General features: G+C 39.0%; 9 protein-coding genes across 23 annotated transcripts; 6 read left to right on the top strand and 3 right to left on the bottom strand.

Annotated features, from left to right (window-relative positions):
* Window positions 1-2867: 2867 nt before the first annotated feature.
* LOC116212843 (probable beta-1,3-galactosyltransferase 14) lies at window positions 2868-5870 on the bottom strand. 8 transcript variants are annotated; one of them, XR_004157944.1, is made up of 5 exons: window positions 4902-5849; window positions 4477-4593; window positions 4229-4371; window positions 3646-3906; window positions 2868-3574 (listed from the first exon to the last, which is right to left on the bottom strand). XR_004157944.1 is itself a non-coding variant. In XM_031547559.1 (4 exons), exons 1-4 carry the CDS (start codon window positions 5009-5011, stop codon window positions 3821-3823), a joined length of 456 nt encoding a protein of 151 aa, XP_031403419.1. In that variant the 5' UTR covers window positions 5012-5849; the 3' UTR covers window positions 2868-3820. The 8 variants fall into 8 exon arrangements, 2 of the variants coding, with proteins under 2 accessions (XP_031403419.1, XP_031403421.1); XR_004157945.1 differs by having other exon boundaries at window positions 2868-3471; XR_004157946.1 differs by having other exon boundaries at window positions 2868-3354.
* Window positions 5871-11737: 5867 nt separating this feature from the next.
* Window positions 11738-15873, top strand: LOC116215536 (cold-responsive protein kinase 1-like). The gene is made up of 7 exons (XM_031551279.1): window positions 11738-11974; window positions 13002-13124; window positions 13223-13338; window positions 13426-13636; window positions 14206-14443; window positions 14646-14796; window positions 15294-15873. Exons 2-7 carry the CDS (start codon window positions 13055-13057, stop codon window positions 15669-15671), a joined length of 1164 nt encoding a protein of 387 aa, XP_031407139.1. The 5' UTR covers window positions 11738-11974; window positions 13002-13054; the 3' UTR covers window positions 15672-15873.
* Window positions 15874-17158: 1285 nt separating this feature from the next.
* LOC116214154 (multiple organellar RNA editing factor 8, chloroplastic/mitochondrial) lies at window positions 17159-19805 on the top strand. Its single transcript, XM_031549476.1, has 4 exons — window positions 17159-17636; window positions 18152-18249; window positions 18336-18401; window positions 18587-19805. Exons 1-4 carry the CDS (start codon window positions 17254-17256, stop codon window positions 19363-19365), a joined length of 1326 nt encoding a protein of 441 aa, XP_031405336.1. The 5' UTR covers window positions 17159-17253; the 3' UTR covers window positions 19366-19805.
* An 812-nt stretch (window positions 19806-20617) lies between these two features.
* On the top strand, window positions 20618-24550 carry LOC116213491 (UBP1-associated protein 2C). The gene is made up of 2 exons (XM_031548459.1): window positions 20618-21983; window positions 22791-24550. The coding sequence occupies exon 1, from the start codon at window positions 20747-20749 to the stop codon at window positions 21980-21982; it is 1236 nt and encodes a 411-aa protein (XP_031404319.1). The 5' UTR covers window positions 20618-20746; the 3' UTR covers window position 21983; window positions 22791-24550.
* Window positions 24551-25460: 910 nt separating this feature from the next.
* Window positions 25461-28787, top strand: LOC116215488 (serine-rich adhesin for platelets-like). 2 transcript variants are annotated; one of them, XM_031551214.1, is made up of 5 exons: window positions 25461-25703; window positions 26473-26638; window positions 26745-27786; window positions 28039-28178; window positions 28273-28787. In XM_031551214.1, the coding sequence occupies exons 2-5, from the start codon at window positions 26549-26551 to the stop codon at window positions 28471-28473; spliced, it is 1473 nt and encodes a 490-aa protein (XP_031407074.1). In that variant the 5' UTR covers window positions 25461-25703; window positions 26473-26548; the 3' UTR covers window positions 28474-28787. The 2 variants fall into 2 exon arrangements, with proteins under 2 accessions (XP_031407074.1, XP_031407073.1); XM_031551213.1 differs by having other exon boundaries at window positions 25462-25703; window positions 28030-28178.
* A 26-nt stretch (window positions 28788-28813) lies between these two features.
* LOC116215490 (protein trichome birefringence-like 31) lies at window positions 28814-30817 on the bottom strand. The gene is made up of 5 exons (XM_031551217.1): window positions 30385-30817; window positions 29951-30122; window positions 29637-29836; window positions 29373-29519; window positions 28814-29223 (listed from the first exon to the last, which is right to left on the bottom strand). Exons 1-5 carry the CDS (start codon window positions 30744-30746, stop codon window positions 28872-28874), a joined length of 1233 nt encoding a protein of 410 aa, XP_031407077.1. The 5' UTR covers window positions 30747-30817; the 3' UTR covers window positions 28814-28871.
* A 668-nt stretch (window positions 30818-31485) lies between these two features.
* On the top strand, window positions 31486-35901 carry LOC116215489 (tRNA dimethylallyltransferase 9). 5 transcript variants are annotated; one of them, XR_004158472.1, is made up of 12 exons: window positions 31486-31856; window positions 32156-32209; window positions 32497-32539; window positions 32662-32770; window positions 33224-33422; window positions 33558-33780; window positions 34048-34142; window positions 34320-34414; window positions 34741-34816; window positions 34913-35052; window positions 35138-35271; window positions 35400-35901. XR_004158472.1 is itself a non-coding variant. In XM_031551216.1 (11 exons), exons 1-11 carry the CDS (start codon window positions 31581-31583, stop codon window positions 35196-35198), a joined length of 1371 nt encoding a protein of 456 aa, XP_031407076.1. In that variant the 5' UTR covers window positions 31486-31580; the 3' UTR covers window positions 35199-35901. The 5 variants fall into 5 exon arrangements, 1 of the variants encoding a protein (XP_031407076.1); XR_004158473.1 differs by having other exon boundaries at window positions 35383-35901; XR_004158471.1 differs by having other exon boundaries at window positions 35138-35306; window positions 35383-35901.
* Window positions 35902-36666: 765 nt separating this feature from the next.
* Window positions 36667-39887, top strand: LOC116215492 (malate dehydrogenase, mitochondrial-like). Its single transcript, XM_031551218.1, has 7 exons — window positions 36667-37128; window positions 37637-37810; window positions 37921-38089; window positions 38386-38447; window positions 38541-38662; window positions 38820-38937; window positions 39414-39887. The coding sequence occupies exons 1-7, from the start codon at window positions 36865-36867 to the stop codon at window positions 39552-39554; spliced, it is 1050 nt and encodes a 349-aa protein (XP_031407078.1). The 5' UTR covers window positions 36667-36864; the 3' UTR covers window positions 39555-39887.
* A 1805-nt stretch (window positions 39888-41692) lies between these two features.
* Window positions 41693-44892, bottom strand: LOC116214804 (transcription factor GTE4-like). 3 transcript variants are annotated; one of them, XM_031550272.1, is made up of 7 exons: window positions 44754-44892; window positions 44516-44670; window positions 42776-44366; window positions 42617-42662; window positions 42411-42536; window positions 42247-42309; window positions 41693-42044 (listed from the first exon to the last, which is right to left on the bottom strand). In XM_031550272.1, the coding sequence occupies exons 3-6, from the start codon at window positions 44237-44239 to the stop codon at window positions 42293-42295; spliced, it is 1653 nt and encodes a 550-aa protein (XP_031406132.1). In that variant the 5' UTR covers window positions 44240-44366; window positions 44516-44670; window positions 44754-44892; the 3' UTR covers window positions 41693-42044; window positions 42247-42292. The 3 variants fall into 3 exon arrangements, with proteins under 3 accessions (XP_031406132.1, XP_031406131.1, XP_031406134.1); XM_031550271.1 differs by having other exon boundaries at window positions 44516-44871; XM_031550274.1 differs by having other exon boundaries at window positions 41693-41987; window positions 44516-44871.
* Window positions 44893-68054: the final 23162 nt, after the last annotated feature.

Raw genomic sequence — 68054 nt, 5'->3', positions numbered from 1 at the left:
AGTGGGTAACCTCGCTCTGAATGCATAAAAGGAGCAAAACCGGCTTCTGAGCCTCATACAGACATTTGACAATTTCTCACAGAAAATGCCAATCTCGGACTCATTAAATCTGTTTCCTCGCGTATATCGACAATTCGACGTTCAATCCAAACCACGAACTTCGAATACGCGACCAATCGAGACCCGAGCTTTTTCCCTATTTCTCCTCTTCAGTCGTGGAACCCATGGGCTACCCAAGATGAGTCACCCCTTGCCCTAGAAGTTTCGGCTTCTTCTTCTTCAATGCAAGAAGCCAACTTGCACTCTTGCATGAAAATATCCAAGGAGCTTGAAGACAACACTCCAACTTCTCATCAATGCTCATCAATGTCTTATCTCTTCTTCATTAATGCAATGGAAGAAGATGAGACTTGATATTTTCTTAATCAAACCGAAATTTGCTAAGCATGGGGGTTAAGAGCACTTGCTTTTGCTAATTGTGTCATTAGCTTTGCCTATAAATTGCCCAAAAGTGATTAAGTTAATCACTTCTCCTCTTGCACACTATCTCCAAGCATTCTCCCTCTTGAAAACCTCTCAAACTCCATAGCCAAGAACACCCAAGAACCAGCAAGCTTCATCTTTGAAAAACCGAAAAGAAAATATCGAACAAAACCCGAAGTTCTTAAGTCGGAAGCCGGTGTTCATCATCCCGACTTAACTTCAAAAATTCTCAAACTCCATATCCCACTCATTCTGGATCCATGGAGTTCATTGGTGAAGTTGGTTTTTCCATTTGAAGTTTTTAAATTATTATTTCAAGTCAATTAGTGCATTTCGGGCGAAATCGTCACTCTCGGGTGAATAGTGCCAGTCGAGTGCCAGCCGCGCGCCTACCGCGTGCCTCTCGCGCGTCTGCCGCGCGCCTCCCGCGCGCCCGCTGCTTGTTTCCGCACTCCCGTGTGTCCGTGTGCCCACCAACCGTGCTCTAACGTCCTTTTGGCTTGCATGCATGCATGCCCATGCACGTCCACACTTCCTCGACGTCCATACGTTCATGCTAACGTCCCTGACTTGTTGAGTTCTCTTCCGTGCATGTTCGTGCCTTTGCATGTCCATCCGTGCGTTGTAGCTTCCCCGAACGTGCACTTCGTGCATCCCGAACGTTCATCCAAGTGTTCAACTGAGTCACCCGACTCTCAAACACTTCCCCAACTCTTTCCTCGTATCCCGAGGCAAGGTATAATATTCTCGACTTAGAGAAGTTAGAACCTTTTACGTTATTTGCATGGCTATGGAGTATTATGGCATTTTATACATGTTTAACTCGCAAAACTTAATTTTTATACACTTTCATGTTATGTCATGCATGTTTATTACCTTATAACTTGCTAGCATGTCAGAAAATGATTTGGATCGTCGTCCGGAAGACCATCCCGACCCAGAAAGGGCAAGCAAGCTCTCGGCCAAGTCTCTAAATGGGATGGCCGAGACTTAACTTGCTCTTTTCGGGTTAAGATTGGACTCCTTAGCCCGATCCAAGTTAGTTTCCGAGTTTATTTTGTTGTTCTTGCATGCATGAAGCCGGTATTATTTTATCAATTCCTCAAATAACACGTTTGTGTATGTTTACATGTTTTAATGTGTCATTCAAATCATGATAATACTGGCTTTTGTCAAAAGCGTGTCATTCATCGTGTTTGATGCTTGAGCATGCGAAAAACAATTAAAACTGAGGTAAGGAAACCACTTGTGACTCGAATCAAGCCATAAGAGTTTTTGGCCATCCTTGAGAGATGAGGCCGAGAGCCTCTTAGCTTTTCTCGGATCAAGAATGATTTCCTTATCTCGATTTTAGTTTGTTTTCTCGGATTGTGTGAAGTTGTAAATTCGATATCTTCACGATTCCCATGTTAAAACATCGTTTAAAACCATTTTTAAAACAAATATGCATGGGTTTGTGTATCGAGGACTCAATCGGATCCATTCGGTTATAAGTGGATTGTCGGTTATTTGACCGAATTATCCTTGATCATTATGGAATCGTTTTGGTCGTCGAATCACGAATTGTTTTCATAATTAATGCATTCGGCAATAACCTTAAGCATTAATTCAACGAACGGGTTAATCGGGACGTTCACACGGTTAATTCATTCAATTTAAACAACTTTGCACGAATTGGACATTAATTTGTAACTCGTGTCGACGAATTACAAAACGGTGTTAATGCCCTTTTTAAAACCCTCATACTTTAAAATCCGTATTGTGTTGTTCTCCTTTTCTGAAAAAAAAAAAATTTCAAATCAAGGGCAAGAACATCATTTTGTGATTTGCCGTCATCTTAGCATCGTTTAAGATGTCAGTTGGGTATTCTGTATCAAAATTACAATTACCTGACTAATCATTTCATTCGACTTAACCAAATGCTAGAGAATTGTTTTATTTTTCTCGCTCTTTTTAATGAGATCGAGGTATTGACTCTCTAAAAAAACTGTTCCTATACCTCTACCTCGACATCATCATTATTATTATTATTATTATTAGTATTGACTCCTTTTGTTTATATTATTATTATTATGCATATGAATAGATTGATGATTATAGAGAGAAAAATGAAATAATAAATAAAAGGGAAAAAGAAAAGGGACATCATATCAAATTCAATACAGTACAATAATGATGTGGGTGGAGGTGTCTGACCGATTTCTTTCTGGTCTAAAGACCCAGGCAGTGCCTTGCCTTTCGGGTTAATTAATTTTTGTTTTATTTTATTTATTTATATTATATTTATTATACAATAATAAAAATTAAGAAATGTGCAGCGCAGTAATACACGTCCTCGCATGGCAATCAAGAAATTTCAGAATTGATATTCAGGATTACTCATGTTTCTTTAATAATTACTGTGAATTCTATTTTATTAAATTAAGTCTACATGCCTTTCATGCAATAAAAAAGAGGAGAGAATAAAAAGATAAGGGCTGAGCTTAGAGAATGGACAGAGAAGGGTTGAACTTGAGCCCCTTTCGGCCTTCGTGGGTGTATTTGGGCTTTTCTTTGCTTTTTGTTCAAAATGTCCATTTTGTAAAGTCTACTCGCTCCAGTCAGAGATTGCAGCAGGGATCACCAAACTCAAACCCCCCCGATGTGCCAGATGAGATCCCATTCGTTGACATCGATCGACATCCCAGGAGATTAACTGGCCAAAGCTCAGTACGTGGTTCTAACTAACTAATTAAGTATGGTGGCGGCGGCATGCTTCATCGTCAAAGTGATGAGAAATGACATATTATATGCGACAGGGACAAATGCTCCATACCTTCCGTCCGCTTTCTTCTTCCTCTCCATCATCCCTGCATTTGCACTTGCAGATATCTAAAAACTTGTCATTTTTGCAAATTTATATCAACACTTTAGCTAGCGTACGTGTTAGTTTAAAATATACGAGAAACCGTACGAGTTGCTGCATTCAAAAGCTAAACTCTTGACAGCCTGCAGGATGTTAGCGGAAGAAAGAGTTAAAACTTTGTATTCTGACTGATTCTTTCCGAATCTTTAAAGTACAAATCACCCTTTAGGTGCTCAAGAGTCATTCCTGAAAAAAGAATGAATGAAGAGTTTGTTTCAGTGATTGCATTAAAAAAAAAGAAGAAGAAAGAATAATACCTCTGGTTTATCTATACGGTCCCGTCGAGAGAGCCAAAAAGAATTAACTGCAAAAACTTTTTGTTCGTGTTGAGTCTGTGTACTATGTCGTGTATCCCGCTGACTGCGCATAAATCAGCTGTACTGTCAATGACCCGAGATGACGTTTGGATGGATGAGAAGGAGCAGAAGAGAACTAGTCTTCCAAAGGCACAGTGGGGCTCTTCGAGCAGCTCTCCATTCGATGGAGCTCCAGTAACTGCTTCTCGGGATGACATAGCCCTGTACAAGGCCAACTTCTAAGTACCACATTATTCAAGAAGTCCTTCTTAAGATCCCAATTGATGCATAAAGCACAGAGAAAAATACGAATACATTTTTTCTTCTAGTACATGATTACAAGTCTTCTTTTTATGGCGTCGCTTGTTATTATCATCATCATGATTATTAAAGCAGAGAAAAATTCCCATCCCTCCAAGATCTAGGCACACTTTAAATGATTTCCAATCAAAATCCTCCCAGCAATACCCCTCGTATGGACTTTAAACACACGAGGATGGAGAAAGAAGCAGTTAAGCTTGGTTTCCTTCTCAAAAACACGAACCTGAGCACTTGGGAATATCCCACACGGCAATGGCTTGCGGTTCACAGCTTGGTACATGCAGTAATCTGTGGTTCTCATGGTTGACATTCATTGCTAGCATCCATGCACCTATTGTGACGTCCTCATTACTGGACATCCTGAAGCTGCCATTTAGAATAATATAATTTCAGATGCTAAGAATAATTCCCGGGGGAGGGGGGAAGAATGAGAAGAGTGATACCACATTCTTGTTCACTCAGATAGCTTGCCTATTATTTCTGAGATTAGTGATGGCTTGCGACGAAACATCAGCAGAAAGGGCATAGATTGGACCATAAGCCTGGAGAAAGTAATCTTTCCCAAGCAGCTCGTGGAGCGGCTCATACCTGCAAGAATATGAAGCCCAATTACTAAATTAGAAGGAAAGAGAAAAGGGGAACAACTCGAGTCCCAACCTTACCTTCTCAATACAAAGTTCTTTACGTCTCTTTGATATGTTTTTTCAACCACAACTAGAAGAAACATTTGACAGGACGATATTAGAAATATATACTTGGCAGCACAATGCAAAATAATTACCTCAAATTCCAAGTCCAAATCCAGTATGTATTGAAAAGCCTACAGTTAACTATAGTAACTTCAAAAGCATTCAGTAAGGGTGAGGAAAAGCAGAAGGAAAGAAAATAGAACTGACCACTTAAGTTTGGGATCCCTGAAAATCGGGCCCTTTTTCAGGCATCCAAGATAAGTTTGAGGATTAGTCCACTTTTGGGCCAAGAGTAATGAAAGGTGATCTGTCCGCATCAATGCGGAGGCAATATCTCTGAGTTTCCACCTCTTTGATTCAGTATGACTCACAACAACAGTTTTAACAAGATAGCATGTAAAAAATAACTTTATAAATAGAAATATTTAGGCAAAGGTCAAATTTGGTCATCAACATTTAACTATTTTTCTATTTTAGTCCTGAACCTTTGCTTTGGTTGGATTTCGTCATCAATCTTTTCCGCACGGTATGAGTTCAATCATTCCGTCCAAAATTACGTCAATTTTCCCTAACATGTATATTCGTCAAATGAGAGTGCGCCATGTGCGCGACCGATCACTGCTACTCTAAACTGGTTATTGTAGAGAAAATTCGATTCTTTTTTTAATCATACCCGTTATAGAGCAACTTCGATTCAGGCCCAGTTTAAACTACTGACATCGAAATGCCAGGTTTGCCCTCAATTATCAGTTAAATTTTCTTTCAGCCTACCACTCCCTCCTCCGCACCGCCCCCTTTTTCCTTCCCTGCCGGCGCGGCCCTTACTCTTTTACCTCTTACGACCTGGGACCCCTCAGCTGACCGGTTTGACGCTGGAGAAGCCTAATCGGTTCTGTTATTATCCTAATTTGGTTTCACTAATCAGTTATGGAAAACCCGATAACATGAGCTTCCGGGAAAAGCAAGAGAGCTCGAGATCCTTTGACAGCGCTCCTCGTGAAGCCCCGACTCCGATCCATGAGGAGTTTTGACCAACTCCGAGCCACCGAATTCCTCTAAGGTTAGTGGTTGGAGGAGAAGAATAGGACGGACGAGGCCGAGGACAAACGGAGTGGAAATCCTACCTTTCCCTTTCAATTTTTTAAAAATAATTTTATCATATAAATCTATTTGACAGCAGGAATTCCTGCCATTTGCTACATCTTAATACAAAAAATTAATATAAATATATATAATTTATCAAATATGATATATATATATATATATATATATATACGGAAATAAACAAAATAATGTATATTGATTGATGGCATTTTGGTCTTTCCAATCTTTAGTAGGTTTGATTCCTCATTTATTTCAAACGCCTATTCTGCACTGCCAAAATAAGGAAGCCTCTGAATTCCCTGATGGATCTTTTCTTTATCAATTCATTTCCCTATAGATTCTATTTCCCATCTATTCTTTTCCTTTCTACCAAACATTCCAGTATTTATAATGATTTGGGCCTCACTCGAATGATACATGGAGCCCAATTGAGCCTACCCAGAGCCTAAATCTATATCAAGTCCTGTGTCTATATAACAAATATAATAATTTTTGAAAAGAAAAAAATAAATTATTTAGTATAGAGGGAGAGGAATATGAGAGTGGGAGAGAGTTTGTGGAGTAGTTAGTGGGAAGATTTGAGAGAAAGCGTGGAGATGGTGGGCAGGGAACATGTAACTGATATTATTCTTTGTGGGTAATAATAATAATAAGTTTAATTTATAAATTGCTTGCCTAAAAAGCATAAATTTGCATCAGATTTTCCTCCGTTTCATGGCCTAGGAAACGAAAGTTGCATCTTTTAATCGTGAAAAGCAATAATGAGCCTGCCATTAATGCAAATACACCGACAGACAGAGTCCCATGCTCATCCGAGGATCTATAAATAAAATAAAAATAAATAAATAGATAGGGAAATATATACATATATAGAAAGGATTTCCGGACGGGAAAAGAGAGGGTGAGGTGATGTTGTAGGTTGTGCACTGGGGAAAGCTGAAGTTGCCGGAATGGATGAATTAAGGGAGGAAGAGGGAGACGATGATTCCATGGACGGTTAAAGAGAGAGACCGCCCGCCCTCCTCCTCTTTGATGCCCAAAATTAAAAAGACTGATTACTGCAGCATCAGACGCTATTTCTATTTTCTATTTCCTCTCCTCTTTGCATTATTAGCTCTCTTCCTCCCTCCACCTTTGAACCCTCTCTCTCTCTCTCTCTCTCTCTCTCTCTGTCCGTGGCCTGTACAATTAGCCAAATTGTTCACAGCCCAGGAAAAGCAAACGCAAAGCATGAGAGGTTTCTGATCTGACCTTCTCCGGCTGTGTGTTGGCGGTGTTGTTGTTGTTGTTGTTTCATCGTTGGAATTGATTGTTCAGTTGGCTTGAAGATCAACTACTTTGTGGGATTGAGCTCCCCCTGAAGAAGAAGCTCCTCCTCCTTGCTTCGATTGTCCCGCAGATGTTTAAACTCGATGCTCATTGAGGCTCTGGTTGTAGTCAAATGGTATAGTTTGACTGGATGCATTTGTTTCATTGGTTATATTTCTACCAAAGTTTCATACTTCAGATGGATTTGCATGCGCGGGAAGATCGGAAAATGGTTTTGCTGTTGATTGTGTAACTGCATTTGCTATTTGCTCTTCCTTTTTCCTCTTTTTTTTTTGGCTTTCCTTCTTTACTCGAGCGAAGTCTTCTCCTCTTGATTTTTGAAGGTTCTGATGTGCTCATGAGTCATGACCTTGGTGAAGGAATTCTCTTTGCAAAACTGCGTTCTTATGCTTTTTGCTTCAGTATCTTGCTTAAAGGATATTGTTTGTTCAGTTCAGATGATGAATTAACTTATAGAGGAGTTGCTCATATAATACGCATAATAATACCTAACAATGTTGTACTTGAATGCGATTCTGTCATGTGATGTCCGCACCAACAATAGTATATATTTGAATAAAGAGAGGGGTGTTAAATTAATAGACTTGTTGCTGGGTAGCATCATGATGTGATCGATGTTAATAATAGAGCACGAACATGAAAGCAGCCTAACGTCCGTCGGTTTCATGGCAGAGAAGACCTACTGATATCCCTTTCGTGAGCACAAGGTTAGCAAGTGCCATCATATACTGCGAGGAGTCAGAGAAGTTGATCGATAGTTGTTTTCAAACTAGACTAGATGAGGATATAATGCCATAGATGAAAGGCCATTTTGTACGGGCGAAAAAGACAAGAAAAGTTATCCTTCGATTTCGTCAAATGATAAGAAAGTCAAGAAACCGAGGAAGCCGTAGGGAAAGGGTGGAAGTCTTGATTCTAAGCTACGCGCGAGGCCACAGCTCGATCGTTAATGTTATTGGGGAAATCACTCGTTGAAGAATTCATATTGGAGGAGGTCAGTTTGGGATGCTAATATATGGATGCTTGAACCGTTCCTCAAACTCAAATATGCAATGCAACGGACAAGTTTGTCCTTACGTGGGTTGAAGAGAAACGTGTGGGGAGCATACCTCCTTTAAAATAAAAATAAATAAATAAATAAATGTTTCTTGATTTGTTGAGCTAAAAGATCAAATGTTCGGTATCCCTCATGTCATTTTATTAAATTTTAGAATTTCTCTTTTATTAATCTGTTTCTCACACAAAAAAAAAATTGATCTGTTTCTAATTCTGACCTTGTGATATATTAATCACGGCTACTTGTCTAACTCGCAACGGCAAAGGCTAAGCTTTTAACGGCTAAACTCGAGCAGAATATTTGGAAGACCGTCTAAAACCTAAATAAGAATAAATAAGCTTTCAAGGCTCGCGGCGCATTTTATTGACCTTTGAATGTGTATAATAAAATTGGAAATTAGCATGGGGAAAGAAAGCTCAGCTGTTATGCTTATAAATTTTCATAATCTTCTTTCACTATGACGTCACTCAAACCCACGTTTTCATCTTCCTCTGTCACTGTCGTTCACTACGCTGGAGAACTCAAAGAGCAATTGCGGTGAAATTCGTGGTTTCGAAGCTTTGGTTGAAGCTTGAAGTCGAATCACTCGGTGATTTCGAAGCTTCAGGTTCCTCCTGAAGCTCTTCTGGTTGGTCTCGGCCCCGGCTAAGGATCTGATCAGGAAAATGGTCTGCCAGGGTACGCCTTGAGGCGGATATCAGCAAAAAAGTCATTAAGTGAGTAGCTCATTCCCATTCTCGATTCTCTTTAATTTCTGAATCAAATTGAGATCCCGATGGAAGCAAATCGAAATCGAACTTTATTCTCGTCAAAATCGAAGTTTAATTTGTTAGATTCTGATAGGATATATTGTTCTAATCTCAATGTACCAGAGATTTTATATATCTCTAACAATGGGATTTGTATGCAGTGGGTTTCCTAACTTGCCTATAATCTCTAATATATTTGCGCCAAAATGTAACGAGACTGAAATGCTGCATGGGGACAATTAGAGATTCTTTTTTTTTTTTTGCATTTAAGAAATAAATATAAATATATGGCTGATTTTAGAGAATATATTTTATTTTATATAACAAAACAGGTAGTTGTGATTTAGAGTATTATCTTTGATTTAGGAGATCATTTATTGAAACGTACCAGAGATTTTATCCATCTCTTATATTATATTTCAGCAAGCACTCGATCCTTCTTCTCTCCGAAACATCTTCAAGCCATGGGAGCAACGCATCCTCATATTACTAGAGACAATTCAAGTACGATACAAAATATTACTAGAGATTTATAAATCGATATACTAATTCCTCATCCTCAAATCTATCCTTTCCGGGATTAGTGTCTCGACAAATAGGTAATTGTAGGACTGAAATATTATTTATAGAATTCGAGAAAGCAAGTCTCCCGAAAAAAAAAAATGTTCCTTTTTTATATTTAATATTTATAGAATTACACAAAAAGATTCACAAATAAAAGTGTTAAGGCTACAACCAATTTATAAATTATCCATAATGCTCCCTTAAAAGCTAGACTAAGCAATAAAGTACTATATTCTACTTTAATGTGGAAGCATGATAATGTCTTTATCATCTTAATAGTATTGTCTTTGATCATGTTTTATTTATAAGACTCGGAAAATATTCTTACGAATAGGCGTTTTGAATGATTAACAAATGTGTGTGAACAGATTTATACCCTCTTCATAGATAAAAATTCTGCCAATTTTCTCATCTAGGAGTTACATATATTTACAATACCACCCATCACATCACTCTCAAAAGTAAATTTCTTATTAGTTATGTATTATATTTGGATTAAAAAAAGGGGAGAGAAGGGATTAGAAACTTCAAAAACAAGAATTGGGTTTTGCAGTACATATAAAAGAGTGTAAATACAATAATGATGTATTTGGCGAATTAGACACATAATCACTCTGATTAGTTGATAATATTAATTGATACTTTTATAAAAGATTCCACTGAAATGAAAGCTTAAAAACGCTGATGAACGTGTCAGTTGCATCGTGATTCAAATCCACTGTAGACTAATCCTAAAGTCGTCGTGGTGGCGTCGGAACACAGCCGGACGAAAACGAAAATTTTACCGGTTTTAGTCAAGGCTTTGACTATTTGGAAACAAACAAATAAAAGTAAAAAGTAAAAAAAAAAATTCACAGCGCCACGTAAGACTTTCGTACCAGAGCTAACGGACGGTACAATTTCGTAGGACACCCTCACACGCGAAACTTCTTCTTCTGCCTCCTATTATCTTTGTGACTTTTCAATCTGGCCCTCCATTCTCAACTACGTTGGTCAAGTCCTTCACGAAAAAACAATGTTAGAAATAGTAGAGGTCCTAAATTTGATGTTTTAGGAACTTCAGTCCTATAAGTTTCATTTTATAAAAGTCAATTCTATAAATTTGCTCTATAACATGCTTTTAGTTTTATCCGTTATCAACCGTTACAAAACGACTGACGAGGCTTTGAAGCCGTTAACTTTGTCCAAGTGGTGACATCCTAACTTAAAATTCTTGATATTCAAAAAGTAAAAATAAATAAATAAAAATTATATAAAAAAAACACTAAAGGAAAGGAGAAGGGCCTGATGGGGGCCTCCCTTTCCGACAACCCCTCACCTCCTCTCCCGGCGACCTCAGCCATCAGAGGGAAGGGCTGCCAAAGGAGAGCCACCCCCCCCCCCCCCCCCCCCCCCCCCCCCCCCCCCCCCTCATGAAATGGAAGGGGAGGCCCCTCGATCGGGCCCTCCCTTAGTGCTTTTTTTTTTTAAAAAAAAATTATTTATTTGTTTTTATTTTTTGAATTTCTTTTAATAATTTTAATTTTAAGCCAATAAGATGTTGCCAAGTGGACAAAGTTAACGGCGTCAAAGCAACATCAACTGTTTCGTAATGATTGAAAATGGATAGGACTAACAGTATGCTACGGAGCAAACTTATAGGATTAACTTTTGCAAAACGAAAACTATAGGATTGAAGTTAAAAAAATCGAACTTATAGGACCTATATCGGACTTCTCCTAATAAACAATGCTTCCACCGCTGCACCACGTAACAAATCCAGTTCTACGAGGTGCACGCAGCGCAGTTGCATTGCAAACTGTGTAAACAAAAGCCGAGCATATTAGATAAGCTTTAGCACCCTGTGCTCGAAGCCTACCTAATTCGATGATCTTAAATGCTAGTAATAAGATACTTTGTTCTGTGCATGTTCAATGTGTTAATCTAAAAGGATTGTGGAATCTGATAAAATAAAATCACTAAGTAGTAAGGTGTACTTTAAGTATTAGTAAACTGCATTTATACCTGAATTTACATATAAACTGATGAATTAAGTTTCATTCAAGGTATTGCATGGTCACTATTAATGTGATATATGGACATAAATCAGTCTCCATCCAGAATGAGGACACTGGAGGGCCACACTTAAAAGAAAAAAACAAAAAAAAATTAAAAAAGAAGGAAAGAAATGGGAAGTCCATTTTGGATATTTGAATGAGTTTGGAGGACTTGATGAAAGATAATCAAGAAATGGGTAGTCCATTTTGGATACCTCAGGGCACGAAACAGAAGATTTTTCCTTAACCGCCGCGTTGACCATGTCGCCTTCTTCATAGGCAGGGCAAGGCAGCGCAGCTGGAACCACTCCTACAAAGAAGACGACTTGCCGGAGAGAAAGTCCAACTCCTCTCTCTCTCTCTCTCTCTCTCTCTCTCTCACAGCGGTCGGTCGGGACTGTGTTGCCCTTGCAGAGGTTAGCTCGGGAGGTTGCCAGAGAGGTGAATTCCCTTTGACAACTGTGTTGCATCTTGTTACCTGCTACGGTTGATTCTTTGTTTTCTGTTCCATGGCATCCGCTTAATTTTGTTGAAGAAAATGACCGAGATGGGGCTTTCGCATTACTGATGCGTTCTCGTTTCTGCTACAACAGTTACTTGCTTTTGCATTGTCCTGAGAGATCCGCCGCTTGGCATGTCCTGTCCTTTGAATCGTCCCATGTTTTAGCAGTCTAGGAAGGATTGATCTTAGAGCTCCATGGTAGCACGCACTTTTCAATTTGTTGAGTGTGTGTGGATTCTTTAATCTTCTTCTTGTAAAAATCCATTGCTTCCTAATTTAGAGAAGCAGTCTTTCATGCCATATTCTCTAATTTCGGAGACAGGATGTTGCTTAGGTCCATAATTGGACCTCCTCTCCTCGATTCTTAGTTTCACAGAGAAGAAGGATCTGCTCCCCTTAATTAGCTTGGCGGCTGAACATTAGCTTCCTCTCGGTGGGTAGTTGAGGGCAACAAGTGCTTCTTTATGATATCCTGACGTAGCAAACAAGGAGCATTTCCGATTGTTGTTGTTGTTTTTTTTTTTATAGCATCGACTGAGGGACGTGGATGGTGAGTTTTGGGTTTATTCTGGTCTATTTTGGCTACGATTGATTTGAATCGAGGCCTTTTTAGATTGCAGTTTGCGCTACATCTGATGTGAACAGATGATTGTACTAATCTGAAATGCTGATATGGATATTACTTCGTCTTGTCAATCTCGGGGCTGCTTCCTATGATCACGCTGCAACTTTTATAGCTTTGACCTGTTCTATGTGGCTGCTTAAACTTTTATACTCTTCCATTTATTGAGTGGTTATAAAGGCATTCACTAGCTTTTCTCACTGTCATACACAAAAGATGGATAGCTAGTATACTAAGTTGATTATGATAACAAGTGAATTTTCGGAGCTTTATTTATTGTGTTATAGCGTAGGTACATTTATCGTATGATGACAGCTTCTGATGTTGAATTGTTTCGTTTGCAGTGAAGGGCTTCAGTTTGCCGTGCTGGTTATAGTCCACACAGAACGAGCTTATTATGATTTGCTTTCCTTTTCTCAGGCGGAAGGGTCCTTCCTTATCTGGGCACACAGTCGAAATCGATGAAGGTGACAGCTAATGACGATCTTATCCACTTAAATATTTATAAGCACATCTGAATCAATTTATTGCATGTCCTAAATCCAAATTTCTTCTTTCTTTTCAGAGGTCTCATCTATTCAGAACACTAAACTTTACACTTACAAAGAGTTGCGGGTAGCAACTCAAGATTTTAATCCAGCCAATAAGGTTGGAGAGGGTGGATTTGGATCTGTATACAAGGTAAATCTCTCATTTCCCCTCAAACCTTGTGAGGCAAAATTATAATGACATCTCATGATGAATTACTCATTTTCGCTGACTTAGCAGGGAATTCTTAAAGATGGAACTGTGGCTGCAATCAAAGTATTGTCCGCAGAATCGAGGCAAGGAGTCAAGGAGTTCCTAACAGAAATAAATGTCATAGCAGAGATAGAGCATGAGAATCTGGTGAAGTTGATAGGCTGTTGCGTGGAAGGGAAGCATAGGATTCTGCTTTATGGATATCTCGAGAACAATAGTCTGGCACAGACACTTTTAGGTGAGTTGGCTGTTCGTTTTGGTTCCTTTCTAAATCACTATTCTGTTAAACTGAGCTTCATGGACATTCACAAAGCAGCTCTGTAGGAGCACTCCTTAACATGGTATAACAGCACTACTTATGGTTTCATGTGATGATGCTCTCCCGTTTGTGTTTGAATATATTCTGTCCCCTGGTTGGTTTTTTTCCAAATCATGTCTGCGCCTGTTAAGCTGGGCTTGCACATGAGAGGGAGTGGTCATATTTCACATAAAAAGCAGCTGCATCTTTTTAAGCTTAAGCTTTTACATGATTTGTTGCCTAATGCTCCATTCTAGCTTGAAGCCTCAGCAATAAGGGGTGATGTCAGTATTTTACACTATCTTGTGTATAGCAGAAGCTGAATTAGACCCGAAATGTCATATAAGGAAAATGAATTAATTCAAGAGGTCGCTGTTGCACTTTATTGAGTCACCAACCTACATATCTAAAAGCTTCAGCTTGTAGGTTGTTTCTAGGTACCATCATTATTTTGAGAAATTGCCTCGAAATGTCGCCAAAGTATGAAACATTTTATTTCTATCCTTAAGGTGGAAGCCACAGTAGCATTCAATTTAGCTGGCGGGCAAGGTGTGGAATTTGCATCGGTGTTGCACAGGGGCTCGCTTTCCTTCATGAGGAAGTCCAACCTCATATTGTTCACCGGGATATAAAAGCGAGCAACATCCTTCTCAACAGATACCTCAAGCCCAAGATTTCAGATTTTGGGCTTGCTAAGCTTTTCCCCACTAACATGACCCATATCAGTACTCGAGTTGCTGGGACAGCGTGAGTACACAAACTACTTTATCTTACAAGGCATCTCTTGTTTCCTCTTTAAGTTTTCTCCCTTTCCTTTTGTTCTCTTGTCAGATTTATCTGCTAGAGCAGTATTGTAAGTTTATTAAAGCTGTGTTTCTTTATCTTCTTTTTCTTGCTTATTTTTATTGTTATGACTTATTATTCAGTTGATATGCTTACTTCTGCACAGAGGTTATCTGGCACCTGAGTATGCATTACGAGGACAGTTGACTAGAAAAGCAGATGTCTACAGCTTTGGTGTCCTTCTTTTGGAGATTGTTTGTGGGAGATGCAACACGAACCGAAGGCTTCCACCTGAAGATAGATATCTTCTTGAAAGGGTAAGAATTGCAATAATCCCGTATATATATCTTAATTACTCGGAACTGTTTTATAGCGGAGATTTTCTCTGAACTGTTAATGAGAAAAAAACATAACCTAAATGCATCAGGTTCAACTCCACAGGCCCTTGTTCACCAGCCTAGGCTTTGCGGACCAGACAATGTCAATGTGATTATGTGGTGCTCATGTACCTTTAATCAGTTCTTCAAGGAGTCCATTGAAAGAAAAGAATATATGTGTGTGTGTGTGTGCATCTGAAAGACTACTGATCATAGTAGCTGGCGATATATATAATCGTATACGTGTAATGTTAGGAACCTATTTAAATCTAATTTCTCTTGATGTTCATTTTGATATGTTTCGAAGAATTTTAGCTGCATCACACCCGTAGACATTTCTAAACGCTTATGGTGTCGGAAATTGTTGGCCTTGTCGGAAAACTGTACATTGTTGTGTTATCCAAAATACTTGATGGAGCGATATTACATTGTCTCAGGTATGGAAACTTCATGAGGCGGGAGAGCTCGTCACTATAGTGGATTCTTCTCTCAATGGTGATTTCGATGCCAGGGAGGCCACAAAGTACCTAAAGATTGGTCTCCTTTGCACCCAGGACATGCCGAAGCTCCGGCCCTCCATGTCCACAGTGGTGAAGATGCTAACTGGCGAGATTGACATGAACGAGGAGAAGATTTCGAGACCGGGGCTTCTCTCAGAGTTCATGGGTGTCAAAGTTGATCTTGGGAAGACAGACACCAAGGACTCTACTTACACGGTATCCTCTGGCAATGCGGATAATATGTCTTCCTCTTCCGGAGACATGACCACTTCTTATGCCACAATGACTTTCAATTCGATATACGACCGGAATTGACTTATGGAAGGCTGAGGTTTCTCGATTCTAATTGCAAATGCAAGAAGAATAAAGAGAAGGGTTGCTGTAAATTATGTTTTTGACATGAGTAGTTGTGAGATATATGCCTTGTTTGATTTTTCTCCCTAGTGCGTGATGTACATTCTTTGTAATGTGGTGATTCAATTATAGATCATTTTTATACTGCATTTGAGAGTTTATTCCCCCAGCCGTCTGTCTGTTGAATATCTAACAAACGATTAACAAATGACGCTTGTGAAAGTAATTTTTTGCCCGCTTTCGAATATCCGGAAAAGCTCTTGATAAACTTTATTCCTGGGAAATGGGAATCTATGACCGCATTGCAGACTTCATGCCATCCTCTATCAACAGAAGGGTCCTCATTGTTAAAAAACTTTTTAAGGTTCCTCTCCCCCTCCAGATGAAATACACTAGAGAGCGTTTCCAAGTTATCACAATTTCAATGCCCTTTTAACTTTGAAGAGGCGAGGCCCAATTAATCTCTGCATCCAAAGCTCCTATCAACTCCACATTTCTGCAACACTCTGCCCCATTATCTGGTTTGTAAATGAGCAAGCGAAATAGAGACGACGGTTCCTACTTTCTGCTTCCATCCCGGCCACATAGCCTGCAAGTAGTGTCAACACTACTATTCCACTTCACAACTCTATCCATGGTGGCCAATCTCTATCTTCACTAACCCACCAGCTGATAAAAGGCTATGACGACTGATGGAATACATGGATTAAACAAAACATATAAGCTTATGCCAACTGACTTTATTCTTCCTCTTCCTCATCCTCTTCCAAGTGCTCTGAGATGGAAAATTTTCCTTTCCTTCCAAATCACCGCATCCTCTTTCTTTACCCGGATCAAGATAAGTTTCAGCCATCAACAGTTGGATATTCACTCTCTCTCATTCTCTCTACATTCCTTGTATCTCCATGTAGCACTTCGAAAAACCACTTCAACAGTAGCATTACATTACGAGGGATGCCATAAAAAAATGGCGACCATTGTATAAAGAGGACTGTTTTTGCTCCAGTTGTCAAACCAGGAAAAAAAAAAAAAAAAGGGGGTGGGACTTGCCATCCCCCATTTTGTGCTTGACGAAAGGATAGGCTGCTGTTAGTCCTCAATAACTTTCTCCATGCATGCATAAGAGAGCAGCAGCAGCTAGCTAGCTAGCTAGCTAGGGGTTTCGAGGCTCCAAAAAACTTCTTCCTTAATTACTAGTATAGTAATTTTTTTTTTTTTTGGCCAACGCAGAAATTAGTTCACACGAGCTTATAGTTGGTAGGAACACTAGAGCTTAAGCTTGGACCTTGGAGAATAGTCCATTTATTAAGGCCCAATTCCTTCGGCCCAGCTTATATTTGAACTTGGGCCACGGATGAAGAACCTATGGGATGGCCAATTCGTAATTTCCTTAAACGGCGAGGGCACTTCTATTCTCAACAGGATAAAACCCCCCCAGGCCCAGCCCCTCCACCCCCCCACCCCAAGGCGACCTGTTTCATTTCTCTTAGCAGTTACTCACTCACTAGGGTTTTGGGGTCCTTCCTAAGCATAAACCCTAAGCATGGCGACTCGCTCCCTCCTCTCGAGGCTCGTCTCCCGATCCCTCTCCTCCCTGTCCTTCCCCGCTGTGGCTCCTCCGCGTTCTCAGCCTACCCTGTCCCTTGTCCTTCTCCACCGCCTCCGACCTCTGTCTGCTGCTTCGGCCGAGTTCCGCCTCTGCTGCACTGCTTCCTTCGCTGCTCGGAGCTTCTCGACGCGGGCGACGTCTTCCTCGCTCAACGATCCCAGCCCTAACTGGTCGAATCGGCCCCCGAAGGAGACCATACTGCTCGATGGCTGCGATTTCGAGCACTGGCTCGTCGTCATGGAAAAGCCCTCTGGTGAACCCACCAGGGATGAAATCATCGATAGTTATATCAAAACCCTGGCCAAGGTTATTGGAAGGTGATATTTTCATCGAATCCGCCACTGTGTATTTCCTGATAATCTCCTCGTGCTTCATTTCGGTGAATATCTTGTGCGCTTCCCATTTCCCTGTCGATTAATGAGCTGAAAGTCGCGTAGGCTGCGGAAGCTTGTAAGGGAACAACTAAGCCTCTTGATGGTTATATGACCTCACTGATCTTTGTTGTTAATTTTGGTGCCATAAGTTCGACCTCAAGCTCCGAATGGTTGATTGATGCTATTTGAATGTTGTCATCATTGTTTTAAACGATCTTTTGACCTCCCAACTTTAAAATGTTGGTGATTGTCAGATCTGTAGATGAATAGCGATAAGGATGATTATGTCCACTAATTATTGAATTTTGAAGGATATCTAGGTAAATGGCTCATAGCATAATTTCTAGTTATGCGGTGCATTAGCTTTGTCGCCCGTGTTGTCTTGTGTGGTTGGTAGTCTAGTTATGTTACCTTAGTGACCTGAAATGGGAACTAATGTGGGTTGCTGACTCTTGCAGTGAGGAAGAAGCTCGGATGAAGATCTACTCGGTCTCTACTAGACACTACTTTGCATTTGGAGCTTTAGTATCTGAGGAAGACTCATACAAACTCAAGGGTGAGGCTTCTAATTGGTTGATTTGATTATGCGTCTCCGCACTTTTCAGTGAAACAGGAAGTGATGCTTCTTTTTTTCCTTTGCAGAACTTGAAGGAGTACGCTGGGTTCTTCCTGATTCATACTTGGATGTGAAGAACAAGGATTATGGAGGTGAGATGGTGGTTGTTCTGATGGTTGTCTCCTGACATGGCATTTGTTTGTATTCGAATAATATTAGGTTTATTACACTGTTGTATGTCTTTTTTTCCACCTCTCCTCTCTTTGCTGTTTTATAATTATATTTTTCTGTGAACATGTTGGGTGTTAACAATAGTATGCTGTTCTTCATTGGGCAGGGGAACCCTTCATCAATGGGCAAGCTGTTCCCTATGATCCCAAGTACCATGAGGAATGGGTAAGGAACAACGCCCGGGCCAACGAGAGAAACAGGCGCAACGATAGGCCTCGTAACTTTGACAGATCGAGGAACTTTGAGAGGAGAAGGGAGAACATGCAGAACAACAGCAATCCCCAGTATGGAGCTCCGCCTAATCAAGGAGGTGCACCCTTCCCACCAAACAATGCAAGCAGTGGGATGCCACCAAACCCTGGCACCCAAGGCGGACCTCCAAACTTGAACTATCAGGGCGGGCCACCGAACCAGGGCTATCAGGGCGGGGCCCCGAACCAGGGGTATCAGGGCGGGCCCCCGAACCAGGGGTATCAGGGCGGGCCACCGAACCAGGGGTATCAGGGGGGTCCTCCGAACCAGGGATATCAGGGTGGTCCCCCGAACCAGGGGTATCAGGGTGGTCCCCCGAACCAGGGGTATCGGTCTGGCCCTCCGAACCAGGGCTATTCAGGTGGGCCACCAAACCAGGGCTATTCAGGTGGGCCACCAAACCAGGGCTATTCAGGTGGGCCACCAAACCAGGGCTATCAGGCTGGGCCACCAAACCAGGGCTATCAGGCTGGGCCCCCAAACCCGAATTATCAGGGCGGAAATATGCCTTCTCGAAACATGGGAGGACCATCGCCTCCAAACCAAGGTTGGAACAGTAATCCTCAGCCAAACTTCCAGGAGCAGGGATTCACTCCGAGCAGGGATCCAGGAACTGTGCCAGCTTCAAACTAGTAATATGATCCTTCCTTTTTAGGCTTATTTTCTTCTGTTATGAGAGCGATGCATATTCGTTGTGGATTATCTGTATAAATGTGATGGAACAAGTTTATCGGCATCTTTTGAACCTGATGATCTGGGGTTTGGCTTCATTTAGTGTTTCGGAGCAGTTGGGTCATCTAAACGCTGCTAGATTTGCCGTGGTTTCATCATATATTATACTAATTGATCGGGGAAAGTAATTGCCTGCCTGATATTCCTCTTGATCGTTTGCAAGTTGTTCATGCTCCAACGGTTGAACCAAATTGTCCGCGGTCTTCCATATGTATATTATTGTCAATGTCAGGTGTTCGCACTTGGTCCGATTATTGTTTTCTGAGTCTACTGGTTTCAACCAAATTGTACTCGGTCGTTCCATATGTATATTATATATTGTCAGGTGTTCGCTTTTGTTACGGTTATTGTTGTCTGAGTTTACTGGTTTCGATCTTGATTTTTACCTTTAGACTCGTTTCTCCGATTTCTGTTAGGTGCAAACCTCATTTGATTTTTGATAATAGCCTTTTCCTTCTGTTCTTTGGGATGCTATCTGAATGAACGGGTAATTTCCTTGATGCTTCCGCATCATTTTGGGGCATATTCTTCCTGAAGGGACGATTCTCTCGGAATATATTCGGACCCATATTGAAGATAAGGGATGTCTCCTCGGTAATATGTCTGCCAAGCCACGCCCCCAAGAGTTCTTTTCCCTCGGGCAAAAAGGGTGGAGACTATTATTCCATTGTTCCTAAAATGTTATGACATGAAAAATATATAAATATATATATGTATATGTTGGAATTTAAAAGAATCAGTTTGAGAAAATTTTAAATGAAGATATCTCCTTCTGATGTCGTATATTGAAGGAAAATTTATAAGGTTATTATTACAATTTACAATATATATACTGATGTCATTTGTATTCCTGACATTCGGTTGATCCAATTGGGATTTGTCTAACGCGATATAGGAAGATAGAATTATCAAAGAAAGAATTTCTCATAATAAATTATATATAGAGGAAGAAGATCTATGAGATTTCCTGGAGAGGGAAGCATCTAATAAGCTGACTGGCAAGGAAATCCGATATTGACGTCTTCAATGAACACATAAAAAAGACTTCCCGGCCTTCTTGTCACTTGGAATAAATAAATAAATAAGAGGGCCCTAACGTCAGACGGGCCAGGCCCGGCCCAAATAGAGCAATATAAAATCAGCTTCCCGAGCGATCTTTTTCTTCTCAGCGTGCATTCATAGCTCCCGTCCCAGCCCTTTCCTGCTACCGCAGTCTCTCGTTATCTCTTCGTTCTAGGGTTAGGGTTTAACCCGTGCTTAATTCGCCTTGCTCTCCTCCGCCATGGATCCCTCCAAGAAGCGAAGAATCGAAGATAACGGCGTCTCCGTCCTCCCTGAACTGTCGGATCCTTTGCCTTCCCTTACTCCAGAGGAAGGTCGTAAGATGATCGACAATCTGTCGAAGGAGCAGCTCCTCGACATCCTCCAGAGCGCCGTGATGCGCCACCCCGACGTCCTCGCAGCTGTAAGAGCGGTCGCCGACGCCGACACCGCCCAGAGGAAGCTCTTTATCCGCGGCCTCGGGTGGGAGACCACCACTGAAGGCCTCCGCTCGCTCTTCTCCGCCTATGGGGAGATCGAGGAGGCTGTTGTGATCATCGACAAGGGCACTGGGAAGAGTAAGGGCTACGGCTTTGTCACCTTCAAGCATGTCGATGGAGCTATTCTTGCTCTGCGAGAGCCCAGCAAGAAAATTGATGGCCGCGTCACGGTCACGCAGCTGGCCGCTGCTGGGAACTCGGCCTCGCATGCAAACGCTGCTGATGTGGCCAACAGGAAGATCTACGTTGCTAATGTGCCGGCAGACATGCCCTCCGACAAGCTGTTGTCCCATTTTTCCTTGTATGGTGAGATTGAGGAGGGGCCCCTAGGGTTTGATAAGCTGACTGGGAAGTCGAGGGGTTTCGCGCTGTTTGTGTACAAGACTGCCGAGGGAGCCCAGGCGGCTCTGGTGGACCCTGTGAAGATGATCGATGGCAAGCAGTTGAGCTGTAAGATGGCAATTGATGGAAAGAAGAAATCGGGTGGGAATGCACCCGGTGGCCCCACAGGTGGATCTGTCGATGGGCACTCAGATGGGATGGCTGGTCCAAATTCGATGCCTGGGTCTATGGGTCAGTATGGTCCTGGTGGAATGGGGCCTTACAGTGGGTTTCCAGGCGGACTTCATGGTCAGCCACCATTAGGTCATATGAATTCGTCATCGCTAGGTGGACCTGGGTTGGGAGGGCAGCCCCCCTCCTCTCTAGGTGGAGGTGGCTATGGCCCATACAGTGGCTACGGGCCTGGTTCCACAGGCTATGGCAACTTGGGAGGTGGCGGTCTTGGTGGGTCTGGGGGCATGGGCGGTGTTGGTGGTGGTGGCGGCGGCTCCATGTATCGGCCATCCGGTGGGTATCCAGAGGGTGGCCACTACAACTTGCCTTCTTCAGGTGGATATCCCGGTCAGCACCACCAGCCGACTGGGACATCTCCAGCCCCGCGGGGAATGTATCCAAATGTGCCTCCTTACTACTGAGGTAATTTTTACCTGTCTCTTCTACCTAATCTATTGCTGCTGCCTTTTCCCCCATGATTGCACGTCAATCAATTATTGGATGTCCTTTTTGCCTCTGATTGATGTTCTGTCCTGCTCGAAAATTGTCTTAATTGGTCGTTTCCTCGACTAGTCCTTAGTTTTCTTGTCAGTGGCCTTGTTAACTAAAAAGTCATGAGTCCTTGATGGCTCTTCTATTTGTTAATCGTCTTCTCATAAAAATTTGTTCTGTTTCTGTATTGCGCGAATTGTTGATTCGCAGTCCCATTTGGGTTACTAAATTTGCCTGGGAAGTTTGGTTACGAGTCTAAAATTGGAGCTGAAACTTTCATATCTTGACACTGTTTGGCAGAATTTGGTTGCTAGGCCTTCCATAATCAGGGGAAGAGGTTTCATCTCATTTAAATTGAATAAATTTTTATAATTAGTAAGATGCATATTCAGCTATTTGGATTTTTGTCATGCTGTGGCTTGTCGGCGAGAAGTAATGAAGACTGCTGTAGTTATTTTAGATTGTACTTTTGACTTTCTGTGTTTTTTCTCTGTTCTCAACACAATTCTATAATTTTTACTGGTGTGCTCTGTGTTTTATTGCATTTTTTTGTAGTGTTTCTTGCAATATAATTTCAACAGTGAATTTAATTAAATTAATTTATTTGAATGCTTTTGCTAGATCAAGTCCTGTTAGAGTTATTGATTTCTGATCTATGATGCTTTATTTAGATGTGTTATCTGCTTCTTTTGTTCTTGTGGAATGATGAATTGAGCTTTGAATGGGTGTTTGGTTCAGGTGTATGTTCGCTTGTTGGCGCAGATCCTTTAATCATTCTGGTGATTGCGTGAATGCCGAGTGTGATGAATGCATTAGTGCTGTGCTTTAACCAGCAACTTGTTGACTTCTGCGCCTTTATGATGTGGATCGTTCTAAGTGCTGTTAGTTAGGTCAAGTTCAGTGTAGTTGCAATGGTTACATTAGCAGCGTATGTCTCTTCCCTGGACCTTCCTTTTGATATCGATATCATTTACGAATATACAGAGGTGATGGTTCTTTACTACTTTTGGTTTTGTTGTTCTTTTGGTGTTGATCTCATTTGTGATAGTTAATTGGGTCTTTCTTGTGTATATCAGGCCTGTGAGTTATTTTGATGATATTCATATTGAAAATGTCTTGTGATGGACTGTTCTCATTCAAGTAGCCCCATCTTGATGAGCAAAGGGCAGAAATAGTCCCTGCATCCTGATGGCTGTTGTGGAGGCCAATTTTATTTCTAATGTCGTATTTGGGACCAAACTGGTCCATCTGCTTTGATTTCTGGTTGCTATGGTTACTGAGATGTGTTCTGTAAGGTTGAAGACAGAATGATCTTCTTAGACAATTGTCTTTTCATGCCAGTTACCATTCTTTTCTATAATTGAGTTGACCACCTCCATCCCTAAAAATAAAAAAAAAGTTAATATATTATCAAAGGTCAATAGAAAATATATACAACAATTCTAATAATCAAGCATGACAATGTTTTCCATGACTCACAGCGAGCTTCTTGCGCAAAGAGAAGTGTTACATTGTTGCTTTCCACTCTTGTCCGTAAAATTCTTTACAACCACTTTTGAATCCGTTTTCAACTTCAATATTGGAAATTGGCTTTTCATCGATTGTTCTAAATAGGCACCTGGCCTCTTCTTTCTCCATGTGTATGCTAGAGTACAAGTTTACTTGTGGTTCATTTTCTGGCTGGGCCGATTTTTGCACATGCCTTGTGGCCTTGGGGTATTGAAGTGAAGATGACTTCGTATACTTGGTGTGCACGAGTACAGTTGGCTTTGGTTGCTCTGATTCCTTATCGGTGGAGAGACTGAATAGCTTGTTTTATGGCTTTTGAACTGTGATCGTTTATGGCGTCCCTTGCTAAAGTTCCTTGCATGCTGTGTCGAGAATTTGTCCCATGAGTTGGGGCTGGATTAAGTCAGTGGGGGGTACATGGATTGATATATTTCTGATTTAAAGCCAGCAATTTTGACTCAAATGAGGAGTCCATCTTGAATGGGGGGAGGAGATGGAAACTCTGTTTTTGGGTGCTTGAATTAGGATATGCACTGACACTGAAACATTGTTAAGAGTAGGGTCACTTTTCTGGGCGAAATTGTTTTGAGAGCAACCATGTTTGACTGTTGATTACATATGTGCCTCTTCTACTTCTTCCTGCATTTTGGCCCGTTTTCTGGATGAGCATGAGACGGGAAAAGGATGATGCATGCCTTGGAGTTACTCAAAGCCCTTCCAACCGGGTAAAGCCTTCTAAGCAGAGGCTCTTAATCTCCCTCGTGCAAGAGGTGTCCTTGATCACACTGTGGAAGTCTGCAAGAATTTTCAAGCAAAAAAGCTGTACAGACTCCTGCGATATGTCTGGGTCCTTTTTTTTTTGGGTGTGTGTGTGGGAGGTCTATTTACACTTCGATTGTTGAAGAGAGGGTTTTTGTTATCTTGGGGGTTCCTTTTGTAACAGGGCTTTGTTCAAATTTTGGGAAGAAATGAAATAGTATTGCTGTACAGTTCACTTCTTTTTTTTTCTTTTTTTCAAGTATTTTTTTTCTTATTAACTTAAATTTGATTTGGATAATCTGCGAAATTAAATAGATACCTCGTAATCTAAATATTGATCTCTAGTACATGGTCGGACGTGAACTTGTAGCAATCCTATTAGAATTTGAAGCGGTCGTATCAAAATTTGACTACTTGAATAGCAACGATCTAGGCGTTGATTCATCCTTGCAAGGCTATATCTGTATGTATGGTTTAAAATTGACGGTTTTTGTTTACTACTCGCTTGACCCTGTTCAGGCTAAATCCATTAAGATTATCATAATTTGATTTAAATTGATGACTACTAATTCTGTTTTCACCTATAAAAAGGGACTAATAGAAAGCTCATTTAAAGAAAAAATATGTTTTCATCCAGGAAAGTCCCGTGAAAGATCTCGCAACTAAGGCTTGGTTTTAGGAGCGTTGATGTTGATAGAAAAGTACTGAAATAAAATTGTTGAGAAATAAGTGTTGTTTTTGAAAAAAGTTAAAGCGTTTGAAAAAAATTAATTTAAAATTGTTAAAAGTAAAACAAACCGTTATTAATACTTGATACAAAATAAACAAAAATATATTTCATAAGCACTTATTAAATTGCTTGAAAAATTCACATTTACAAAGAAATTTTAATTAAAATCGTAATTTTAAAAATTCTCACAAAATATCAATCTATTTAAAATTATAAAAAAAAAAACGATTATAAAATTTCTCATCACACTCTCAAACGAATCTAAATGGAAGATTACCTATTCTTTTGCGGCATTGCTTTTCAGCGCAAAGTTTAAAGGGCTTCGTCTAGTTCGAGACTGTAAAAAAAAATATAGAGAATAATTTAAAGGAACATATTAAATATATATATATATATATATACGCGTGTGTTTGTGTGTAAAAGGAGCACTGACGAGAAGAAACATCCACAGGTGAAGGTGAGGGTGAGGGGACCGAGCGCCCGGCAGACAGGCCGGGAAGTAGTCGATCAAGTTTTCATCTTTCCAATGGGCTGAATTAACCTTAACATCCATCCTCTCCTCTCGTCTCCTTTCCTTTTGTCCTTCCACCATGATCAGAGGCAGAGCTACCCACTAATACTACCACTACCGCCTCCAAGAACAACAACTCCAGGTACTCCTCCTCCACTCCCTCTTTACTTGTCCCCCCTTCGGTCCCTTGCCTCCTTGTTAGCTGAATTGATATCATAGCAGTACTAGAATTTCGGTTGTATCTTTGCCGTGCTTTGATTGTTATACGAGTTCCCGGTTGGTGAACCCGGCCGTCTGCGATGATTCCCCGTTCGAACCATAGATTGTGATCCTGAGGATTCTGCTCTCTTGAAGCAACCATACCGATCATTAAAGTTTGTGTTTTTATTCTCCGATATTCCTTTTCTTTGCTCGCAAAAGCTACATGATCATCAATATATATTTTACTCGCACTGTATTTACTTGCTTGTTGCGATATTATCTTCGCTGCTATGTTCAGAGCTAGCTACAGCCCTTTTTTTTTTTTTTGGGTACTTGCTTGTTGCTCATAGGTGCATCTCTGGGTCAGTATGATCATGTTGCCACTGTAGCTTTTAGATACAGTTCTCCCTCCCCTGACAAAGTGGGTTGAATCATAGGTAGCGACATCGATAGCTGAATATGCATCGTCTTATTTCGTTCTGTTCCTGGTGAATTCATCTGCCCCGAAAGTTCACGATTGAGATGTATTGATTATGTGTAGTAGGCTGAAGTTTCGAGTCTTTGGACCTGCCTTGTTTTTTCTATTCGCAGTTTCTCTTATGCAAAGTCGTTCCCTTTTTCAGTAATTCCTTCAACGTTTGCTACTGTTCACGCCTGTTTCTTGATTATAGCGCTGACTGTGGATAGTGGTATTTCCTGATCTTGAGCAGGAGCTCTGTCTTGCCCTTCCATAAGAGTGTGTCAACATCTGAACACTGGTTCCTGCAAACACCGGGCAAGCCGAAGATGGATCTGCATAGCTTGACTGCTATAGGGAGGAGCTGGGTGAGGAAGGTTGAAGGTGTGTTCCAAGAGGTGGATAATATCATGAAACAGGTAGTGTTTCATTTGCGCATCATTCTTCATCTTGGGTTGTGAGATATTGGTAGAACTAGATGCCTTTTGATTGTAATCGATGATTCTCTGTGAATGTTCCTTCTAGAATAAATCAAATCACAATGCAAAGCTAGAAGAGCAAGCTACGAGTGAGATGGTGAAAAATTTAAGCACTGAATTCACTCAAGAAGCGCGTTTTCCCGAAAGTTTCTCAAGATCCGATGATCAGTTATTTGATAGAGATGAGACTGCTGGAACTAGTAGCATTTCTGATGTTGAAGAGAAGCCTATTCACGCTGCGAACTCACCTGCGAATGTTGAGGGGAATTCAAATCATACCACTACTTCATTGGCCGATGATGAAGACAGATCTGATGAGGTTAATAACTCAGAAGCGTGTTATGTCAACACAACTGGACGAAACAATTTTGAGCAATCAGAGGTCGAGCTGACTGTCCCTGAGAAGGACAATTCCGAAATAGAATCTAGCGGACCTGATGCAGTGAATCAATTGGATGATCTAGCTCCTGCAGATAGAAGTGAGCGTCAATTGGAAAAGATATGCGAGTTCGACACCTTGGTTCGGGAGAACAGTCAAGATGGAGAAGTAGCTGGTAAATCTCAACTTGTCACTCCCAATCCTGAGCATCCAATTGAAGGGACCATATCTGGAACATGTCAGGGAATCAATGGAGACTCGACTATGATTGTTGGTGCAAATGCCATGAATGCGATGGTGTCTGCTGCCTTTGACTTGAAATCGATCCCTTCCAGTGCAGAGAGATCATCTGATTCATCTGGATGCCTTGAGTTTCTCAATGATGATTATGGAACTGCACGTGGGCAAGAGGCCGGAATTACTCTGGCAAGCTCAGTTAATGGAATGGAAGCACTTTCTATACTCTCCCATGATGAAACTGACCATGCAATTCTCTCTGAACAGTCATCATTGACATGTTCTGAGGAGAAGAGTTTGAAATTGGGATTTGAAAGGTTGAGTAATCCTCTGCTGGCGGAATCGGCCAGCGATTCTAGTGCATTGGACAAAAGCTTCTCTAGAAAAATCAGTCCTGATATCTTATTTCATGCTGAGGAGTGTGATCCTGACAGTTCATCTCTGCTCCCATATTCTCTGTCCAGCACAACTGGTTCGTATTTTCTGATCTGAACTTTTGCAATATCGTCCAAGCTTTCCTGTTAATAGCGGGTTGGTTACTCCTACAACCAAAATGGAAACCGAGCATTTCGTGGTTCAAAAATGCTGAATATCAGTTTTCTTTCGGCAGCTCAAATCCTATCTTCACATGCTAACTTGGCTGATAGCCTGTTGTAAATTCTTTTTGTACGTGTAACATTTAACTGGTATTCCTGCATCATTGATGATGGCTCAGACAATTCAGGCTATGATCACTTCAGCCTTGACATGGAAACGATTGATTTGACTGATGAGGTGGAGGAGCTCGAGGGGGATGGTGACATTATCAACAGTAAGGAACTATATGCTCTGTCTCTAAGAGTCCAAAATCTTCGATCATTCAAGGTATGAATATCCTCTGTGGAACAAATAGCACATCGAAAACTTCGCTTACATTGTATATTGTGTGATCGTTTATAATCTTCTCTTCCCTTTCCAGAAAAAACTGCGGGATGCATTCATTCCAAAGAAGAGAATAGCAAAGGAGTATGAGCATCTGGGGATCTGGTACGGGGATATCGATATCAAGCTAGTCAAAGAAACCGGACTAATCCCTTCTACATCAGCAGCTCCTATCCTTTCAGACTCAAAGAGTTTACAAAAACACGAGCTAACCGAGTCTGAATGGGTTCTATTGTAAGTTACAAAGACTGTCCATTACAGTATTTGTAAATTACAAATACTGCCCATTACAGTTGAGCAAACTGATTTGCTTTCGGACCGGTTGAGTTGAACAGCTATTTACGTGTACAGTGAAACTTGCGGCATTAGAAAAAATTTCCATTATAATGATATCGAGTTGATTTTTCAGTTCTGGTAGTGGTAGTGAGTGTTCCTGTTATGGTGTGACCTTTTACGGACAAGTACTGGTTCTGTAGAAGTGGAGAGAAAAGGAATGCTTTTCAGTTTCAAATTTCTGAAATGTAGAATAAAACAACGAAAGGTTCCTGCACACTTTGTAAATGTTGGAAATGGTATTCTTGATTCCCTGAAATTGGACAGATCTCGAATTTCTTTTTGATTTCTAAATCGAAGTCATCACTTATTTTGGTAGTCCTTCAACAGATATGCGTACAAAATTTCATTCCAAGCATCTGGGACTCCAGGTAAACACCAGTGGATGCAATCTGCAAATCTTTTCGGGTCTGCCTTCTGTTCCTTTGTCAATAGCTTTCCCTTGCGTTCTGTGAATACAGATGTGTGAGCGTCTTTCCTGTACTCTGAGAGTTGAGTAATGTTCAACAGAGTCACGTTGATCTTCAGTCCTTTCAAGACATCGTGCAGTATTCCCATGATCTCTAGGTTAGATCCCGTGCCCCAATAAGGGCCTTCGATCGGGTGCGACTCACTGAAGCAGTTCTCATTGCTTCCAGGCTTCCATTCCCAACTCCTACATTAAACATGGAAAATCTAATAAATATAAGGATGAAATCAGCGAAATTATTCAACCCGATGCCCAAGAGCAGGAACAGCTGGATATAGGAGCAGCCATTAACCGAACTGTCAGGTATGACGATTCTGTTACACTCGGATGCTCACCAGAGATGCGTTGGAGACATGCTCATGAAGAAGACCTTCTGTGTCTGAGGGTTGATGTTGGCTTCTAACCAATTTGCCCATGTTTCTAGAGCCAATCTGTAGGCTGTTGTCACATTATACTCTCTGACAATGAATGGAGTTCCATAACTGAAACAAGATTGAGCAAGAACAGAACATGTTAAAACGGAAAAGATAGATGTATCCTAATCGGTCAGCAATAACTGGTGTTTAGTTTGAAACGGTCCTACCGTCCTAAGAACTCACCTGGCATTGATCACAGGCTTGTACATCCACCAGACGTAGCTCTCGAACACAAGAACATCAACTCCATTCCAGTACTTAGTGTGGCTAGCCACAGAGTCGAGTCTCACCATCCTCTTGCGGACGGTGTGGTTTGTGGCGTTGTCCGAGATCGATTCTACGATAAATGGGGCCCAGTAGTACTCGATCGAAATGTCGTAATCCTGAAATAAATCAGCAGAATTGATCAAATAATAGAGCTAAAGCTGAAAATGAACTGCAGTTAATTACCTCAATTTTACTTTTCCAAAAATGAAAATAAAGAAAAAAAAAATTACCTCAATTTTGAAAATTTTTCTTGGAGGGATTCTCTTTAGGGACTTCCTTCCTTGAGGGATGGCAGATTGCAGTAGACAGACCAAAGAGTCAAATTGGGCTCTCTGAAGTGAGTCTCCGACGAACATTATTCTCTTTCCCCGTAACATCTCCAACATCATCAGTGGATGGAACCTGGAGAATTCCGGAAACACATGAAATATGAAGGAAGCAATATGGAGTAAATATCATATATCCATCAGCATCTCGAATTGTGAAACTCGGAGCTTCCACAATCTTGGAATGGTAATCGTATATCTCTATTGGACCTCGCTATACAAGACTAATATCACATTCCTTGAAAGCGATTCCACGACCGAAATAAAGATTCCGGATTACTGGACGAGAAAGTGCTGAAAAGGACTGGTCCGGGTAATAGATATTCGGTTTTTGTTACCTTGGCAGGTTGCATCCGCTGGGCTGCCACCTCCAATTTTGGTAGTAGGAATCAGGCCTGCCATTCTTGAGGCAGGTCACCTGCTTGACCAAGTAAGGGCAGCTCTCTTCCCTGTAAAGAGGATAACTCACATTGTCCCAGATCCATCTGCCTTCGAACACATTGCACTCGTCCTTGATCCTGTCTCCCTCGGGCACAAACATCCTCGGCCCCATCCGCCTGTCAAAGATCCCGTTGACATTCCCATGGCGACTCCTGAGGTTGTCCAGGACAAGCCTTACACCTCCGAGGACCAGGATAGAGCCCAGGGCGAATGGGAACAAGGCCTGTATCTGGCGATCAGGCGAGGGCCTCGGCTTCATTTCCGGGCTTATCCCGTACTAGAGGGAGAAGAGGAGTCTGAGGCAAGAGAGAGGGATTAAGTTTGGAGTGACTTGAGTTGCAAGTCTTATGGAGAGCATTGGAAATGCAACAACTGGTGGTTGTGCTTTCAGAATTTAGGTGCATGATGTTGAGGTGAAAGCAAGTTTTTAGACTTTTGTTTTTGGTATAAGCTTGGCTTTGGGAGTTCTTTATGTCAATAACAGATTCACTGACAGGACCTATCAGGAATGTAGTCACCTAATCCGCACCGTTGACGGATCGAAAAATTTCCCGACTTGGTGCGACAGCATGACTGCTGAGTAATCATCTGACAAAGTACCTTAAGTCGGTTTGCTTCAATAAATGAATGAGTCCAATCGCCACTTGAATTATGCAAGATATCCTCAGACAAAAATCGGAACAGAAAACTCCATGAACAAATATCAATATGTTCGATTAAAGGCTGACGTGCTCGGTCAAATCTCGGGCCGGTCCGATCCCGTAAGTACCACAAGATCGAACAGGAGAATGATTTAGACTTGTGGACTATCACGTTGCTCTTCTTTGTTAGGCGAGTGGATGGATTTGGGAGTCTCCTAGTCTATACTATAGGTGGGTGGGCTTATTCATTTTAAGCCGGCCTATCGGGCCAAGCGGAGTGTCGATTTAGGGCCGGACGTGGCCAGAATCGGCCCATCGTGTCAGAAGCTGCACCGAACCGAACAAATATCTCTTCCTATGCTCATGAATCTGAAAGCCTCATCCCTCCCTCCCAGTTATCTCGGCGACTGCGACTCAGCTCAGTTCACTGAGCAAAGCTGCGGGAGTAGAAGATGATGAGCAGCGGATTGTGCAGCCTCCGCGCATGCTGTCTCCGCCGTCCGTACTCGCCGGCAGAGCCTCTCATTCAAACGTGCCAGCTGCCTTTCACCGCTGCTCGTCGCCTGCGCCGCTGGCGAGTCTCCGACACCAGGTGCTTCGTCTCCAGCACCGGCTCGAAGCAGAAGGTGATAGTGATTTCTGGTCCCACCGGCGCCGGGAAGTCCCGCCTCGCCCTCGAGCTCGCCAAGCGGCTTAATGGCGAAATCATCAGCGCCGACTCAGTTCAGGTTATTATTCCACTTCCATTGACTGGCTCATGAATGTTCCTCTTGTCTTGAGCTGCCGAACGATGAATTTCAATGGTTCGAAAAGTGTAATGAGCTCCTTCTTGGTTGTTGAGCAATTCATGGCGTCCTCATATGGTGGCTGCCTTTGACTGGGACATGGCGCCAAACCGGTGCATATAGGGCAGAATACCGAACATACGAAATATATTATATGTATTGTATCGAACACCTCGAACTCGAAGTTTCTCGTTGCTTATGCGATTGATTATTAACTTGTAATATGCACATTTTGTGAACAGGTTTATAGAGGTCTTGATGTGGGATCTGCAAAGCCTTCCATAAGCGACAGAAAGGTAATTATAGTTTGTGTGGTGCAGACTGCAAGTTTATTACTTTTGATGACTCCAATGGACTGAAAAGTAACGAATTTTTCGAGATTTACGGGGCACTTCTGTGCATCTGAAAGAATATCAAGCATGGAAAAAAATTTTGATTTAGAATTCTATATATCTGGATCAACTCCACGCACGGCATGGAAATAAAATGTTTTGTGCTGCACTTAGAAACTCTCTTGAATGTCTGTTGAGCAGCTGTAATTATTTAAATGGCTGAGGTTCTCTTTTGTGTTCAATTTGCTCAGGAAGTGCTGCATCATCTGGTTGATATTTTGCATCCATCTGAAGGTAAACTGCTAACCGGACATATTCATTTCAGTTGATCATATACACTGATCAACTTCCTGTACCAGCTTAGTAAAGCACTTGGTTATTTGATTTATTTTCCCATTTCTTTTTCACTGTTTTAGAGTACTCTGTTGGGCAATTTTTTGAGGATGCCAGGCAAGCTACTAAGGATATTCTTAGCACTGGAAAAGTACCCATTGTTAGTGGTGGGACCGGTTTGTATCTGAGATGGTATGTTTCAGCATATATATCTGAGCTGTTGTCGTCTCTCAAAATATGTCTGTTACCTTGTTTATAGCTTTCTGAAGGAAGCATAAAGGAACTCGAGAAAATGTTCTTAAAAATGATTAGTAACCTAAGTTCTATTGAATGGCCGAAAAGGTAATTGCATATCATTTATCTATTTGGGTGTTCAACCAAGTCATGATTTTTTTATTACAATGAATTAGTTAACATTACGAGGTAGTTGAAGTTCATGTAGAACTAACTATATTACTGGAGGCATATGATGCCATTTAATGTACTTTTATATAAATGCCTTGTTTCTCATTATATAGATTTGTGTAATCCACTTGACGCTAGATGAAGAGTCTAATACCAGTTTCTTTGCTATTGTTCAGTGTTAAGCACTGATACAGACTACTGACAAATAATTTATACTTACTCTTTGCTGATTTTTATTAGGTACATATACGGGAAGCCAGATGTTCCAAAAGCCTCTCGTGAGATAACATCTCAAGTGTACTTGGAGCTTGCAGACTTGCAGGAAAGAGGTGACTGGGATGCAGCTGTGCAGTTGGTAGTCAAAGCTGGTGATCCAAAGGCTGAGTCTTTGGCCCCAAATGATTGGTATCGTCTACGGCGCAGTCTTGAAATTATTAAGGTCGTCTATGAAAATTTGAATGTGTTATTTCTCCTAGCGGCTATATTCCCGTGCTATTTGATTTCGGTTGGGGATTATAGATGTATATGATTTCTGGTGCTAACGTATGACTTACCTCACTTTTTTGAATGACAGTCCAGCGGAGCACCTCCATCTGCTTTTGAGGTACCTTATGATTCATTCAGGCAGAAAGTTGATTCAAGTGGGGCAGAGAGCACTCCTGAAGTCAAGTCCTCCACTGTACTTGAGGAAATTAAATCAAAGGATTTGGATTATGATTTTCTTTGCTTTTTCCTGTCAAGCCAGCGGCTTGATCTCTACCGGTCTATAGATTTCCGATGTGAAGATATGCTGTTAGGTACTTGAGGTGACTAGACATGAGATGATATTCTCTTTGCATATTTTGTAGCATATATGAATAACTGTTTGAAGCTCGATAATTGTAGATTGCTGTTGTCTATGACTCTTTTTAGGATCATCCTTTAGTTTTTACAGATACGCAACTAGAGCTAGTGTTCTAGGGTGACTATTATCATTAGGTTGGATCCTTCTGTCCACTATTACAAGCTTCACCTAATTCTTGGTTCTGTGACAATTCTGTGCATTTGTTTTCTTTTGACTGCAGGAAATGATAGTATATTGACCGAAGCAAAGTGGCTTCTTGACACCGGTCTTCAACCAAATTCAAATTCTGCAACTCGCGCAATTGGTTACAGACAAGTATGCACCTAATGAAGTAAATGATTGGGCATGTTTCATAGGTGTCTGTTCAGCCAGTTTAATTTGGAAACTCTACGTTGAGTTTATTAATTTTCTTTGTTACCTTGAAACTTTTGAGCTATTTCCTGCTCTATCACTTCGATACAAAAATCCCATGTTTTGATTTCCTAATTGTAGGCAATGGAGTACCTTCTATGGTGTAAGCAACAAGGAGGGAGGACTTCACCTGGTGACTTCTTTGCTTTCTTATCAGAGTTTCAGAAAGCATCTAGGTAATGAAGAAACGTATATATTTATAGGGAATAGAAAGTCTCCGTGTCATGAGCACTGTCAAGCTTTTAATATCTCTTACAAATGCCATTCCACTTCTGTATTTTTCTCTAGTTCTAACTGCATTCCTTCTCCTATTTGGGGAATCCTATTGGTATTTATTTTGATATTGGGATCATGTTGTTATATATATTACATATATATCATTACTTATCAAATTCATGGATGTAGCATGTTACTTCTATGGAGCAATCCTTACCAGCTATTTTGCAGCTTGCCCCGTTTTATATCATCATTATTATCTCAAGCAATTGCTGCTTTCTTGTAGGAATTTCGCAAAACGACAAATGACTTGGTTTCGTAATGAGCATATATATCAGTGGATTAATGCTTCTAGACCATTGGTACAACAGTTTCATTTTCATTAGCTTTGTTGATTCTCCTCCTATAATCCGTTGCATGCAGTAATTTCAGTCACTCAATATAGATGAAATCTGCAGGATATGGTGCTCAAGTTCATTTCCGATGCATACCATGACCAAACTGGAAATTTGGACGTGCCCGAGCCGCTGAAGATGAACAAAGAAATGACCAGCCACAGAGAAGCTTCTGAACTCAAGTCTTACCGCACCAAAAACAGGTATTGCTCAGGAAGACTAATGAAATTAATGCCAGTTCTAGTGGTTCCTTTACAAATCATCATACTGGTTGCTTTCATTGTGAAGGCATTTCATCGGTCGTGAAGATTGTTCGGATATTTTGGACTGGATAAGACGAATTCAATGATGAAGCACACAGCAATAGATGCTCATTCTTGTTCTCGCTTGAGATATGGTGGCCCTTTTGGAACCGAAAATTGGTGCGTACCTTTTGGACCTGCTGTCAAGATTAAAGGTTCATTTCTTGAGGCCCTTCGTGGTGACACTTCCCGGAGCTCCTTATTTAGTTACCATACTAACTAAAAGGCCAGCTAATCCTTTATTGCAGGGAAGACGCGAAGCTCCTGCTCAAACTGCATATCGGAGAAAGCCTTGTAGATAGGTCAGACATGATTTTATCGATGTGAACCATATTCCAAGGTCCATATTGAAATTGTGTTGTGTTGTCTCCGCTTGTTATCATCCAAAACTGAGAGCTCCATCTCCGACCAGCTAATTGTATGTACAAGTAGATGGTGTAATATCTCCTCTCATCAAAATCCATCCACAGATTGTTGTCATGGCTCTGATCTTTGGGGACCATAAGCGAATAATTTGATCTAGACAGTTGCATTGGACAACTGCTAATTGTTTATCTTTTCTGTTCTTTTCCTTTATGCCCTTTTCATTCCCATTGGAAGGAATATTCCTGATGGAGAAGTTTAGACCTTTATTTGAGTGATTGCTTTTTTCTGGGGACAGAGACAGAAAATGATGTATCATTGCAATATCATTCCTTTTTCTGAAATATATATACAGTGAAAAGATGGAAGTTTATTGGTCGGAATTAATTTTTCTTGGGTATCGATTTGGTCTTGAAATTACAAGTCAACTATCAACATGCAGTGATGGATGTTTATACTTTTGAGAGCCGATCAAGAATTCGTTTAGGATATGTTTGGTGGACGAGATAGGATAGGATTTAAAAAGGGGGGTCGGATGGGAATTCAAATATGTCAATATCCTAATTTTGTGTTGGGTGTAGTTTAAGATTTAGGATTAGGGTATTTATGTAAAATGACCAACATGTCCCTGGAGTGGGAGAGAGGAGAGTCAAATGAGGGCTGCCTACTGCAATCAAAGTCAACGGTGATTACTTTGGTGACTGGGGACCTTGATTTGGCATGTGGTGGCAAGCGTTGAATCACCACGGCCCCTATGTCCACAGATGAGGGGGGGAAGGATGAATTTTGGGGTAGTGGAGTTTGACGTTAGCCACTGGCTTAGTAGGCAAGATTGCTAGCGGCCCGAAAGATCCCATGTTTTCATCCTTTTTTTCAAATTCAAATATTATCCCAACCGACCCTAGTTGGAATTAGTTTCTTGAGTAACATATCCAGCCTTATCCCCATCCTGCTGTGACCAAGCTTGAGTTTAAGATTTCGAAGCTCTTATACAAATTCTTTTCCCGACTACCAAATGCAACATTAAAGGATAGCCCTGAATTTATTTATTTATTTATTTATTTATTTTTACATGAATTCAAGATATATTTCAATTTATTAATTGAGATTAATGTGAGCTCGGCGGTAAGACTTTTGGACAATGAACTGCTTCCACTGGAATTGTCCAATGCCCGGCCCATTTCAGCCATTAAATACGGCTGAAAAAGCAGAAGAGAGCAGGCTGGCAGAGACGGACTCCTCGAGACTCTCGACTCCCGATATCTCTCTCTCTCTCTCTCTCTCCTCCCTCCGTCTTCGCCTTTCATTCTCATTTTCTTGAGAAGAGAAACGCTAGCAAGCAAAGAGACTATGAGGACCGCCGTGCTCAGATCAATCCGGTCAAGGCTTACCAGCTCGACCTCCTCCAGTTCCCCCCACCTCCTCCGCCGCTGCTATGGGACTGAGTCCGTCCCCGAGCGCAAGGTCGCCGTTCTCGGAGCCGCTGGCGGCATCGGGCAGCCCCTCGCCCTCCTCATGAAGCTCAACCCCCTCGTCTCCAAGCTCGCCCTCTACGATATTGCCGGCACTCCCGGTGTCGCTGCTGACGTCAGCCACATCAACACTAGATCTGAGGTCCTCCTTACTCCTCACCTACTCGCCCACTCTCTTTCGCTGCTGCTGCTGCTGCTGCTGCACCTCTCCCTCCTCCTCTAGGGTTTTTGTGTGCTGTCCTAGTCCTTCCGGATAGATGTATGGGGTTTTGTTTTGTCCATCCACCATTCCCTCTGGCTCAGCTTCAAATTTAGTGTATTACGAGCGTTTGTGTGTGGTCACTAGCTTGCCTATAAAATGCTGGAGTTTATGCCTGAGCAGATTGAGTTCTGTTTAGCCACGATGTTTGATCTCTATGGCTGGCCATGTTCATATCGGCGAGCAGATACTCTTATCCGCTGCTGAATTCGTTCGTTGAACTGTAGATCATTATGACTGTCCTGAAAATAAAAAAATTGTGTACCAAAAGATGTCCATTTTGGTTATACACAGTTCATTTTTCTGCTGCAGTCGGACTTAATAGCTTGCAATGCTTTTGGTTTAGCAGTCAACTCATCACTTCATTTTCCATGGTTAATCTTGTTATTAGGTTGCCGGTTACATGGGTGAGGAGCAGCTTCGACAGGCCTTGGAGGGATCAGATGTAGTTGTCATTCCAGCTGGCGTTCCTAGAAAACCTGGAATGACCCGTGATGACCTCTTCAACATTAATGCAGGCATAGTCAAGTCGCTGTGCGCTGCAATCTCCAAGTACTGCCCGAATGTGAGCATCTTTCTCTCTTGAGATTCTGCCAGGGGAAAAAAACCACATACAAGCAGGAACATTATATATTAACCAGCTCCTTAATTTAAATGGTTGACTCTTTTGATCAGGCACTTGTGAATATGATCAGCAATCCTGTGAACTCAACTGTCCCTATTGCTGCTGAGGTTTTCAAGAAAGCTGGAACATATGATGAGAAGAAACTATTCGGTGTGACCACCCTTGATGTTGTTCGAGCAAAGACTTTCTATGCTGGAAAAGCCAAGGTTCCAGTTGCAGGTACAGTTGAAGGCATTGTGGTGTCAATTGACTTCAAGCATTGCAGCTCTTCATTCTGTTTGTGCTAGTAAATGACAATCTTTCTGAACTACGTAAACTAGACATGGGTTGAAGCGAAAGGCGTGTACCTTGAGATTTGAAATTTTCTTTTTTATCGGATCATGACCATTTCTTAAGGTCCATTCAATTTACATTGTTATGGTCGCGACTCTACCATTGAGTGTAAGATGATTCTCGTTAGACTTCTACTATTTTTGGTATAAAATTGCTTGCTGATGTTTTGTGCTTCCCCACAGATGTGAATGTTCCAGTTGTTGGTGGTCATGCGGGCATTACAATCCTCCCACTCTTTTCCCAAGTTAGGCCCTCCCCTTTTTTATCTGAATTAAGTATGAAATTCAAATACTGCTACTAAATTTCAGGTTTGCTAATATAGTCTTTACCTCTTCAGGCGACACCAAAAGCCAATTTATCTGACGAAGAAATTGTAGCTCTTACTAAGCGGACACAGGATGGAGGAACGGAAGTCGTGGAAGCTAAGGCTGGAAAAGGCTCTGCAACCTTGTCAATGGCGTAAGCGCTAAGACTACAATAAACCATCAAATATGTCTCAATGAAACTTAAAATAAGCCATTAAATGGCACATGACGTTCATTATTTCATGATCAGAAGTTATGCACATACTTATGCTTTCACTAATTGTGACTAAATAGTGTCTTGTTTTCTGAAGCTATGCGGGAGCTATCTTTGCTGATGCCTGCTTGAAGGGACTCAACGGTGTCCCTGATGTTGTGGAGTGCTCATTTGTGCAGTCGAACATTACTGAATTGCCGTTCTTTGCTTCTAAGGTGGGTGATGTTAACCTGATCATGGAAGTAATTGTTAGCATTTACTTATGCCTTTTTTTGCACTTGCAGATATTCTCTTTTACGAGCTTTCTTATTGTTCTGAGACATGAAAGTGCATTACCATTTTAGTTTGTGTCATGATCTCCCATAATATATTTGTTAGCTGAGGTTGCTAGTATAGTTCAAGTTGAGTGTGCTTGATTTGCCATACTTAGTATTACGAGGCCGGACCATATTTCAAGGACTACCAGATTGATCATTTTAAAAAGTGTCCCTATTAGATCGTGACAGATTTTGTGTCCTGAAGCTACTATATACATATAGTCGCGTCTATTAGTTACAAGGCCATCTTTCTAGGACCATGCTGGCTTCTGCTATTTCGCAATTGAAGAGATCGGTTGCATGACTACTTCCCGCAGTTGAGGCTTGAGTCAAATTCAATGCTGAGTATGACTAAGATTCTGGCATTTCCACAGGTGAAGCTTGGAAAGAATGGCGTTGAGGAAGTGATGGGGTTGGGTCCTCTCTCTGACTACGAGAAGCAAGGGCTAGAGACTCTGATCCCAGAACTCAAAGTTTCTATCGAGAAAGGCATCAAGTTTGCCAACCAGAATTGAGTGGCACCTCAATCGATCAATGGGCCCATTATTTTTTCGGATTTCAAGACAGAGATTTTGCTATATTTCCGGATATTGTATTTGCTGCGGTGATCGCACGAGCTTGTGCTGGAATCACAGAGGGTAGGCCTTGGTGTAAGATAGGCGTATTCACTTTTTCTCCTTAATAATTCCGAACTTAGCTGCGGACAGTGGAAGAAGTCCTAGAGTGAACTTGTATTTGATGAGAGGGGAACCATGTCTCTCTGAAGTCGTCCTTTCGGTAACTTATAAAATAGTTGAGAAATAAAGTAGTAGCTAAAACATGCAATGTTTGCAATGTCGTTGGCATGATGTTGTAGCTTCGATTATTTTCGATGGACATCCTCCCTCTTGAAATTTTGTAGGCGATAAATGCTGGGCGAGCTAAATTGTGCTGATTGTCGATGGACCAGTTAGTGCAATGCAGATATTGCATACTGGAGTTCTAACGGTTTGGGTAGCTCAAGTGAGGCCCACATTATGCACTAGGCCCATCTGGTTAAACAATGTCAAGCCTAGTGCAAAGTTGCGAGGGAAACATTTCACATGTAATTTCCCTGTCGAGATTTGGCCCGAATTTATCATAGCCAGCCTAGGAAGCAAGATACCTCGACCTCTTATGAGAATCGGTTATGGCAAGCGACCAGCGGCCAGCCCATGATTACGCCCAACATCTTATTTCAGACTTGGACTTTTTCATACAACTTTTTGGGTCAGGCCATTGGATTTCCTTACACAGATCTAGCCAGAATTTATCATGGCCAACCTAGGAAGCACCAGACTTTGACCACTTATGGAACCAGTCCTAGTGAGCCACCGGCCCGTGAATAGGCCTAGCATCTTATTGTAGACTGGACTTTTTCATGCATTTTTTGGGTGGAGCCATCTAATTTCCAAGGCCTGGCCCGAATTTATCAAGGCCAGCACAGGATGCACAATATTTCGACCGACCTTTATGGGGTCGGTTTTGGCGAGCCACCGGCCAATGATTAGGTTTTCAACAATCTTACTGTCGGGCAATCTCATTTTCCTGTCGAGTCCTGGCCCGAATTTAACATGGCAGCCCATGAAGCACAATACTTCGACCCCTTATGGGGCCAATTTTGGTGAACCATGATTGGGCCCAACATCTTACTGTGGACTTAAATTTTTATACAACTTTTGGGCCGGCTATCTAACTCTCTCCTGAGACCAGGCCCAAATTTATAATGGCCAGCCCAGGAAGCACAATAATTCGAACCCTTATGGGGCCAGTTCTGGCAAGCCACCAGCCCATGATTAAGCCCAGCATGTTATCGTACAATTTTTGGCTAGGCCATCTAATTTTCATGCCAGGACCTGGCCCGAATTTATCATGGCCAGCCTAGGAATCAAAATAATTGCCCTTATGAGGCCAGTTCTAGTCATACTCTAGCCCATGATTAGGCCAAATTTCTTTCTGTGGACTTGATTTATCCATACAACAATTTGGTCGAGCCCTCTATTTTCCCTGCAGAGACCTGGACCCAATTTATCATGGCCAGCCCATGAATGAAGCACAATACTTCGCCTACTATGGGGTCTCTTCCACCAGTCCATGATTAGACCCGGCATCTCAACCTTTGGGCCGGGTAGTCTAATTTTTTTGCCGAGATTGAGCCCCAATTTATAATGTCCAACCCAGGAATCACATTATTTCGACCCCTCATGGCGAGCCACCACATGATGATTAGGCCTAGCATCTTAGTGTAAACTTGACTTTATCATGGGTCAGCTCAGGCTTGTCTCTGGCCAATCCACTATTTCTTGCCCGGAGCCTCGCTCGACTTCATTCTAGCGGGCCAACTAGCCATGATTAGGCCTAGCAGCTTGCTGTAGATTTGACCCGATGATGGGCCAGGTCATGCAGGTCTCTATCAGGGCGATCAAATCACAGGCTATGGTAGCCACATGACCAGTCAACTTTATGGCCCAAAAACATCAATAATAGTAGCACAAACTTAGAGATTTTTGCGTGGGCTCAGATGGCTGCCCGATTGTTCAACAGGCTGGAACGGGGCCCAGCCAATCGGGCCTTGCAGCATTAAACTTCTGGTTCTCAAGTGCATTATACATACATATATGTAAAGAATAACCAGTACAAACCAACGGGCACCGGGTTAAGAACGATTAAAACATCTATAAGTTCCTATCATATCATCTATATATCTACGTGACATGATAAAATAGAAGAAAGGTCATTGAAAGAATCCATGTCTTTTTACAAATCGAACTATTAGCATTACAACAAGTCCCTAAAAAGTCTAAACCTTAAAAAGACGCATTCAAATCGAGCTACAATGCAAGAAGTACCAAAGGCTTCACAAGTAACGAGACGGCTTTGCCAACTCCTTTGCTGCCCATTCAGATCTCCCGCACTGTTGTCTCCATATCCTGTCAGAGACCCCTATGAGTTCCAGTAGAAATCTTTGGTTTTTCTATGTTTCTCAACTGCATTGACAGATATGACATTTTTACATGAATAGTTAATAACTCGAACAATCAACAGTATCACAATCTCAGAGAGAGCAGAGGACCGATAAGAAGAGACCAGTAAACAGATGTGATTATATATACATGGCTTTGTCCTATCACATGGGGCTGAAATTAATTCACTGTTAAATTAGATCTTTATTAGCAACTTATCGTTTACCTTGATTAGCTCATGTTATCCAAAATAGTGACAAGCATCATGAAGATCAGCCGCTGTCGGAATCTGCACAAGGAAAGTAGAGGGGGATTCATGAAACCTTTACATGATGTTTAGCACATAAAGTGGCTGGTGAACAGTCTATATAGAAATGGACAATCAATTACCCGATGAAGAGGATCCCGAGCCACTACTACTTGAGCCGCCACCTGAGCTATTTGATCTACTCGCATTCCCATCCTGCTTTTCCATCTGGGCAGGAGACGATGCAACCACATTTGTTTCAACCGCACCTAAATCCATCAATCCTTGATTTAATAAGTAATGTGCAGAAACACAAGCAACAACGGTTTCAGGAATAGTGAATAATTACCTCTGGCATTCTCTTTCAGTGCCCCCGCAGCAGCAGAAATTGATTTCTGAAAAGATTCAATAATTATTAATGACATCCATATATCATTAGGGGAAACATTTTGAGGAATCTAAATACAAAAAGATTAATCCAAACAAATATAACTTTTCAAAGTCTTACTGATTCTGGGACAGGATGCCCTGCTTCAGCTCTCCCTTGAAGAGCGACTTCAGTCTTCCTCTTGATCTTGCTCATGTTTTTCTTATGATCAGCCACAAACTGATTAAGCTCCCAAAGAGTTTCAAGGTCAACACTATCAATATCGACCTCGATTTCATCTTCCTGCTGAAAGAGATGAGGGTTCCTTTTCTTAATAATCTGAACGACATTTTCCAACTTCTCTGATGGCAAATTCTGCAGGTCATCACTGAGCTTCTGCTTCTCCTCGTATGTCATTTCTCTCTTCTGTGTGTCTTTCACCTTGGGCTTCTTTGTAACTGGGGTCCTGCCCGTATTATGGAGACTGGCTGGCTTTGTTCTGGATTCCACGGGGAGTGTCGTCGATTCTGACCGATCCAAGTCTCTCAACTGAGGACGCGAAGAAGGAAGTGCAGGTGGAGCTGAAGGAGTTGGAGCCTTCTTTGATGTTGGCGTCTGTAGACTCTGTACAGCCATATCATATCTTCTAAATTCCAGATTATGCTCCTTCTCTATAACAGCCCACTTCTCTTCAAACATCTTTAACAAAGTATCAGCCATGAAATGAACATCTTGCCCTTTCGGGTTATACAACATAGCGTTACAAAGTGTAAGTCTCACATCCTCAGCAAATTCCCTCGGTGACTTGTACCAGTTTTTGTTTAGCCTAGTCTGAACAGTTCCCAAATCCATTGGGTGTTTGATTATTGTGAAATAATCGTGCAACCCAAGACCTTCAGCATCCACCGGTTTATTAAACACCCAGCCAAACTTGTGCTTCATCAATCTCGTCAACAAATTGCTACAGCTCTTGAACAATTGGCTCGATTGCTTATCTGCCCCAAAACCTGGCCCTCTATTATCATTGGTCCCCCCATTCGATTTTTTCACCTTCTTGTTACTCTCCACCGGTGGGAACTTATCCCTACCAGCTATGGATTTGGAATTACGGTGCAAATGATTTGCCTTCGGGGTCCTTTTATCAACGAATTCACTACCGGCCCCATTATTGCTATCTGCCACAGAAACAGTAACCCCTGGTGGAGGTCGGGAAATGGGTGGGCCTACCGAGCCTACCTCAGAATTAACTCTCATCAAGCTTCCCACCTTGTGATTCACCGAAAACTGCGAATTTGTGTACCCATCAGCACCCAAGTAAATCTCTACCTCCTTAGCTTCTACCCTCTTGAGCAAGCTCTTAACTTGATCAAGCTCACTCATTAGTTTTCTCTTAAGCTCCCTAATCTCACTCTTCGACCTAGAACTGACGCTGACCATGACATAGCTATCGCACTTAGTATAACCTGGAAGTGAGCTCCCATTCCTTGGCCCTCGGCCCTGCTTTGGTGAGCCTGGTCGCAGAGGATGGCGGCTTGATGAATCATCGGAGGCCGCTCCCTCATCATCAAGATTGAGCTCAGAAGAATTGTTGTCAAGGTCATCCATTGCTGTGGTCCCAATCAGCGAGGACTCCTGCTCCGCGATGGCATTGTGGTGGCCGAGTTTCTTTGATTGCTTTGTTGTTTACAAAATCGGACTTTATAATCTCCGGAGTCCTAGCTTCCTATTAACCCTGAAGCCATATATGAACATAATAATCAAAGGACAAGACATATAACTTAACTACCATCTTATCTTCTGCTTGAAACAAACCCTATCAACAGCTAGCCGACTTCAGGCTTAAAAGTGAAAAATTGAAGAAAATTCAATCAAGGGGTTTACCTATGAATTCGGATTAGGGGGATCAATCAAGCCAAAAAGGGTTGAGCTTTGATTATAAGCGCCACGGACGGAGCAGAAGAACACGGTTTCTAGGGTTTAGCGGATTCAAGTTTGTACGGAAAGAGGGCTTAATTGAAGCGGCGGTTTCTGCGGAGCTGCAGTGGAAGCGTGGGAGTGAGGAACTGCAATGTTCGACATTGACAGCTAAAACTAAAGCTCGAAATCGAGGAAAAGGTACCTCGAAATGGAAAGATCACAATCTTTCTAGGGTTTTGACTCCCAAAATCGAACAGTGGCATCGGCAGCGAATCGATCAGTGACATTCATTCAGGAGACCGGAGTTCCAGTGTCGGCTGCCCGTGTCTGACCGGGGAGCTCAGCTCACCAAGTTAATTGGGCTGGGCTTCTGTAGAAACTTGGACCAGTATTTGGGCCTCCAATTTGGCATCTTGGGCTTCTCGCCCGTTTGGCGAAAGGAAGTAAATGCCACAAAGTGGATTGAGCTTGGTTCTCCGTGGGCTATTTTTCCTCAAAAATGCACCCTATATATCTCAATAAGCAACACTTTTGCCATAGAATGTAGGTTAATTATGTCGTATGTATAGGTAATCTCTGAGAATAATCTATGCCGTAAGTTAAACAAACCTTTGCGGTTCAGTTTCATAAGGTCATATTGTGTTACTTTATTTTTTTAATGAATAGTCAGATCATTTTATAAGTTTTTGAATCAATTGTCTGTTGATGCGTTCAAGTATATTAGATTAATCTGAAGTCTCATTGCGAGGGCTAAACTAGGGAATTTTAAAGAAAGGACAAATGGAAAAGGAGAATCATGTTGATGCAAACCATCTCAAAGCTCACAAAATGAAATCCATTGATTTCCTTTGGATACTTAAAAATAATATCAACAAGCGGGTATTGCATGATGCTATTAAACTCTCACACTCAAACGTTATCCTCCTGTTGTTAATATGCTCCAAACCGCGATGCCGGACTCTTAACTTTGCTTCTTGCGACCGTTAGTGATGTTGAGGATCCGGTCCTCCGGGTGATACTCTCTCAGGTCCCACTCCCTCCATCGATCTTGCCCTCATCTTTTCCAATCTAGAGTCGACACTGTACCCCAATCTATGCAGAATGACAAGGCTGTTCTCAGTCCTCCTTGGCACGGTAGAGAACGTGTGCGACGCCCGAGCCTCAAGAACCGTTATAACCGTCAAGGATACCACAAGCAACATTAACATCGGGACCTTTCTTGGATAAGCCATGTGGTTGTAGTGACCTAATAATATATATACTTTAGAGAGATCACAAAAATAAAACCATGCACACAGAGGGAAGGGAATCGAGCAATAGAATTGAGCTAGAGCTCCCTTTAATTTATTACATATATATAGAGACAGCTCATGTGAGACATGACAGGGGACTTTCATCAATTTATATATATATATATATATATATATATGTACCCTTCACTTTTGTGAGACAGTTGATCATGGCATTGCATAGTACCGTTACAAAGTGGATAAGGACTATGATTGCAAAGAGCAAATTCTTCTCTTTTTCTTTTCTCAATTTGTTCGACCCTTATATAATTAATCTATCATGAGTCATTCATCACCGAATTATGTCGCATTAGTTTCGTAAGGATAACTACTTCGAGTGATCACTCGGATGGGGATGATCCACATTGCTCCTTGGAGTGAGTTCGAGGAAGAGCTCGGTTTCAATATGAGGACTCCATACAAGGCACGAGTATTCGATGAAATTATAAGGGACTGAGAACCACGTGGAGGAATAACTTAGAAACATATATGGTTTGAACAGCTGAGCAGTAAAGCATGCAATGACCAACTTCTCATAAGTAAATACCTATATATGGAAAAACTCGGGACGGCGAACCACCTCATAATGTAAAGCTCGATATATATGGCGAGACACGCACACACACATATATTCCGTGATGAAGGTACGGGGCAAATTCCAAAGAATCTTACTAGAAGAATTTAAGGAACATAAAAAGCTTCGCGAAAATAGAATTGACGTTTGATTGTTATATTCTATTTCCAATTCTAATTCTAATGAACAGTGAAAGAAGCTCTAAATCGGAAGTGGATAAAGATGAATGGATTGAGCCGAAAGTCGAGATTTTCAGGAGGTAGACACACTAGCAAAAAGTTTTACATATCGTGGCAAAGTTTCGCACTTGAAAAGAGAGAGAAGACAAGTCGGATTTGGACTAATTTTACGGACTTCGGAGAAAATTAAAGGAGTCGAGCTCATTCTTCTACCTTTTTGCCAAACTTATATATATATATATATATATATTGAAAAGAAAAGGGGAATTGAGCCAAAAAAAAAGAAAAGAAAACGGGACAAAAGGGACCGAGAGTATATATGCAGTCGTTAATAATTAATTGAGATATTTCAGATTTAATTTTCCTCGGTAAAAATATTTTTTATAATTATAATTCTTCTTTTTCATTATTCTTTTTGCAAGGTTGATTTGATCGCGCACTTCTCTTATATATATATATATATATATATTACGAAAAAGATAAAAATTATCGGATAGTTTGACGGAATCATCGATATTATCTTGATTCATGAATCCATTTGGTCAACCCATTTTCGGTCAAATATTTAAATCTCTCTCTTTTTCCATTCTGTATCCCACTTGAGCCAGTAAAGGGATGATCGTGGAGTCAAGTAATATTGCAATATTGCTAGCTAGCTTGCTAGATCATAGTACATTCACTCCCCTACACTGAATTCAGGATAAGTTACGTAGCCATTCTTCTTTTCGTAATGGGGGTGGCTTGGGTGGTCATCGACTGCACATTCATCCGCGAGGAAATTAAAACTGAATATTTTTTTTAATCATTGTACGCATTTTATCACTGTACATATATCGAATGTAATTGTTGTATATATAACAGATAGCCACAGTTATCTAGCCTGTATATATATGTATGTATGTATGTATATCTTGCTTCGTTGAATGATTTGCATCGATCATACACTAGCTTCAAATTAACGTGAAAAATGATGATATTTGGAGACAGCAGGTTCATTAATAGTTAGTCTAGAATTAATACACCAGTGATACTCGTGGAAAGCGAGAGAAAACGTGTCCCACTAAATAGCTCAAAAAGACAAGACTAAGACTAACTCGAATTGAATTAGTCAGAACTCAATGGATTTTCAGATACTAAGACACACATTGATAAAAGTGACGAGATGGATAATGGAAACTGAAGCAAGACCAGATTAATATTTAGTGATGGTGAGGATCAGGTCCTCCAGGACTGAGGCGCTTGGACTGGTAAAAGCTCAACCCCATGGCCTCTTGCCTTCGAATATTCGAACTTATCACTTCCCTCGCACTCTCCATCAGCAGTACTGCTCTCCGATTCTTACCATAGGGGTTCCGAGATCCGGAAGAAGTCGAGATTATAATGAGAAGAACGAGAATGCAGAGCGACCATCTAAACCTTACTATTGCCATTGGAAATTCGCAGCTCGCGCTTAGCTAGCTAGACCAAATAATATATATATATATATATATATATATAGCTGTGGGATAGATAGGTGGAAATGTGTACATATATAGAGATTGAGAACTAACTACTGCTTGCACAATCCACATATATATAGAGTATCTCAATATGCATTAAATTAATAATTCAAGGGTCAGAATAACATGAAATTAATTAATTAACTGAGCATGCCACATGAATTTATGTATGTATGTATGTATATATATATATATACACGTATATATTATATAGTGTCCACGTTCGAGTCCTGGCCCAAAGTGAAGACTGATTTCGTGCGAGGTGAGATCTAATGACAGGACGATGCTTAAAAGAGAAACTATTTTAATTCTCGTGTGATGCTTTGATTAGGGATGTTGGTGATGGAATACTACTTAAAAAATAAAATGCATCACAAAACATCAACGAAGTGTTAATTAAGTGATAAGCAGTTTCAAACCCCCATAAAAACGAAGGAGAAAAATCTTAAATACTCGATCTATTTAAATTGTAAGAACAATGTCTTCTATAATTTTATTCACCAATATATATATCACAAAGAGACTTATACTAAATAAGATGATCTAAATTATATTTAGTTATATAATAAGATGATTTAAATTATATTTAGTTATGGTGGGTAGTAATAATGACAACTTTATCGCCCCACACTATGTAATATTCGGACTCTCATGGTCAACCGCAAATGTATCAGTTGAACTGAACAATCAATGCAAGCACTTGGCTTGTCAACATAATACCATCAAAAGTCTTATATAGTTTACAAAAATTGATGTTCTTCGAAGTTCAAATCCAAGTGAATAGCAAATTTTAGTAAATATTTTGACACAATTGCATAGAAAGGATTCAAACCCAAAACTTTGAAGATTATCAGATCACAATCTGAAATAGGCTTGTTAACCACTAGACTATCACCTTTAATGATAGTTATATATCTATATTATGTAACTAACATAATGCATTATGTGTGATCACCAACTGCTCCAAAAAGTGAATCTTTTTATTTGTGTCGTGATTAAGGCCTTTTTAGTCTCCGTTCTCTTTGCACCGTGGATTATATTTTAATATCCCCTTTGACATAGGAATACATATATATAACATGCTGTTTTTTTCGTCATTATTTGACTGAGATGGATAGATAGATACAAGAGAAAAGCAGCAACCTTAATGCTGTCCAACCTTGTTAAGATCATGAAAGGTCAAAAATGCCTACGTAGTGCTGCTGTGTGTATCGCTTGTTCTTTTCTTTAGTTTCTTTTTCTTCTTTTGGGTTATCGCCGCGGTTCTTCTCTTGAGTTGTATCTTGCCCCTCTTGGCTATCTTGGGTCATTTTTCAATATTATTAATTAATTAGTGCCTAATCTATACAATAAAAATACATTCACTGTATAAAAAATGAATCTTAGTGTAGTATCACAAAACACTAAATATAATAAAAAAAGTCATAGGTTTGTCGTTCACCAGTGTAAAACTTGTGTGCCCAAAGCTGGCCCTACCGGGAGCTAAAAAAGCAATTGCTTTAGGCCCCCAATTTTAAGATATATGTATATGTATATGTATGTATATCAAGGCCCCTAGCAGTCATTGCCCTTGTTTCATTTCTAATAAAGTTATTTGTTTCCATGATAGATTAAGGTCCCTAACATTAATTTGCCTTGCTTAATTTCTAATATATTTATTTGTCAAAATAATTCCTAATAAATCTCAATTTTTCCTAGTTTGAATTAATTAGCCTATTATAAATAATTTTTTTCTTATAATCAGCCAATAAACATATATATAATTCCAAATCTTTTCTATTGACCATCAATTTATTGTTCACTTTTCCTATGATTCCTAATTCTTCTAACCATCAACCATCCATAAATTCAACAGAAATGCTAAATCCTCCTTAAAATTGTACCTAGTAATCCTCCTAGCACTTACAAGTACTAAGTAGCTCTTCGGTATTGTGTAAATTATAATTCATGCCGTTGTGAGTGGGATTTTTAAATTAAGAGAAATTTTAAGTTAATTGTTAGTGAGATTTCTCATCCTATATGTTATGAATTTTTTTTATCATTTTTAATGTTTAATTAAATTAATTTTACTCTCCTAGTCATCCACTTCTTTTTATCAAATAATCTGTCAACTTTTATTTTCATTCTACTTTTATCTTCATTCTCTCTTTGCCTTTCTTTTTTTTGTGATTTTTCTATTTTTTTTCTCTTATCTTAATACAAATAACAAAGAAAGAGAATTACTCAAAGTGATTGAGATAATATATTGAGAGAGATATATTATAAAATTTTAATTATTAAATTGCATGTCAAAGGTTGAAAAATGAATTTTAGAATAGAAAAATTGTATTATTTATATTATTTTTTACATTTAAAAAAACATAAGTTTTTTTATGGCCTCATTCTGATTTTTCGCTTTAGGCCACTATTTCTCGTGGGTCTCCCTTGTATGTGCCTCTTTATTTTGTTTTATTTCCTATCATTCTATTAGACTCATATGCCTCTCTTATGATCTACAAAACGTTTATTCTCAATGTGTCTAAGGATCATTAACATATCGGATATGACGTTATTGACTCTGCGTTTGTTTCCATATAAAGTTAAAGTTCGAACTTTACATAGTATTTTACGGCATTTATTTGTAGATGTTGTAAAACTTAACCATTGTAATCATATGCTCGAGTTAGAACTTTATAGCCGTGGTCGATAAAAACTTTGCATTCAAAACAGATGAAATTGTTAAATTATAACGGAGATTACTATCGTGGGAGCCCCAATCATCTTTACAAAAGTAAATCATGTATTATATTATCACCCACATTTCCCGTATCCAATATAATTTACCAAACATAACAATCTCAAATTTTAACTTTTAACCCAGAAAAAAATTCCATAATTAAACTTTCCATCCAATTTTCACATTCCATATAATCTAATAGTACTCTAACCAAACGCCTGATGCGGCTAAAGCTCAGAATTCTCCAGAGTTTTAAGCTAGTTTCTTATGCGTACTAGTTAGTAATAGATGACCTTATCATAAACGTTGTACGAAAAGACGTCTTGGATATACTAAATTTTCCACCTTATTATTTATTTTTATGGGGTTTCAAACCGAAAGGTAAGAATAAAACATACTATACACGTACATACATATATATATATATATATTTCGGTAGGAAATCAGGGTAAATGGCATAAAAGAAAGGGAACTACGAACTACAAGAATTGGCTAAGAAAACTCTTAATAATATCATCAAACAAATCCGAGAAACAAAACAAAACAAAAAAAAAGAGAGAAAAACAAGTAGTCTTAAAAAATATATCTAAAGTGCTTCACTATTCATGTGTGCGTGGACACACATATATCGCAATTTTGTTTTAGGACCTGCATGATTTCTCAAGGAATTCGAAGACAAATTAAAGCAAAAGAACATGAAATTGACATTAACAAAACTTTGTGGTTGACATTAGTGCAAATACCAAAAAAGTAAATAATTAAGTAAGGTTGGTCAATACAGATTTATTGGTTCTGTGGTGCTCATTTTTATATAGATAAGAACCGCCAACTTTTGTTGTGCTGACATACAATCCAAATCATAAGCCACAAAGTATGAAAACCTTTGAAGCTTGTACAATTAGATTCATGGAACCTAACCAGAATTGCTGATCTCAATACCTATACACGCGCGCACTCACACATATACATATATAAATTCTATGTACAAATATATATATATAACGAGTGATCTGTTCTATGCGTGGATTTTATGTAATATCTCTTACATGTTTACTACGTAATAAGTATAAATTTATGATCAGCATTTCAGTTATCGAAACTCGACTAAAGCACACGTATACTGATTATTTAACCATTAGATATTAAAATAAGTTTATGACCAATATTTCAATTATTAAAAATCAATTGAAATGAATCAACAAATTATTGGTTGAATGGTAAGTAATTTCAACTCTCGTAAAGAGGAGAATACAAGTTCGAGCCCCGGATGAGTACTTGTTGGAAGGGAGAATAACCTTAAATACTCGATACTCGGAATTGCGAGAGTAATCTATCCCACCATATATCCTACAAAAAAAAAACTAAAATGTGATGCCACGTATAAAAAGAAACTGAATATTGGACCAACAGATATTAACATATTGAATTCATGATTGTTATTTGGAGCTTTTTCCGATAAACTAGTTTCATAATTTAATGTGAAATATTATACTAAGTCAGATATAAATTTTTAAAATTTGCTAAGATTATAATTATTAAAATAAAATATCTATATTTAAATTTAATAAAAACTTTATATTTGTAACTATCTTAATATTTCTATAGTTTTATAACTATATAATCAATTTTCAAATTATTTTTCTACTTTTTAAAAATTAAATGTTTTTAAAAACATTTTTAAAAAATCTTATAAAATTGGATAGACTGCCACCTCGATATGTGTTGCTCATGTAGCCAATTTTCCATGGAAAGTGGACAAAAGAAAATCTAGGTAAGTGAAAAGATTTAAAAGAAAAAATAAACAATATTATTAATCATTATGAAGAGTTGAGCAATTTGCGAGCTAATTATTAGCACAAATACGAAAGCAAATCCGTGGAGGAGAATTATAATTTTTAATAAATAGAGCATTATATTTATATTTTTCAATTCTTAAAATTTTAATAGATAAATGTATATTATTACAAAATTGAACATTAAAAATCTTTACCGATCAATTACAAATTAACTAAATGAGGGTATAAATATAATCTACTCAATATTCTCTCTTCTTCTTCCCACTTTTCTCTCCATCTCCTGTACTTCTCTCCCTCTCTCACTCTCGTGCTCTCTTCTCTCTCTGCCTTCCTTTCTTTTTACTCCTAAAAATACATTTTAGTGAAGATTAAAGGAAGTTTTCGAGTTTTATAATAGTAGAGTGGAGATGCATGCATGCGTAGGTCTAGGTTTTTATAAACTGATAGAAAAATCATCCACTCCATAAAACTAAAATGTTTCGGAAAAAAAATATTGTCAATATGGGATTTATTGTGTCCCTTTATTTTAATTTGTTAATTCTCAATAAAATTCATATAGTTATAATAAAATAACAAATAAAAAAATAGATTGCAGAAAAAATATAATAAACAAATATTATGATAACAATAAAGAAAAAAAAATTCTCCAATCTACGGATGAACATGGAAGGGAAATGAGGAAGAGAGAGCCAAAAAAAAAAAGAGGAGGAAGGAAAGGGGAAAAAATGGGGAAATGGACTTGGATGTTACTTAAATTGTTAATATGTCCAAAATTTTATGCTTATTAATTAGCAATAATGCATGATGGGTAATTTTGAAAACGAAAAGTGAGATCAAATCACCCATGAGCCTCCATATGTACCCGAAAAAAGAAAGTGAGATCAAATGATGGAGTTTCGGCTTTATATAATTGACGCATGTATATCTCCCCTTGCACTATCTAGGCCGGTCTGAGGAAACCAAAGGCTCCATTTATCTTAACCCATTACTATAAGTTACTAGGCCCGAATGCATATATCTGTATACAAGGCCGGCCCATATAAAGATAGAGAATTTTTTAATACCCACTTCCATTTTGCACGTAGATGGAATGTTATTTAGTTTCAGGCTAGGCGAAATCACGCGGAAAAAATTAGAATTGTGAAAGTTATTTCCAACAAGATAATTCTTTTTAATTCGGTGACAAGTCATTCGGATACCATTTTTACCAATAATGCTAGGTCAGAGATATACTTTTCCATGGTAGAAATAGGAATTGTTGATAATTTCGCATATGTTCCTTCATGTGATTACCTGTTTAGTCAATATTTATATGTCTGGACGCAAGATGTTATTTGTAACAAGCAGTTTTGTTGGTTAGTTAATTGGTCACATTTTATTCATGAAATGGGTTGAATTTGTATTAGTCTGGATACAGCAAAATAATTCTATTAGATCGAATACATACTAGAATAATTAATGATACTATATTTATGCCCAAAGATATCTCTGAAGTACAATACAGTCGATGACGTTTCAAAATATCTTAAAAAATATCTTAATTTGTTAAGCAAGTATATGGAGAAATGCATGTGCACCTTAAATTTGTACACAGAATATTTCAGTACACGATTGGTTTTCTTTTTCTTTTTCTTTTCGTTTTTCTCTCTCTTGAGGAGACCTTTAAATTACATCATATGGACGTCTTGATCTATATATCTGTGTGTGTGTATATATATATATATATGTATGTATGTATATGGAGTATAAGAGGACCCATACAATAATGATACCGTACATATGTGTATGGACATCGATCACAGCCCAAAAGGTCGTCAAAGAATGCTCCTGGCCGTGGTCGGTTCGACATGGACACATCCGATTGAGACATTTATATTCTTCTCATTTGTTCATACTTATTGATACTTATTGGGTATCAACAATACATAGTAATTTTCAATTTGAGCTGAATAAGAAAGGGGAATATTTACAACGGAAAAAAAATATATTGACAATAACCCGTGGGATCCACATCGATAATCCGAGTTATTATTGCATGGACTCATTTGTTCATTTGGCGCAAGTTATTCTTTCGAAGCTACATAGGGATATGTGCAAGAAAATATTGTGTGGCATCAATTAATGTCAATTACAATTAATCCAGTAGTTTCGACATATCTTTTCCTAAAGTTAAAAGGGTCCGACACTATCATGTACATAATAATCGTGTCACCTATAATCTAAATCTCTCATTTTTCTTTTTAAGGTCTACATGCATGCCAAACCATATATTTTAGAATTACCTTATGAGCCAAGTTGCCGAGAGGAGCATGTTCAGGGTCTGATGTGCATATGTAGTTCTTGTTATACGTAGACCACATACAATAGCATATCAAGAACCTTAGTATCGAGTCAATATTAATGAGGGGATCGGATTGAGATAGATTTTTTTTTTCGATTACATGACAAAAATAAAGACAATCTAATGATAGAGGGATTGGTCGAATGAGCCAAGCATGGAACACGAGAGAGCAATTAGCACAAACGATCGCCCGGGATGGGGATTCCTCAAATCAAGAGGACAGTCTCAAGACATAGAAAGCGACTTAATGTTGGGTAGCAATGGCATGTTCCCTTTGTCGAACCGAAATAAAAATTTCCTTACATGAAAATTTAATTAAAAAAAAGAATAATTTCTTGATATCGAGAAACTTTTTTTATATATATTTCCTTTTCATCATAAGAAAACAATAATGTACGCTTGACCGTTTGCTTTAAGATATTAATCAAACTCTTACCGAAAAAAATGTTTTTCTTCGAACAATCTGCTCTACGATATTAATAGAGCGTGATTTGTTTTATTTTAATACTAAGGTGAATGATATTAATTATTATCTTAATTAATATTATATAAGATCGGCATACATACATATATGAATTTTTGCCCCAGCTGTTTTGGATAAGAAAGAGGGGGAAAAGAGGGAGAGATGTTAAATTGCTAATTTCGTGACTTGTAAGGGAATTTTTGAGACATGTACGTCAATTCGATGGAAACCTCTCTCCAGTTAAAAGCCAATTTTTCCCTATTCCAAAATGAAAGGGATACACGGGCATTGAATTGATTGTAACATCAACATCATCTTTTTCATTTCAATTTGCGCGTGAAACCTTTGGTGGGTCAATCCGCAAAGAATTATTTCAAAACTTGCCTCATGTTCACGTCTACCCTAATTGTATCATGCGCTCGCGATTTTGACCGGTTGTGCATTTATTAAAGGTTACGATTTTTTTAAAAATAGAAACAATTGATACTGATATTTTTGGCAGAAGACTACTCAAGATATAAAATGATGAGTTGATAAAAACAAATGAAATTTCTACATAAATAAATACATATGCTACTATATTAGGTACAACTTCAGCCCAAAAAAAAAAGGGAAAGAAAACTAGATTGAGTACAAGCCATCTTTTTTTTGTTAAAGACAAACCTTCGTTCTTTCTTAATTTATATTTATGCACATGTGTATATGTATATATTCAGAAAAGAACATTTATATATGTACATATTATTTTATCTATATTGTATATTCAAAAGCAACAATATCCCCTCTAGTCTAACTTTTTTATTTTTTCAATATTGCCGATGCCAATTGATTTTAATATGAATAATAAAGATATAAAGGTGCGTGGTAAATTAATTTGAAAAACTATAATAGAGTTCATGGCATTTCCTTCTAGGCTTCCACAGTATGTTCATGCTTTCTCTCTTATAGGGTTTTTCGGGTTTATAGACCAGGTACTCTATGAAGATGAACGAGATAATGCTCGGCGATGAATATCTCGGTTAAGGGAAGTGAAATGGAACGAGCTGGCTAGACGACTAAGAGAAAAAGAAATCTACTATCAGAAAAGCTTTCGAATGAATTCTCAGAGTGAAAAGGAAAAGGAACGGGAAAAGGGAAGAGGAGGAGGAGGAGGAGAAGATCAGTGTCGTCGTCCTTTGCTGCAGCTGCATTGGCATTGGCACGGGGTGGATTAATGGTTTGTACCAACAATCCCGACATTGGATCACGAGCCCCACTAGCTTTGCACTTTAATAGAAAGAAAGCAAAATAAAGGAAGAGATAAACAAAGTGAAAAAGAAAAAAAATTAAAAGGGTAATAACTATACTCTCTCTCTCTCTCTCTCTCTCTCTCTATATATATATATATATATATATATGCATGTCCTTCTCAGTTTTTGTTTATCTTCTGTTCTTCGTTCATATGTATCCTCGAACGATAAAGAGAGGCCCACGCCCAAGAAAGTTACTGATAATTACTCATGAATCAAGTTAATTATACATTTAATAATCGTGCTATCAAATCCACATACGTATGGGCATGAGTTACATGCATGCAGATTCACGTTAGAATTTTAAGTGCTTTACCATTCGTTTGTTTAGCCATTGATCGAGCATATGAGATTTTGGGATGCTGATAAAGAAGAAAAGGACTCCAACTATAATATACTTTTATATCTGCATATGCTATATATGCGTAAAATATATATTGAACTTTTTTTTCTTGGCAATATATCTATGGTCACTCTTATTTCCCTTGTACTTGGATTGATATGTGTCATCTTTTAGCATGCGAAAGATGGGACTTGACATTCTCAGGGAATTCCAATCATTTTCCGTACGTCGGCCTTTTCCTCACATGAAAAAGAGAAATAGGGTTTCGAAAAGTAATAAAAATGGTTACGGATTTGTGATTCGGGTTGAATCCACGTGCGACTCTCGTGCTCTCCGACGTTCAAGTTTACCAGGGTACTCACGAGAGCAATAGTACGTAATTTATAAATGGTGGATGTTTCTTGATATTTATAAATAATCATGAAAAAACTCGTTACCTCATTTAATGTGATTTTCAATATATTGATTGGATAATGTGTATCGACTAACAAGGAAAGATATTTAGAGCTCCATGCTGCCTCAAACAATAAACATGCTTCGCTGGGCTCTCGCTAGGCTTCACTAAACTCAACGGAGTTTCGCCATTTAGTGGGCTTTAAAGGCTCTCATGGCCCATTAAGTGTCGGGCCCAAAATCTGTCCCTTAACACTGTCCTCCTATTCGGGCACGTGCTCCGCACGTGCACAAGGATAAGGTCGCCATGCATCGCGATCTGGTTTGCGGACCCTACCCCACAACAAACACAAAGCCATTACGTCCCACCATCAAATCGAGTTCATCTTGCCATTCGATCAGGGGTCGATTCGCGTCATGAACATAGATGCTCCCTAGCCGTCAGATCAAAACTGTAAAAAGGAGCCCTTAATCATTTGATTACACGACACTTCGATTTCGCGGCTTGTCAGTAGGGATGTAACATGCCTCCGGACGTGGTCATGAGGATCCGTCTTACCATCATACACAATGATATGGGGAAAAGAGAATTTAGGTGGCAGCTGAGTATTTTGGATCTTCGCGAATGGAGGGAGGGCGACATTGGAATTAAACACGGGGACCCCCATCCTCTTCTTCTCTATTTCCGCAAAGCGTTCCTCAATCATCTTGTTGACCTCCTCTGGTGTCAGCAGGGCCGGAGGTGTCATCGTGGTCGGGAGTAGCTCCATAGGCTGGGAAGCACTCTTGTCCTTCAGCACCTTCTTCTGTTTATCAAAAGACTCTGAGTACTCCGAGCAGACTAAGCCTACAAGACGATTGGGAGCGTCCTCCTCTGATCCTCTCATCTCATCCATGATCATCTTGGCTAGAGCATCCTCCCGAAGCTTAATCATGGCGCAGACCTCTACCCTAAGAGCCTCGGGAAAGCTGCTGATCAACTGCTCATCCTAATCATGGGCTTGAGGAGGTGGGATGCCATCTGCAGCGCCTGAAGCAGTCCTGGGAAGTTGCACATCACGCGGAGGGTGACTCGAACGCTGATTAGCCCTGCTATCTCCAGGTTTCACCCTCAAATTTGCCTTACTTCTGGTTATAAACATCCTTGTAGTTTTGAAGTGTCCAGACACGAACAAGAATCGGCAAAAGCCTAACCTTTTAGCACGGTTCCCACAGACGATGCCAATGTTATGAATTTGTTATTCGGTTTGAATCCACGTGCGATCCTTATGCTCTCAAATAACTTGCAAAAGGGGAAGATTGGGGTGGTAGCCCGATTTCCCTCTCCAATACTTAAGTCAATTAGAATATTTACGAGGGCAATAGACTGTAATTTGTAGATGGTGGATGTTTCATGATATTTATAGATAATCATGAAGTACTCGTTACCCCATTTAATATTATTCTTAATATATTGATTGGATACCACATATCGACTAATAAGAAAAGATATCCAAGACTCCATGCCGCCTCAAACAATAAGCATTCTTCGCTGGGCTCTCGCTAGACTTCGCTGAGCCCAACGAAGTTTCATCTCTTAGTGGGCTTCAGAGGCCCTCATGGCCCATCAAGTGTGGGTCCTAAAACTCGGTCCCTCACGGAAACAAAATCCTCTTGTTTACCCATTGGTAGACATTTTCTCATATGGTTCATACATATATATCATCCAGAAAATGGGGCTTCATCATTAGGGTAGTACCGACATCTGCATTGTGGGATATCCCGTCTTTTCTCAGTGTACTTACTCAATAAACTTGTTCTCGTTTAGATTAATGCCATTGGTTCTTTACTCGCCGAACCCTACTGCAAAAGTGATGGGTGACACGGATAATAGGAAACCGAAAAGTATATATTGGGCCTCCGAAGAATTTAGAGCTGTCGGAGCTAGCAATTGCATATGGTAGCAGCAGCTAGAGTTTCTCTTCACTCTTCCCTTCTGATAAAGCGAATACTGGAAAGGGACTTGACATTTCATATTTCTGTAATATCTCACAATATATAATATAAATTAACCTCACTAACTATTTTCGTAATAACCCCACGTGAATTCAAAATTGACAGTTGATCAGACCCTAATACAGATATTGCGAATTGTAAGCTTTCCCCTGCCTCATCGAATATCTCATATTAAATTGCTCGTCATTTGTTATCGGTGATTTCATATACCGTAATTCTGTTATTAGACAGACTAATTGAGAGGCAACGAGAGAGATGAGAAACAAGAAAGCATATTCATTCACACATCTGATGGTATAGCACAAGTCCCTGCGTGCTTCGATTTCATCTCTAACATTCGATTAAGAATTTTGGCTCCAAAGAAATTTTAATTTCATCCTTTCCATCCATCCATGTAAAAATTGCTCGACATATGTAGGAATATGAAACAGTACTCTAGCAGCAGTGCAGCTTCTCAAAACCACCCCCTAACCTAAATTGGCCAACATGGGGGAGAATGGAGAGCACAAAAATCACTATTCATGTCTGCCGGTAACTGAACACTCTGAAATTGGAAATGGTGAAAAAGGAAGAAAAATAAAAGATAATCTATCTCCTAATAAGAAGTGTTTACATTTCCAGTGCGCGGTACGTACGGCCTGCAATTATCAAGTCATATTATCGAAATTGTTGCATTATATTCTTTATCCCTCATCTTCTGGATCATATGGAAAGTGGTGGGATTTCGGTGATCATGTTGCACTAATCCAAGTGAACATTTTGCATTAAATTACCCATTCAGCAAAAAAAGTGAACATTTTGCATTGGAAATCGAAGGAATTTGGTAATACGAGGTTTTATGGAGCAGGTGAATTTTATGGGGATTGTCCAGTACATTTAAATTTAAAACCATTCTCCAAAATAATATGGGGAAGAAATTAATTGATCATATATAAATTCATAATAATCTTCTAATCAGTCTCACCAATATGTAATATAGTTTTTGATAACATTTTCAAGTGTTTTTAACACGTGAATTAGAAATACATACATACATATATATATATATTGTATTTTTAAAAACAGACAAATTTTATGAGAATTTGACATTTTCAGAAAATTCAGAAAGAAGGAGTAATTTAAAAAATAATTATCTGATTGTTGTATATATAAATATTTTTCCAAGCAGGACTGCATTTGTAGATAATATTGATCATTGGAATGATCTTAGCACGTACGATATGTATATTGCTCCATGTATTAACAATCCTGGAGCTGTCGTAGAAGGAGCAATTCGAGGATGCTATCTACTTTATCAAATTTAAGAGTATATATATATGACACCTTAAAGTTAAGAGCATATGTTTTTTAATATAAATCTGCTCTTGATACGTATACAAGTTGCGCTTTTTGTCCTCTAAAACTAATTGAAGAGATATATTTATATATACATATCCTTTCTAATATTACTGGCATGCATGTTCTGTCTAATTATTTGAATGTGGAATATTAGCAATCTATTTATGCATATATATACCTTTTAAATCTTTTCTAATTAATAATGTGATGATGTCAATTAATAATAACGACCTTCATGATTATATATCAAAAGAAATAAATAAAATAAATAACGACCTTAATGATAAGCTATAATAAATTGAGACAGCTAAGAATTGAAATAATGTGTATTTCTTTTATATATATATATAATATATGCATATCATTTATGATGGGGACAAGACCATAAAACCCAGCCAATTAAATTAATGGGAATTCCATTTCTGCAAAATCTTTTTGGCCTGCTACATCCAGCCAAATGTGTCTTACGCTACGGGACATATATTCGTGGATTTCTCTCTTGTTTTTAAACGCACAGATTCCCCATATTGCAGACAATAATATATACACATAACATACAATATAGTTCTTACGCATGGACATATTAATTAATTAATACATTATAATAAACATATATGTTAAATCAGTCAAGATGGGTCTTCGTCTTAGACGACTTTTCCTTCTCAATATATGTCTCAATGATATTAATTAGAAAATAAAAATCATATGTAAATGTGCAAAATTCTCCAAAGTTATTTTAGCTCTCTAAAAAATTCATTACAAACATTACACAACTTCAATTCTCCTATACAAAAATATTTTTCTTGATAAAAAAACTCAAAATACGCGCATTTTTCGCTTTTGGAGGTATTAAAATATATATGTCATCGTCATATATGAAAACGCAAAATAAAATAAAATAATAAAAAATATTTCACAAGAACAGATTCATCATTTCATGTTCCTTCTGGAATTCCTTAGTACTGGGGCCTCTCTCTCTCTTTCTTTCTTTCTTTCTTTTTTTGGATAAGTGGTGCAAGTTTCATTGATCACAATAAATATTTACGACACAGTCCACCAACCCAAATTCTATATTTACAAAAATTCCTCTTTCTCAATGCGTAAAAGGAAAGAAATGCATACAACAGAAGCTGGAGATATAGAATTTGATCGCATAATGTGGCAAGTTTTTAACAAAATAGTCCAAGAAAGGAATCTATTGATTCCATTAGGAAATCAGTATACCACGTGGACTCTCTCATGATGTAAAATTTTTACTCGTCAATAACCACAAAGGCGGTACTAATCACTCGTTATTGGGTGATCCTACCTCGTCACGTGGCGTGAGAAATCACCAATCAAAATGCATGAAGTTAGGAATTTGGTACTAATTACTCGAATAATTGACATAATTATTTTTCATTAAAGTATTCTTATTGATTCTTTTTTACCACGTCATTTAAGGTAGTATCATTTAAAATTTGCTGTCAACAAAAGTGTAGAATTATTTATTTATCATTCCCGAACCCCTTCTCGTGGAAGATGAAAAAATTATGACGTTGAACACGTGGAACTGATTAATGAACTATAGGTAAATGTATGAGTGCAGAGACCACTCGAGCGAAAGCTTTCGTATTATCTGAAACTTTGATCTAAATATGTATAATATATATAGTAAAGTAGAATTGGTAAATTGAATATATATATATATACATATTAAATGTTTTAATAATTTCAAATAATTTTTCTACGACAAAGAGATCATCCATTTTAATTTTTTTTTAAGGAAATGGTTGATATGAAAAGATCTTAGAAAACTTTTATCGCAAACGATACAAATTAAATCTTCAATAGAAGACTATGCTCTAATTCATTTTTATTCCAAAATCTATAAAAATGAATATATATGTGGTAAGAAGCTTTCGCTTATTTTATGACTGTATCAATAATTAAAGTAAATATTTATATATTTATATTGATATATCTTTAAAATTCCTACTAGAATAATTTTAAAATACATAATTATTCTAGAAAATTCACATATTAAAAATTAGTTGTATATCACTATGATCTTCTCATCTAATCTCCAATATATGTTTATATAATCTCTTTAATTTATTTATTTATTGATAATATATAATTACAATATAACATTTATGGGAAAAAGTTTATTTCAAAAGAGTTTATTGTGTAAGCTTATCTATTCATCTAATTTTTAATGAAAATGGATAGATTTATGCCATAATTCCAAAATTGTGTCTACGTTGCTTTACGATATGAAGAGCATTGTTAAAAGGTAAAATAAAATTATAAATGACATCATAACTAATTTAGTGGCCCGCGTGGTGCACGAGTTTTACTTTTTAATTATAAATGTAACAATATCGTTCAAACAGTATTTTGATATTATATGTACATTCATCTTTTCATTATCATATATGTTAACTTTGATTATTGTAAAACATACAACTATGTTATAAGAATATCTAATACTTTGATCCCAATAAAAATGCTACTTCATTCATGCAATTTATATTTCATTATATAATATAGTAATTAATTTTTCAAATAAGTTGATCTACTAACTTGTAAATTTTTATTAACTCCTTTAGTCGCTTATATTTTACAATAAAACTTCGTATATAGTAAACAAAAACTTATAATAACCTGTTATTTTTGGTAAAGAATAAAAAAATCATATAATTTATAAAAATACTCTACAAAAATTATTAATTATTTTTTAAATTTCTAAAATTAATTATAATATTTCATACTATAATCTTCTAAAGAGAGCACTAATAATAATTACTAAATCTTACAGGTATAATATTGTACATGTCAATACTAGAATCTCATATCTATATATAATTATTCATATATCAAAAGTAATTTATATTAATACACATATTCTCTTTTGCTTATGTATATTAAATTGGTCTAATTATACACACGTATTTGATTACCAATCTGAAATATAATATTATTCTTAGGGATGATCATTCGGTAAAAGAGTTAACTGTATTTTTATCATGATAACTGCCTTTTATTCAATAATTTTATGGTATTAAACTTTTGCAAATAGTGTTAAATTTGTAATTGAAAATACTTAATTCAAATATACAAAGTGGTAAACTCTTTAATTATAATTTAGACTTTTAGAATATTATAAATACAAATTCAAACAAATATAAATATAAATATATATATAAAAAATAGCACGGGTCAAAAATTCTATTTGTCAAGTGTGTTGAATTAAGATGCAAAGGAATCAACTCTCTCTAAACCCTCTCTAAATAGAGCCCTACTCCCCCCCTACCGGCGCGTCTAGCGTCCTCTCCTTGCTAGTTTCACGGGACGCAACGGAAGCGAAAAAGGAACAGAAATTCAAAAAATTTCCTACCCGTAAAACTAATCCAAAGACCTACTAGAAGAATAAGAGTAAATAAAAGCGTACCTGGAATATTTAAAATTGTCGACCGAGCGTCCCACGCGTGACGCCTCTACCGGTATCCACACCGACTTTGTCGACGAGTTTTCGAGATCGACGGTGCTAGCGACCAACACTCGAAAGAAACACTGATGCGACACCCGAAATTTTCAGACTAATGGACCTAATTTGAATTGAACAATTCAACTCAAATTATTTATATATATATGCTCACATATATACATATAAAGCATACACACACTATATATCTATAACCCATTCCTGTTAGTGCTTTTTATAAGCAATTTGGGAAATGCTTTCCCTTTGAATTGTCGATGTGGGATGAGGGGAATTAATGTCCCCAAGTGACATGTGTCCATACACATGTCTATCCAAATAAAAGCCATGTGTCACCATATTAATCGTGCATCAATTTGGTCCATTTAATCTAATAAATCGAGTCTAATTAATCGACAAATTTAATCTCATTAAATATTCGATTAATCGGTCACACCATAAATTATCTAATCTCAATTAGACGATTTTATTATTTCAAAATATCTCGTCAATTTAGTCGTAGTGTGTGACCCTGTAGGTTCCTAATTACGTTGACAGTAATATCGAAATCTCTATTTCAATATTACAAACAGTGAGCGGCATCAAGCAATGCATCACTATTACTCAAGTAATCGGAAAGTCGATTTTTCGACGAACCTTGTGACCTATGTTACTGTGTAATATAATCCATTGTCCTCTATATCTCTATTGAGCCCAAGGCATGGTCGATGACATCCTTGTATGGCTCAATATCTCTCTTTCTTGGTTTACCAGGTAAGTCTATCAGAACAAATGAGCTCGATATCGTTATATCGACTCATTTGGGTATGCATACACTTTTAGACTTAACCACCAAGTGGCCGTGAGATATCGCTCCCGTTTCGTAGGAGGGACAAATCCTATCTCGGTCACTCACATTCCTCTCCATGCTCTATGATATACCCAATAACTGTCTTTATAACCAGCCTGTTACGGTGGCGTTTGACAGTATCAAAGTATATGACATTACATGTAGGAATCCATGGTGACCTCAAGTTAAAGGACCATTACACTATAGTCACTTTGAGATATGCTAATGACAGTCACGTAACAACCCATGTAGCAATCTCATGGCGGGTCAGTCCAATACACATTACTCTTAATGTATACATGTGGTGTGATTTGATATCTCCATATCCATGACCTGTGAGACTTAGTCATCAATCAACACCCACACTAGTCTAACCGTATTATCGTTGTCCTAATTAACGATAATACTTTGACTATGGACATTTAGGAATAATGTTCGGTAATTATAAGATCTCACAATCAAGTCACATTTGATGCCTATTGAACATACTATTCCAAGGACATTATTGTGTAAAATCATATTTAGCGCAATCTACACAATAACAGAAATGCCTCGTATTATAATGAAATACATGTCATATTACGGAACTGATGATAGATTGCCTCTAGGGCATACACCAATTCCTAACACTCCTTTCCTCCTCGGTGTGTAGGTCCCACCCTCTCGACCAATGGTTGTATATATCCTCCACCGGAGACTTCCGTGGCTTTTGCCTGACCGGCCTAGTTTGGTTCTCTTCCCCCATCTCCGGTGACTATCTTAGGTTCGGCTTTCTTCTCTCCCCCTCTCCGGTGCGTGGCCATGAACCTCGCTTTTGCTCCATTCGATGAAGATCTCCGATAAATTGAACCCCACAGAACTAACGCTCGAGACAGCATCCCGAACTTCGGCTGAGATGGCGCCTCAGATCCTTGAAGATCCATGCTTGATATTCTCGAATCTACTCGAATCTACAAAGATCCAAGTGGCTCCACCAAGATTTGATCCAAATCTTCAAGTTTTAAGGTCGATTCTCACTGAATAAATCCTAATACTTGAAGATCGATGGAGGATCTCGCTAGATCCGCTTGTATTTTGGTCTTTACAAGTCCGAGTTGGCAGCCTTTGAGCTCCCACAACCCATTTTAGGCCATGATCCGCCCGTAAACGACCATCTTCGACGAGGTTTCGCTATTCTTGGCCCTTTGATGGCTGTATGTAGGGCCCAAGGTGTTTTTGTCAAAGTCTTCTCAACAGTGTGGTAAGCTCGATAGCGCTGAAGTACGCTCAAGGCCCTGCTATTTAGCTCTGCTTCGGAAATTCTTCGAAGGTCTGAAGCAAATTCCTGAGGCTCCAAGAAGGATTATTGAATGGACTAGAGGACTCATCCCAGTCTTCACTGGAGATCCTTTTGGTCGGCGGTAGGACTAGATCAAGGCTTTAGAGGGCTTAGCTACAACGTTTGTGCTGAATTCTTGGGTGATTTTTGCCTTGTATTTTCCTTGTGGTCAACTTAGGAGGTTCCATCTACTGTCCTTGTCTTGTAATTTTTTTGAGCATTTTCCTATATACCTTTTCCGACTAATGAATGAAATCCTCATTAATACCGAGAAAAAAAAAGGTGTGTCGAATTAAGTTATCACATAACTTCTCTCTTGCAATAAGAAGATATATATATATATATATATATATATATATGCTCATAAATGGTACTCTTCACTAATTAATCATTGACTAGAACCTCTTGCCAATTGGCATCGGACTAGAGGTGAGACTTGTTTATCAAAACCGGTCATGCTTCACTAAGAATTTCCTTACAAATACATATCTTTTTTTTTTATGTAAATTTTATCCAATGTGATCTAGTAATACAACCATGCATGTAATGATCCTGAGCTGGGATAGGGAAGGCGATAGAGGGAAGGATGATATATGTTGCCTTTCAAGAGAAGCAATTTGGGGGGTGGGGGGCATTCAAGAAAAGTTGTGAGGGTCGCTTTCAAAAGTTGTGGTGGTGACAAAGAATACGGAGGCATCTATCTATCTACACTTCTTTCTTCCTTTCTTTTTCCCTCACTACTCACCTCACCAAAAGCTTTTCTTAACTTAATAACTTCTAGGTTAATTATCTAAAAAAAGTACTATTTTTTTATTTTTTTTAAATATAACACGACATTTAAAAAATAATATATAAAGACACGACATTTGCATTTTTTTTTTCTAAATGTAGCATGACATTTGAAGAGTAGCATATAAAGGTACGATATTTGTACTTTTTTTTCCTGAATATAGCACGACATTTAGGTTTAATTGTGCATTTAACGTAATATAAATTAGTCAGTCAAATTATAACGATAACATCTAACGTGGAGCTAACGGTGTCACGTGGCAAAACATGATTAGATGAGTAGACTCTACATGATTGGATGATAACAGCTAACATGAAGTTAATGGCGCAATGTGCTACTTGTTCAATCATGTTATGTCACATTGTATCGTTAACTCCCGCTAGCTGTTATCTTTACATTAATAATTGACGTCATGCTAGAGTCGCAGCTCAACTTGAAAGTCGTGCATTTCTGTGTTATTTTTTAAAAGCCGCGATATATTTAGAAAAAAAAGTGCAAAGGTCGTTTATTTATATGCTACTCTACAAAGATCATACTATATTTAGAAAAAAATGCAAAGTTCGTATCTTTTTTTGTGTTATTTTCTAAGAGTCGTGCTATATTTAGGAAAAAAAATAGAAAGATTGTGCTTTTTTATGTAATAAAAGCATATTTTCTAATATGTAGTAACAAATTCAGAATCTAGTGAAAAGGAAGATCTAAATAAAACACCATAATGATAATAAAAATAATTTTTTAATGAGATAACTAAATAGACTTATTTATTAGTTGAAATTGATCTATGTCATGGACTTGGTTATAATCATGATACGTATTTTTAGTGAATTTTAAACTCCTCGTTACCATGGGTAAAGTTTTTGGTCAATT

Source organism: Punica granatum, chromosome 7 (genome assembly GCF_007655135.1).
Source record: "Punica granatum isolate Tunisia-2019 chromosome 7, ASM765513v2, whole genome shotgun sequence".
Taxonomy (NCBI): domain Eukaryota; kingdom Viridiplantae; phylum Streptophyta; class Magnoliopsida; order Myrtales; family Lythraceae; genus Punica; species Punica granatum.
Note: the sequence above shows the minus strand (reverse complement) of the source record. Positions and strands in the feature narration are given on the sequence as shown.

Excerpts from the sequence above, each read along its gene's own strand:
- LOC116212843 (XM_031547559.1), bottom strand. The coding sequence starts at position 5,011 with ATGCGGACAGATCACCTTTCATTACTCTTGGCCCAAAAGTGGACTAAT. Across the intron at positions 4,594-4,901 it reads AGGGATCCCAAACTTAAGTG|GTATGAGCCGCTCCACGAGC; the intron begins GTCAGTTCTATT and ends ATATTCTTGCAG. Across the intron at positions 4,372-4,476 it reads ACTAATCTCAGAAATAATAG|CTTCAGGATGTCCAGTAATG; the intron begins GCAAGCTATCTG and ends TCTAAATGGCAG.
- LOC116215536 (XM_031551279.1), top strand. The coding sequence starts at position 13,055 with ATGATTTGCTTTCCTTTTCTCAGGCGGAAGGGTCCTTCCTTATCTGGG. Across the intron at positions 13,125-13,222 it reads CACAGTCGAAATCGATGAAG|AGGTCTCATCTATTCAGAAC; the intron begins GTGACAGCTAAT and ends CTTTCTTTTCAG. Across the intron at positions 14,444-14,645 it reads ACTCGAGTTGCTGGGACAGC|AGGTTATCTGGCACCTGAGT; the intron begins GTGAGTACACAA and ends ACTTCTGCACAG.
- LOC116214154 (XM_031549476.1), top strand. The coding sequence starts at position 17,254 with ATGGCGACTCGCTCCCTCCTCTCGAGGCTCGTCTCCCGATCCCTCTCC. Across the intron at positions 17,637-18,151 it reads CTGGCCAAGGTTATTGGAAG|TGAGGAAGAAGCTCGGATGA; the intron begins GTGATATTTTCA and ends TGACTCTTGCAG. Across the intron at positions 18,250-18,335 it reads AGACTCATACAAACTCAAGG|AACTTGAAGGAGTACGCTGG; the intron begins GTGAGGCTTCTA and ends TTTCCTTTGCAG.
- LOC116213491 (XM_031548459.1), top strand. The coding sequence starts at position 20,747 with ATGGATCCCTCCAAGAAGCGAAGAATCGAAGATAACGGCGTCTCCGTC.
- LOC116215488 (XM_031551213.1), top strand. The coding sequence starts at position 26,549 with ATGGATCTGCATAGCTTGACTGCTATAGGGAGGAGCTGGGTGAGGAAG. Across the intron at positions 26,639-26,744 it reads TGGATAATATCATGAAACAG|AATAAATCAAATCACAATGC; the intron begins GTAGTGTTTCAT and ends TGTTCCTTCTAG. Across the intron at positions 28,179-28,272 it reads AAAATCTTCGATCATTCAAG|AAAAAACTGCGGGATGCATT; the intron begins GTATGAATATCC and ends TTCCCTTTCCAG.
- LOC116215490 (XM_031551217.1), bottom strand. The coding sequence starts at position 30,746 with ATGAAGCCGAGGCCCTCGCCTGATCGCCAGATACAGGCCTTGTTCCCA. Across the intron at positions 29,837-29,950 it reads GAAAAATTTTCAAAATTGAG|GATTACGACATTTCGATCGA; the intron begins GTAATTTTTTTT and ends GATTTATTTCAG. Across the intron at positions 29,520-29,636 it reads AAGCCTGTGATCAATGCCAG|TTATGGAACTCCATTCATTG; the intron begins GTGAGTTCTTAG and ends ATCTTGTTTCAG.
- LOC116215489 (XM_031551216.1), top strand. The coding sequence starts at position 31,581 with ATGATGAGCAGCGGATTGTGCAGCCTCCGCGCATGCTGTCTCCGCCGT. Across the intron at positions 32,540-32,661 it reads TATTTTGCATCCATCTGAAG|AGTACTCTGTTGGGCAATTT; the intron begins GTAAACTGCTAA and ends TCACTGTTTTAG. Across the intron at positions 34,415-34,740 it reads GAGTTTCAGAAAGCATCTAG|GAATTTCGCAAAACGACAAA; the intron begins GTAATGAAGAAA and ends GCTTTCTTGTAG.
- LOC116215492 (XM_031551218.1), top strand. The coding sequence starts at position 36,865 with ATGAGGACCGCCGTGCTCAGATCAATCCGGTCAAGGCTTACCAGCTCG. Across the intron at positions 38,090-38,385 it reads AGCCAAGGTTCCAGTTGCAG|ATGTGAATGTTCCAGTTGTT; the intron begins GTACAGTTGAAG and ends GCTTCCCCACAG. Across the intron at positions 38,663-38,819 it reads TCTGCAACCTTGTCAATGGC|CTATGCGGGAGCTATCTTTG; the intron begins GTAAGCGCTAAG and ends TGTTTTCTGAAG.
- LOC116214804 (XM_031550272.1), bottom strand. The coding sequence starts at position 44,239 with ATGGATGACCTTGACAACAATTCTTCTGAGCTCAATCTTGATGATGAG. Across the intron at positions 42,663-42,775 it reads GGCATCCTGTCCCAGAATCA|AAATCAATTTCTGCTGCTGC; the intron begins GTAAGACTTTGA and ends GAATCTTTTCAG. Across the intron at positions 42,537-42,616 it reads ACTGAAAGAGAATGCCAGAG|GTGCGGTTGAAACAAATGTG; the intron begins GTAATTATTCAC and ends TGATGGATTTAG.